General features: G+C 37.3%; 3 protein-coding genes across 3 annotated transcripts in view; all 3 read right to left on the reverse strand.

Annotated features, from left to right (window-relative positions):
* The window catches only part of LOC110874243 (auxin-responsive protein IAA28), a 4,817-nt gene extending 2,833 nt beyond the window's left edge, over positions 1-1,984 (reverse strand). Inside the window, exons 1-2 of the mRNA XM_022123049.2 lie at positions 1,639-1,984; positions 1,034-1,245 (exon numbers count right to left, since the gene is read on the reverse strand). Coding sequence (XP_021978741.1) covers positions 1,034-1,245; positions 1,639-1,940 — 514 coding nt within the window. The 5' untranslated portion in view covers positions 1,941-1,984. The remainder of the gene's footprint in view (positions 1-1,033; positions 1,246-1,638) is intronic.
* A 24,476-nt stretch (positions 1,985-26,460) lies between these two features.
* Positions 26,461-26,868, reverse strand: LOC110875542. Its single transcript, XM_022123739.1, has one exon. It carries the CDS (start codon positions 26,866-26,868, stop codon positions 26,461-26,463), a length of 408 nt encoding a protein of 135 aa, XP_021979431.1.
* A 5,099-nt stretch (positions 26,869-31,967) lies between these two features.
* On the reverse strand, positions 31,968-46,697 carry LOC110877446 (TBC1 domain family member 15). The gene is made up of 15 exons (XM_022125590.2): positions 46,508-46,697; positions 43,724-43,897; positions 43,574-43,625; positions 43,351-43,455; positions 43,050-43,134; positions 41,427-41,481; positions 40,910-41,299; positions 38,609-38,668; positions 37,841-37,939; positions 37,637-37,747; positions 36,449-36,520; positions 36,248-36,364; positions 34,652-34,801; positions 33,336-33,436; positions 31,968-32,584 (listed from the first exon to the last, which is right to left on the reverse strand). The coding sequence occupies exons 1-15, from the start codon at positions 46,568-46,570 to the stop codon at positions 32,257-32,259; spliced, it is 1,962 nt and encodes a 653-aa protein (XP_021981282.1). The 5' UTR covers positions 46,571-46,697; the 3' UTR covers positions 31,968-32,256.
* Positions 46,698-72,089: the final 25,392 nt, after the last annotated feature.

Here is a 72,089-nt window from a genome sequence, read left to right on the forward strand (position 1 = left end):
CTTTTTCTTTTAAATAAAGTCAATATGATAAAATAAACTAGATACAATAAAACAAAGCAAATATATGAAAGAAAAGGATACTTTTCAAATCTTTCACATATATTGGAGGTCATGTGTTCAAATACAATCAAGGAATTTTCATACTAACTTCATGATACTAACAAATTAGCTACTAATCTGGTTAACGACATTCTAATCATACACCGTTCAAAAAAAAAAAAAAGTGTCCAGTGGGTAACATTTTCACCTTCGGCTTATCTCATTGTACACTAAAATACTAACTTATAAAGTAAAAATGATTGATATTAATACTAGGTTAGATGCTAAATAGATACACTAAATAATTTTACATATTAGATCATTCACATCCCGTTCATCAAATTTTGTGAAAGGGCCCTTCATGTTATAAATAGTGGTTATGAGGGGGCTGTGGGTAAATAAGAGAACAAATGTTACTATTCATCTGTAAATATGAAAAAAAACACCGTTCACCCATATAAATTTTTTAACATTTTTAGAAAGTGGTTATGAGTAGAGGAGAGAAAATGGATAATGATAAAAGTATAAAAAAATATTATTTAATTGAAAATAAGAGAGAAAAGTAGTGATTTTTAATGTTATTATAGAGATAAAGATGATGGATAAAATGTTACACAGTTGAAAATACTTGCACCAAATAATTTTCATATTTATAAAGTAAGATTTTACTGATGTAACTAAAGGGCTGTTTGGTAGCCTCTTAATGACCATTCAGATGTTACCTCTGAATGGTTTAAAACATCTGAATGAATAAGAGGTAACCTCAAGTCTGAATGGTTAAGAGGTAACCTCTGGATGGTAAATTATCACATGTTACATTCTTCTACCTTCTCATTGGTAAAATTCTTAATGGTTTCATTAAGAGATAGCCTCTTAATGACCATTCAGAGGCTACCAAACAGCCCCTAAATACAAACTTATAAATATCATAGTTATCATAAAATTTTTCATATTGCATGTAATATTAACTCACATAACATTTCCAAATACTTACACTTCCCGAACATTTGGGCTAAGGTGTGGACGAGTGTGTTGTAAGAATGGTGTAGATTAAGGTTAATCTTTCTTGCAATCCCATCTCCTTCCATTTGCACCTTAACATACGTTGACTTTGACCCTCCACCCCAACCGCCACGGTGGCAAAGCGTCTTCCTACTTGATTTCACCGGCGGCCACCCAACCACACCGTTTTCCTCTCCCTTAGTTCTAATTGATAACCATTGTAACATACATGTACATGTAACACGTTATGCATTGGCACTACAAGTATTCCAATTTACTACTAGAAAACTGAGCATTTGCAACTGGAAAAAAAGTGATGACCGAAATCATAACGTTTGCAAAATTAGTGACTGACCAAGATCCTGTTATAGAACGGTTGCATATTTTATAACCGCTTAAATTCGGTCGCGAATCAATCCAAAAATCATAAAAAAATAAATAGTCAAATTAAATTATAAATACCGGTTGCAAATTGTGAAAAAAAAAATTGAGATCAAAGGGTTGCTAAAAGTGGTAGCAAAATAGAAAAATTACTGTCGTAAATACTCAGTTTTCTAGTAGTGAAAAATTAAAAAGAGTGAAAAGTATGTAAAGTACTTGTGATTTATGAATATAAATGTGGATTCAACGTCATTAATGGCATCATCATTGACATCATGTTCTTGGTTACTTTTGTTGCAGAAAAGAAGAGGCAATGTTTGAGGTACATGGAAGCCATTATAAGCATCACTATTGATACAAGGCTTCTTCATCTTCTTCAAAGGGTGCATTTTCAAGCACTCAAACACTTCTTTTGCTTCTACATTACCATAGCTGTAATTGTTGAGATCAAAGTGTGAAAAACATGAAGATGAAGAAGAAGCTGATGAAGAGAGAGAAAGGGCCAGTTCAAGTTCCATTTTTGTAGACTTCAAATGAAGGTTGAAACTTGAAAGAATGATGTGGTGTGTTACTTTAAAGCCATGGGCATATGCCTATATATAGAGAGACAAACAGCTGTATCTTTGTGTTGGATTGTGTCTCACATTTATTTAACGTTAAATTGTGTGAGAGAGAAAGTGGTGGGAGGGGAAAGACATTTGATTCACAGGAGTCATGACATGCACCAACATTATTTAAGATGTTTGTTTTACAAAGCATTAAAATATCATGAATATGAATTCAGTTGGTTTAAGTCAGATATTGTTGTCTTTTTGCCGTTAAAAAAAGATATTGTTGTCTTTTGATTTTGGTTTCAATTTAATTAATATGTTATTTATTAAATACAATTAAGATTATAATTAGCTTTATATCTTATATTTTTTTTACAATATATAGCTTAATGATATTTGTAGAAATCCAGTATTCCTATTTCCATGTTAATATTTTTTTTTAGTAATAGTCATTTAAATTTACATTAAGATAGATGGTAAACGGATAATAAGTTGCGCCGCTACCGCTTTTTGAATAATAATAATAATAAGTGACATCTCAATTTTATTTAGATATTGAATTAAAATTTATAAATAATATAAAAAGTTCCAGTCATCCTCACATCAACTGTCAACTCAGCATTTTTATTTGCTAACGCTTTCTTAGGTTACCCAATAATTCGAAGAGGACACTAACCAAGGATGATAGGAAAACTCAAACTTCACGACTAAACTCCAAACATGTGATACAAATAAACATGAACAGCACCACGACAAAATTTTCATGCATTTAGATACATGTATGATTCTTTTATACCCTTTTATTAATTTAAAACTAGTACAATACTCTAAAAACTAATTAATATTTTAATATTTAACAACATACAGAAACAATTTTTTTAACGAGTTAGAAGTCGTTAGAGAATGAAAGCTGTTAAAACTTTTTAAAGATTAGAAATATGCTTGTGTAGTTGATATCTCAAGTCGGTTGGGACTGATTTTGAGATTGGGTTTAAAGAGATTAAAATCCAAATGGGTAATTTTTAAACAATTAATATTTTAATTGCGGATCCCGAGCTCATGAGACAAACTCGTGAACCCGATAGGTAATGAGTAATCTGGGTACTAGATGAATATGAGACCGCGCATGATAAACATCTTTACAATGGGTATATGACTGGAATTATCAAACTCGTCACAAATTTGACCCGTTATCAACCCTAACACAAAGTCATTTTTGGAACGTTTTATTTTGATTTACATGAAAATTGTCAATATTATTTACTTTTTTTTTCTTGTTAAAAAAAATTGCCACTGACGAACAAAGCCATTGCGCTAGTAATATACGTCAATGAATGATATTATTAACATAGATTATGTTACCAGTGATCCGAAAATAATATTCACCACTGAATAAGCCGTTGGGGAAATGTATATTGGTGATATAGGTTGGTAACCGTCAATGAAAACTTACCTAGACGCGATTTTCTATTAGAACTTGACTGGCGGTTCCTACTTTCACCAAACTGTCGATTGATAAAAATCCTTTTATTTTTTGTGATAAGAGATAACAAGATCTCTAATCCTCTTCAAAGTTGTTTTGAAAATGGAGTTTGTATGATGCTTTTGGATGCAATTTTTTTTTATTACACTAATTAACTTTTTTATAGGTGTCTAATGCTTTTAGATTTGAAACCAGTCCAAAGACTCTTTTTGTGACATAACCTTTCTGTAAGATTTTATTTAAAAATGTTTTGTTTCACTTGTTTTTAGTACACAGGCTCATCTTGTATTCTTCCTGTCTGCATCTATTTTTGGTAGGAGTGGTCACACCATCACATGGAACCCCCTCAGTCCATGCTTTAGACTAAACATATGCTATATTCCTTTGAATCTTTCCTGTAGCAGCGATTATGCATTCATGCATGCATGTGTAATTGAACTAACGCCTTGAGGTCTAATCTCCTTGTTGAGTTGCTTATTCATCTAACCTTAACAAGAGTGTGCTTCTCGTACACCCTCAATTTCCACATGCGGGGTTTTACCGCGAGACACTTGACAAACCAGGATCATTACAATTAGTTACTTTGAACGACCTCTAAATGATATTTAAAAAACATTATTGTTCAATTTAATGTGAAAACACCTTTTTTGAATGATTAAATAAAGTGCAGAAGCGTAAACAAAAGTAAAAGCTTAACACTTATGCACAAAACAAACGCGCCCAAGTAACCATGCAATAATGTATGAAAATAAGTTTAAATGTTTTGAAATGATGCGACTCCATGGAAATGCCCTAATCACGTGCTTTACCTAGCGACATGTGAAAGTATGTTAACAAGTGTCAACACAGGGTTGGTGAGTTCACATAATATATTTGTGAAGACACGTGTACCGGATGAGTAAGTTTTGGTCAGGCAATCTCCATCCTGATGGTCAGAACCATGACATACAAAACAAAACACCGTTAGAACTCATTACCGGAATAAGGTTATTCATGTAACCACCCTTCGGCGTGATAATAAGTTCTCGGTTTATGGGAGTAAACTAGAGAGAGAGAGAGAGAGAGAGGGAGAGAGAGAGAGAGGCAGAGAAAGTTTGGAGAGTAGATGATCGTACCTTAGGTTTAAACTCCACTATTTATAGTGTTCAGTGGTTTAGGGTTTCCCTTTTTTTGGGACTTGTAGTTACATTGGGATCACACCCGAAAATAGAAGATCATGTAGATATCCCTAACTTTTTGATGATTCAACTGACAATAATTATCCGTACAAATGGAGTATTCTGGAATAATAATACAATATATTATTATTGTATTGGGTTCGACCGGTCTACGTTGACTAAACCGGGTCATACCTCATCATGTCCTCCCAGTCCGTTGTCATAGATATCGTTTATCATATCGGACTAAAAAGGAAAAGTAAACAATATCAAATGATGAGAAAAAGGACTTACTCGAGAATCTAGGAAATGACGGTGTGTGTCAGTTGGGGAGTGATGATGGTAACAGTTGAATTGACCCCGTTTAAACATGCGTTATTTCCTTATTGGCTCCAAGATTCAAATTTGAAAAACGTGCAAATACCATATAAATAGGGGAAGGAAAGACGTGCGAGTGTCATTTCCCCAAATCTTTTCCAAAGCGACCTTTCACAAACCCTTGAATACATGCTATGGCTCCAAAAGCTACTGCATCATCCAAATCAGATATTGGAACATACATTTTGTAATGCAAATGGGGCAAGGCCTTGTTCGAAAATCTGTTAAAAGAGTATGGGATTAAGTCGAAATGGCATCTAGTTTTACCGTCAGACAAGGATGTTTCATTCCCATTAAAGGAGGGGAAAATCACACTGTTAAGTGATTTCTTCAAGTTCTGCAATTTCCGGCTTCCCATTACAAAGTTCTGTAAAGAGATTTTGGAGGATTACGCAATTCACATATCCTAAGTGCATACTCTTGGTCTTGCCCAGGTTTGACACTTTGAATATGCATCTTAGAATCTTGGTCATACACCAAAACTTCTTGTATTTAGGGCATTTTACTCATTGGGGTGGAAAGCTCCATTCTTTACTTTCGATCATTGAGATACAAATGTGTCCTATCTGTGTTCTGTGCCATCAGTTCTAAGGATAAGGACTGGAAAAAGAAATTCTTTTATATTGATGCTATTGATGTGTGCTGAATAAACTATAAAAATTAACTATATTTGACTCTCTAAACTAGACACTACAAAGCTTTAATTCTAGACTTGACCTAAAACCACACAATCGGCAAGTGTACCGATCAATGTAGTATAATCCTAGGAAGTCCGGATATCGAACCACGAGACTCTATGTATTACGTAGACTAGACTCTAACAGACACTGACAGACGCGACTTAAAATGTTTGATTGTTTGGGGGGGGGGGGGTTACGGAAAATTCAAGGACATTTATTTAAACTAATTAATTAACTAAAACTAGACTAAATACGAATGAAGACAAAGATGATTCTTATATGATAACGAGGACCACCTAGACTAGAATCCTGGATTGATTTTAAGAATTACCGATTAAGTTAACTGCAGGAATTATGGAACCGGGATCTTAAAGTACTAAACCTATTAAATACCAACTAAGCCCCTCAACCCTTCTCAAGGTGAAACTTATGGCGTTACCTAGGCCGTTAATCCTACCGGTCATTAGACGCCTTTCCAGTTGTCTAATTATTGTGTAAGTACCCTAATGTTGACCTACTCTTTTCCAATCATAGATCTAGGGTAGTTTGAATTATTAACCTTGACTCGATAGACTAATAAACCAACGGGTAAACCAATTCACGACCTTTTCCAAGGACTGTCTAAAGCAATTCGTTGGGTAAGACCTATCAATAGTCCCTCACTTTCCAGGTATTAGGACTAGCAGAACACTAAAACCTAGCAAATTACTACCAATCACTTCTAGGGGTTATTGCGCAATTTCACCCTAAAGAGTTCAGATTTCTTACGTGATATAGACACTCACCAAAATCCTAAACCCTAATATAATCCTATGTTGTGATATAGACCATCACTAAGTATCATACGAAGCAAATGACAATAATAAACCAAGTTAAAGTATGCATCTGCATCAAATCAACAAAATAAACTTCTTACTAAACACAATTAATCCATAATATTCATGCAAATAATAAAAACGGTAAAAACTTTATTCAATCCATTCAACTAAGTCTAGGTGGCTTAAAAGTTTAGCCAAGCATGTTCATAAGCGTAAACGAATCAAAGATAATCAAACAACAATTCATTGTAACAAGTTTCAAGAAAGAATTCGACAAAACAAGGGAATGGAAAACCCGAGAAGATCTTCGATTCTTCGTCGTGGACTCGTACCACTGATTCGTATGCTTCAAGATCTCCGAAAGTGCTTCAAGAATGCTCCAAAATCGCCCAAAGAAGTCTCCAATTCCTAATAAAAATCGATCACAGCCGACATATTGATATTATATTACTCAAACCCTAAAAACCTAGCTGGTCACATAAACAAACTGCCGCCACAAGGCTGTGGCGGCCAGCGATACATATAAGCCAAGGCGTCGCGGGTGGCGGCGCCCTAAAAGTTCTTGTTTTCTATTTCACTTTATGGCGGCCCGTGATACATTCTTTGAAACCCGTCGCGGGTAGCCAAAACTATCCATAACTGCAACTTCTTCACTGTTTCAGCTTCCCAACTTGCGTTTCTTGTCTCGACACTTTATCTTGTCATATTTTACTCGTTTCCTGCACTTTCAGCCACTCAGACCTGGAAAACGCGAAAATATCAAAAGTATGCACAATCTACACTAAAACGAAACTAAAACTATCTAAAGACGACTAAAAACGAACGCGAATAAAGATGTATTTTACAATACATCAAATATCCCCACACTTACTCTTTTTTCGTCCTCGAAAGAGAATTATGCAACGGAATCAGAGATGAAAAGTCACTCGGGTCAAAACATATTTATATTTTATTAAAACCAAAACTTGCGTTAGCCGCGATTGCGAATATACTTGTCCCTTTAAACCCGAATCCAATCTAAAGCCCTTATCATGTGATTTTAATTTAAGTGCGGTCAGCCTACCTAGGGTCTCACACTAGAATCTACGGTCCACCTACTCCCACCTCAAGCTTATAGGACTAAAGGAACGATCACTGGACCAATTCCCAACCGCCTTATATCAAAACCAGGAGAGTTTACAATCAAAATTTTTTTCTTTTTCCATTTTTTTTCGCTTTTCTTTCTTTTTTTCTTTCCATGAGCGTAGACGGTGTAGAGTCGCTATCCCTAACTCGGATTACTTAAGCTTCGGTACTTTTTACTTTTCTTTGCACGGTCGATTTCACACACCCTAGCGGTAATCCGATAAAGGGCTAGATTCGATGTGTTGCAAACAAGACCGGAAGAATACCCGAGACAAGCATGTATGGAGCTTTTAGCCATGGTGAACCAACTTAACCGGTTTAACAACCTCATTACCGGCCCACTTAGAGTTGCACTAACTGCTTGCCAACGCTCGGTTCACGAGTATAATTTGGAGTTCTATAGCACCTTCGTGTTCAATTCAAGGTGCGACCCGTTTGATAACGATGGGGTACAATTCCGATGTGGAGGGACCACGTACTCGATTTCAATGGCGCAGTTCGGGTCTATAGTGGGGCTGTATCCGGAGGAGGATGCGGGAAATGAAGAGAACACCGGAGGGGTGCGAGAGTTGGGTGAGAACGAACGCCAAGCCGCGTGGGCTCAGATTGGTGAAGGGCACTACAACCCAAGCAGCACTAAGAGTACCAAGTTGAGGGACCCACTCTACCGATACATCCATAGAGTCCTCGGTTACTCTCTTAACCAAAGGCATGATAGCGGTGGCGTTGTTAGGTTGAGAGATTTGATAGTCCTTCACTGCATTCATACCCGCAAACACCTCGATGTTCCTTTTCTCCTACTCCGAAACATGCACTGGAACAAGCTTGCCACTCAACCCACCCCTATCCTCTTCGGTGGATGGATATACCGTCTGTTCAAGAACTTTGTGAACATGCCCCGGTCGTTTGAAAGAAGCCCATGGTCCGGAAAGGTAGACATTCACATTTGCCGGTCCATGAACTTGATCTATGAGGCTGAAGACGGGTCGATAAGTTTTCAAAGGGTCCAAGGGCATGCATGGAACCCGCAAGAGGCGCTAGTCCTTCACGCTCCACAGTTTCAACAACCTCCCCATTACCAGTACCAGCCTCACGGTGATCCTGGCCAATCCTCCTCACAAGGAGGTGGTTTTCCTAACTTCCAAAGTTTACATGATTTATTGCAGGAAAACCTCATGTGCACTAGAAACACCTACAACCTCGCCAACAACACGTACAACCGGGTCGGGGCTATTGAAAGAAACATATCCGACATCCAAGATGACATTGGGAGCATCCGGGAGTACATGGCGGGGCATGGAGGAGGAGGTGATGACAAGGACGAAGATGAAGACATGGACTAGGCGGGTGGAGTAGGAGAAGGAGCAGGAGCAGGTGGTTGATGATCCCACAGGTTAACCCTCTTTTCTATCAAACAATTTCCGGCCTGCGTGCCGAAGTGTTGAACAATTTACTTTCCCTAACTCTTTTTATTTTTCTACATTTGTTTTTATTTTTAACTTTGTGACGTGGATGATAAACTTTGGTAAGTTAGGATGTTTGCAATGGTTTGGTATGGTGTTTATTGATAAGACAGGTACATACGAGGCTTAGAGTACTAAATATTAGTACTACTAAAGCCGGGACAGGAAAACCGAAGACAGAAACCTGTTTTTTTCAACCTTGCAGTTTGTCAACACGGGGTCGTGTCCAGCCGACACACCCCCGTGCCCACTCCCCCAGACCTGCTGTTTGTTTATTTCTGCACATTTTTTGCCAGACACGGGGCCGTGTCCAGCCAACACGCCCACGTGTCCACCTTCTGTAAGTTTTCGTTACTGGCACCTGAACACGGGGTCGTGTCTACCCGACACGGGGCCGTGTCCAGGCGCCCAGTAACACAAAATTTTGCTTTTTAACACCCTTTTACACATTCAATCAACCTAAAAACTTATTTTTGGGACACATTGAGGACAATGTGTAATTTAAGTGTGGGGGGGATGCTAAAACCTTGAATCTTACAAGTCCTAATTAACAAGCCTTACACAAAACTCTATTGGAACCGCTAATCACCCCAAATTTTTTCAAAAATTTTCATTTTCTTTTTACTTGTCTAGGTTTAATTTGGGAATTTCAAGTTCTAACAAGGTTATATTTTTACAAATTTACAACCGACAACGTCGTGATAAAAAGAACCAACATAAGAAAATTATGAAACGGCATGATAAGCTTAGTTAAAATTTGATTATATATACTTGATCACATAAAAACCCATTCCCACCAAAAGTGAGTTTTAAGCCTTTATTGAGCATACAAATACATATCTCTAAACTAAATGCTCATTTTTCGTTTCTTGTGTGTATAGCCGCTTGGTTCTTACAACTCTAGAACTTGCCACGACAATGCATTCCCGGTCCTTACCAACTTAAACCCGAGTAAGTAAATGATGGAGGCATTAGGACTAACCCTTTTTTTTCTACACCATTATTTTTTTTACCACCTACCCAAAATCCCCCTAGTTAACCCCTTTATGCCTAAACCTTTTCATTTCTTAACCCAAAACAAACACCCTTTTTACCCACCTAAACCCTTTTTCATTTTAACCATTTCTTTTAGTAACAAAGCTCAGTTTTTCTTATGACTTATAACAAAATATATATATATATATATGATGATGATGATGATGAAACCAAATAAACAAACAAGTTTATCAAAAAATAACTTTGTTTGAAAGAAATGGTTCATCAAAATAAAATAAATTGTCAAAAATAAAAAGTCTTTCAAAAACCGATGCTTTTTACGCTTTTCGCCCTTTTACTAACCACTAACCCAACCACTCACCTTTAGCCCAAGCCTAACCCTTCACCTAAAAAGTCCTCTTGATATTTACAAAGGTATATAGTTAAAAAGGAGGAGGATTGATTGCTTGGCAAGCTTATGGTAGGAGTAAGTTCCATGCCGCTCTCGAGTGATTCACTAAAATACATCTTCGGCCGAGTGTTGAGTGATTCCCCGTGAGGTATGTGAACTTGTATATAAATGAAATTTTAAAAAGGCATGTTATGCCCTAAAAAGTATTTTATCTTATGTAATGTTTTTAATAAATCATGACGAATAGGATTGTAAAGAAATAAAAATAAAACTTAATAAAGAATCTTGGAAATCCCGACACTCTATGACAAGCCCAAAAACCTTCTCTTCTACCCATTCCATTTGGGAGTGAAAAAGCCACATTATAAGGAGTTTTGCTTGAGGACAAGCAAAGATTCAAGTGTGGGGGTATTTGATGTGCACAAAATGCAACATATAAATTACATCAATTATGGCATAAAACTAACCCTTTTTTAGTACTAATGTTGGGAAAAGTGTGCTTTTGTCTTCCTTTTGTATTTTCAGGATTAAATGAGCTCAGATAAACAAAAGAAGAAAAAAGGCAGCTAAATCTAACATAAATACAAGAAAAGGAACAAACGTGGCATACCCGGCCTCTCGACAGCATCTTCCCAAGCAAAACAAGGAAACAGAGGGCTGAACACGCCCCGTGCTCAATGAGCACAGGGGCGTGCCCAAGTGTCAGCAGAAAAGACAACGTTGTAGAAGCTTCTATTGCCCACCACGGGGCCGTGCTCAGCGGACACGGGGCTGTGGTCAACAATAAGATTCGCAGAATCCAGGAAAATCTTGATAGTACAAAAACGCTTCTGCACACGGGCTCGTGCTCAGCGGACACGGGGGCGTGGTCAACTAATGCAGACAAACTGCATTTAATAAAGAAAGAGAGGAGGATGGACACGGGGTCGTGCCCAATGGACACGGGGCCGTGCCCGAGCTTCTGTTCAGCCTATAAATAGGAGTGCTTGGAGCTCTTGCAACTCATCCCTTGGCACACCACCTCTCTCACACTTCATCCACCACCCACCACCATCACAACACCATCATCCACCACCATCATCCATTGTCCATCATAGAGTGTGTGAGTCGTCTCGGGATCCAAGATTGATCGTAAGAGTTCTTGACAATCAAAGGCCATGTTTGCCTAAGTCTCTTACGTCACTTGGTGAAGACAAGTGTTTAGTGTAATACTTTTTATTTTTAATCTTTTGCACTTTTTAATTGGTTATGTATTTATGACTTTAATAACTAGTTTCTTATGTTGAAGGTGATTCTTCCTTATCGTTTGTCCGTGGTATCTTGGCATTATTTTACTGTCTATATAAAATAAAAGATTTTCACCATTCATATCTCCACAGTCTATATGGAGGTATGTTGGCTACCTGGTCGGGGGTTAAGGGAACGGTTTGGGAAGAGTCTTGCCATTGTTCAGTGTATAGATCCTGCAAAGGACCTGGGTCAAATTTAGTAGGACCTCCTTCAATACCCACCGGTATTGGATGTCGGGGGTCCGAACTCTTTGATCCCCTCATAAGTTAAACTACTACTAAAACTTTAACCCGGCTACTTAGGATTGTATCCCTGCTGACTCAGACTACTTAGCCGAGGGTAACGTCACCTTCAAAAGAGGGGCCTACCACATTATGCAATAATAACTTAATTAATTATCTTTCAATAATCCGACCCTTTAGGATTGTATCCTTGCTGACTCAAACTACTGGGTTGAGGGTAACGTCACCTTCAAAAGAGGGGCCTACTACAATAACTAAGATAATCTCTTAAACAAGTGCAAAAGTGTGAAAATAATCAAAGGTTACACTACACACGAGTCGGATCCAAGTGATTCATCTTGTCTATCTGTTTTTACTTTTATTTTTATTTTCAACATTTTAGTTAGTTTTATTTTTTCTAGTTTAAAAACCTTTTTCTAACATTTTGATTTGATTAGACGTTGAGGATAAACCGGTACTAAAAGCTCTTGTGTCCTTGGACGACCTCGGTATCTTACCAACACTATACTACGCTCACGATGGGTGCACTTGCCCATATGTGTGTTTAGTGTTAGTAAATATCGTGTTTTATAAATTTAAAACTTGGCTAAAAAAGTGTAAAAGGGCTTAAAATATATACCTAAATTTTATTACACCTAACGCACATCAACTGAAGTGCCTCAATAAAAGGTAAATTAATCTTCAATTGCTTGAAGATATCTAAAAATTGCCCGTACTCCCTTGAGTATTTCTGGCTCCTAAGACGTGAGGGAAACGGGACTCTCGAATGGTCTACTAGGGGTGAAGGTCTCACATCTACGAACGTTTTCTCAACTTTCTTCTCACTTTGAGACTCCTCGGGCTGTGCGGTACGTGCTGGGGCTAGCCTCTTTTGCACTTTGCCGGGAGCCTCCATCTCGATCACTTCATCAATGATATCCCCATCCTCATCAACTACTCTCTCCTCAACGACCCTAGGGTTTCCTATGGTTTTGCCACTACGAGTGGTAATGGCTTTTGCATGAGCATTAGGGTTTTGTAGGGTGTTACCCGCAAATTGACCGGGTAATCTCTCTTCTAGCTTCCTAGACATATCACCTATGACCCTTTGGAGGTCTTGAAAAGAAGCTTGATGGTTCTTAAGCATAAGCTCATGTTCACTAAGGGTCTTATGGGTAATTTGGTCTCTAACAACTAGTTGGCTCATCATAGCCTCCATTCTTTCTAAACTACCCCTAGATCATAGCTTGGACCCTGACCTGGCTGAACCTGACTACCTGACCCCCCCTTCTTTGACCTGCCCATTGAACCCCTTGTTGAACTGTCCACCTGAACCCCCACCAAAAAGTGAACTTTGACCCCTATTTGGGTTTTGAGCTATTTGAAAACCAGGGGGTCCATTTGAGCGAAAATTGTTATTATTATTAAAGTTATTATTATTATTATTATTATTATTATTATTACGCCAACCCGACCCAAAATTATTATTATTACCAAACCTGCTAGGTTGACCTCTACCGAACCCTCCTCCTACATAATCAACTTGCTCCTCACCTACTAGCAATGGACACGCACTTGTATCGTGATCCCCTCGGCAAAACTCACATTTGTCTACCTTAGCCTTGATCTCCTTAAGTTCCCTAGTCAGGTTTTACAAAACAACATCCAAACTAGGATCCATGGTGACATGGTTCACCCCTCGGGCGGATGCACTAGTAGTGGTATTAGAATTACCACTTTGATACCGCTGATCGGCTCGTGATTGAGATTGAGACTGGGCAAATGCCTCAAAATGCTCTAAACACTCAGCAACAGTAAGAATACCCATCATATGCCCCCCACCCCCGCATTAGTATCAAATCTATCACGAGTCTCTTGAGTGAGACCGTTATAGAATTTCTCACATAGAGCCCAATCGGAAAGACCGTGCTGGGAGCAACGAGCAGTTAGGTTTTGGAAACGCTCCCAAGCAAGGTAGTAAGGCTCGTCGGGCACCATGCGGAAAGAATGAATTTGATCATGATGGCGTGAGGCCTTTGCGGGTGTAAAGTGCTTGTTTAGAAAAACTTGACGGAGGCCCGCCAATGTGGTAAAGGTGCCGGTTGGTTGAGAGTCCAACCAAGTAGCCGCACGGCCGGCTAATGTAAATGGGAAGAGTTGCAAGTAAGTAGCATCATTAGGGGCACCGTGAAGGCTAAAGGTAGCTAGGATACGGGAGAAACGGTTAATGTGGGCCAGGGCGTCCTCATCCTCACGGCCATGGAATTGGATACTATTGGTTATAGCCTGCATGGCATAAGATGGAATCTGCCATGAGTTCTCACTAACTGTGGGTGGAACGGTAATGGGTGAAGCAAGCCCGGTGAAATTCTGAGTGGCTTGCTGATGGACGATTTGCCTAGCGTTTGCCATGTGTTCTAAGTTTTCTGGGATGCTAGAAGTGCTAGAAATGCTAGAGGTAGGGCTATTGGGTGGGGAAACCTTAGGTGAGGTTTTAGGTGAATGGTTTGGTGAAGGTGGTGGGGTTGGATGTGGGGTGGGTAATGGAGTAGAATCGAAATTAGGAAATTGAGAAGAAGATGAAGAACTGACTTGTGGGCCTTGGCCCAATCGAGACGATGACTCGGTGACTGGCGGCTTCGGCAGTCCGTGCGAGCGCAGATGTGGCATCCACTACAAGCAAAAACCTGAACGTGAGAAAAGCAAACACTAGTCACTAAGAATCAAACTAAAAATAAAAACAAAAATAAATGACAAAGACTCGAAAACAAAACAAATAAATAGCACGTATATGTCAAACAAGTCTATCAAAGCTAATGAACGCGATTGCCAAGAGTCCCCGGCAATGGCGCCAAAAACTTGATGTGTGCTGAACAGACTATAAAAATTAACTATATTAGACTCTCTAAACTAGACACTACAAAGCTTTAATTCTAGACTCGACCTAAAACCACACAATCGGCAAGTGTGCCAATCAATGTAGTATAACCCTAGGAAGTCCGGATATCGAACCACGAGACTCTATGTATTACGTAGACTAGACTCTAACAGACACTGACAAACGCGACTTAAAATGTTTGATTGTTTTTTTTTTGGGGCGGGGGGGGGGGGGTTACGGAAGATTCAAGGAAATCTATTTTAACTAATTAATTAACTAAAACTAGACTAAATATGACTGAAGACGAAGACGATTCTTATATGATAACGAGGACCACCTAGACTAGAATCCTGGATTGATTTTAAGAATTACCGATTAAGTTAACTGCACGAATTATGGAACCGGGATCTTAAAGTACTAAACCTATTAAATACCAACTAAGCCACTCAACCCTTCTCGAGGTGAAACTTATGGCGTTACCTAGGCCGTTAATCCTACCGGTTATTAGACGCCTTTCTAGTTGTCTAATTATTGTGTATGTACCCTAATGTTGACCTACTCTTTTCCAATCATAGATCTAGGGTAGTTTGAATTATTAAACTTGACTCGATAGACGAATAAACCAACGGGTAAACCAATTAACGACCTTTTCCAAGGACTGTCTAAAGCATTTCGTTGGGTAAGACCTATCAATAGCCCCTCACTTTCCAGGTATTAGGACTAGCAGAACACTAAAACCTAGCAAATTACTACCAATTACTTCTAGGGGTTATTGCGCAATTTCACCCTAAAGAGTTGAGATTTCTTACGTGATATAGACACTCACCGAAATCCTAAACCCTAATATAATCCTATGTTGTGATATAGACTGTCACTAAGGATCATACGAAGCAAATGACAATAATAAACCAAGTTAAAGTACGCATGTGCATCAAATCAATAAAACAAACTTCTTACTAAACACAATTAATCCATAATATTCATGCAAATAACAAAAACGGTAAAAACTTTATTCAATCCATTCAACTAAGTCTAGGTGGCTTAAAAGTTTAGCCAAGCATGTTCATAAGCGTAAACAAATCAAAGATAATCAAACACGAATTCATTGTAACAAGTTTCAAGAAAGAATTCGACAAAACAAGGGAATGGAAAACCCGAGAAGATCTTCGATTCTTCGTCTTGGACTCGTACCACTGATTCGTGTGCTTCAAGATCTCCGAAAGTGCTTCAAGAATGCTCCAAAATCGCCCAAAGAAGTCTCCAATTCCTAATAAAAATCGATCACAGCCGATATATTGATATTATATTACTCAAACCCTAAAAACCTAGCTGGTCACGTAAATAAACTGCCGCCACAAGGCTGTGGCAGCCAGCGATACATATAAGCCAAGGCGTCGCGGGTGGCGGCGCCCTAAAAGTTCTTGTTTTCTATTTCACTTTATGGCGGCCCGTGATACATTCTTTGAAACCCGTCGCGGTAGCCAAAACCATCCAGAACTGCAACTTCTTCACTGTTTCAGCTTGCCAACTTGCGCTTCTTGTCTCGACACTTTATCCTGTCATATTTTACTCGTTTCCAGCACTTTAAGCCACTCAGACCTGGAAAACGCGAAAATATCAAAAGTATGCACAATCTACACTAAAACGAAACTAAAACTATCTAAAGACGACTAAAAACGAACGCGAATAAAGATGTATTTTACAATACATCAGCTATCATCATTACTAAGAGCATGGTGTGGCGTGAAATGGCGCCAAAAGGAAAGTGAAAGATGTTCCACCGCTAGCGAATGCCGTTTAGGAAAATACCATGTTCAAAAAGTTGTGTGCACATCCTTTCCAGTGTATTCAAATACCTGAGGGTGCTTTGGTGCTGATTGGGATGATTCAGGTGTGGAAGGACAATAAGTTGTATCCTGGATTGAAGGGCGTCGATGGTGGTAAGTGTTTTTAGTTATATTAGGGTACCGTTATCGTTCTTGTAATAGGTGATTGGTCTTTCTTTTACTTTGTGATTCCCAAAGGGAGGAATTTTTGAAGCCTGAGGATCGAGTTTTAACTGATGGGGAGGTCGGAGTTCTCAACATTCACGCTGAGAATGTCAGCGGGATCAACAGGATCAACAGGGATGGTGTCAGCGGGATCAACAGGTGTCCCCCCTCCAATAATCTCATTATTCTTGAATCCACTGCTAGCGGGAATGTCACTAGGAAACTTATTCGTATTCGGAAGGCTGGGAAGAAATCTTCCTAAGAGCTTCAATTTAAGGCGTCGTCCTCAGATATTGAGGTGTGCACATCCGATCCTCCTGCAGTTTCCCTTGCTGCTGTGACAACGACCACATCTACGTCGCCGCCTTCTAGTGGTGATCCAGCCACCGGGTTGCCACTGTCCAAAAGGAGAAGACAATGCATACGTTGAGGGGTTTCGAAGCACAACGGTTAGCTGTGTTGTTTCAGTTTGGTAAGGTCTCCCAAGACTTAATAATGTAAATCAACATTTGACATGTGTTCCATGCCATTGAAATTGTGTAGGTACTGGCATGAGTTGTGCCTTCGGGTCATTAGTTGGTGTCTTATTCGAAATGACTATTTTTGTTTCTTTTAGTCCCCGTGTTAAAGTTAGCGAGGACACAACAAGGGCCTCATAGATGGATCTCATATCTAGTGCTAGCTCTCCCGCCATTATCGACTTTGTTAACTTCTACCAGTGGTCCCGTGTTATCTCTATCTGTTTTTACTGAGGTTGTTGCTGTAACGCCTCGCTTTTTGTAACTTTCCTTGTTTAGTAGCTTTTGAGTTTAGTTTAGCTTTTAGGGTTAGGTTTTTTGGAGGTTTGGGATTAGGATTAGGTTTTTGGGTGTGGGGGGAGGGGGGTTTAGGTTTTTGGGGGGTGGGGGGTTTAGGGTTTTTTCGAGTTTATGTTTAGGGTTTAGTTTTAGGTTTTCGGGAGGGGGTGGGGGGTTTAGGTTTTTGGGGGGTGTCGGTGGGGGGGGGGGGGTTAAGTGGTTTAGGCTTTCCGTATTAGTGCACATGTGTAGTACAAATTTTTTTTTACATTTTTATATAAAAACCAGCGAAAATAATAATAAAATTGTAAAAAAAAAATCGGGTATGGTTTTTAGGCTTTTTTAGTTAGTTTTTTTGTTTTCTCATTTAAACTAGTTTTCTCATGATCCATCCCCTATATATATGTATATATATGTGTGTGTGTGTGTATACACACATATTTCGAATTATATATACATATACATTTTATTATAATTAACACAACTTAATTATAATGTGTCTTATTAAATCCGGCTCTCCGTAATTATTCCATAATTATTCATTTCTTAGACTACGTTTATTATTTCGTGATCTGGTGATTAATGATTAAAACACCGTTACATGTTGGTTGCCCAAAGTGTAACTCTTTGGGTCGTACCTTGACGGCAATGTCGGATTTTAATTGACAATTGAACATTACATCCAACTGTAGGATGCATAGTTAAACTGTATTACTAATAAAATGTCCTTTTCTGGCAAGTAATGTAATACATGGAATCCTAATTCCCATGAATTCTACGCATTCAACACTTCTAAACATGTTACCATAATCTAATTAATATATCTAGAACACTTTACATTGTCATCCATGTCCAATTCATCTATCCTACACGCCTAGTGTATTACAGTTTCCATTTTTAGCAATCTATGAGTTAACACACAAGTTTACCACTTTTCATACGTTAAATCATATTTATATAACATATAACACTTTAATAACATCCTATGGGTTCATGCATGTCTAATACACAAGTTCCATCATGCAATTTCAATAAAGTTTTCCTTTTAGGAAACCCTAGGTAATTTATCATCAATCACATAGTTTGATCACGCTAATTAGTTCCATACATCCTAACTAACGCATATGAACCATGTTTGATCATCAAAGATATCTAACATGCAATCCTACATAGTCTTGTTCCATAAAAGTTTCTATTATAGGCAGGTTATGAACACATTGATCAATCATCAAATTTGTTGTTTTTATTGTGTCAATTTGCTTAAATATACTTATAAACATCATAGCAATCAATGCAAATCATCAAACAAGCCAAGAATTGCCTAAACAAAATCCATCATCAATAAAGCTTCCATTCTAGGCAGGGTATGAACAAGAGATCAAATCAAGTTTTCTATTGTCACAATTGCATCTATATACATATAAACGCAATACAAAACCCTAGACACTAGTTTTCATTCACCATGGTCAAGTTTGAATCAATTAGGGTATCATTAAAAAAATCATCAAGAATGTATAAAACGATGAGACTGATGAACAAAACTTACTAATTGCGCATAGATTGCTTAGGATTTATCAAGATTCCAAAGAATTGCATGATCCAAGCTTCACAAATGGTGGATTAGGGTTTGGTTATGGAGGTCGTAGGTACAAGATCGCAAGAGGGGGGAGAAGAGATGCATGAATTGCATGAGTGTAGGGCTATTCATGAGTCGAGTCAAGCCGAGCTAGGGTAAGCTCAGGCTCGGCTCGATTATAAACCGAGCTGAAAATCTAAGCTCGGGCTCGGCTTGGTTTTAAACCGAGCTTGCTCGGCTCGGGTTGGTTTGGCTCGATTTTAAAAGAAAATATATAATATATAGCTCTCAAAATTCAGTAGCCTAAAATATTATTCAATACTTTAAAAAAACATATTCAAAATAAGTTTATCTTTATACATTACATGCCAAAATCATGTTTAACAACGAAAAATAAGTTTTAAATTTCAACGAAATTAGCAAGGTAATTAAGATTCAAATACGCCATAAATATCAAATTACAAGCCTAAATACATATAAATAATAACAAGTTTTTTTGTAATATATTATAATGTATATAAAAATAAATGTATTATAAAGAAAATAATCCAAACTAAGCCAAACTGAGCTACAAACCGAGCCAATTCGGCTCGTTACGAACCGAGCTGAGCTGACTCACTTTCTAATCGAGCCGAGCTGGCTCGGCTCACTTTCAAACCAAGCCATATCGAGCGAACTTTTTACGAGCTAAATCGGGGCGAGCTTCGAGCGATCTGCGAGCTTTTTGGACAGCCCTACATGAGTGGGAGTGTACGATCGTAGGGTTTGGGGGTGGTGGGTTGGGCTATGTTTATTTAAAAAAAACTTCTAAGGAGTATTCATGGGCTTCAATTTTGGGCTTTTTTAATTAAACCTAGGTCCTAATTCTAATAAAATGCTATTATTACAAGGATTACCCACAATTCTGTTTTTTCTAAAAATTGCCACAAAATAGTAAAACATGAAACCAAACAATTTACACTCAAAAGCACGTAATTCACGTAATTTATGCACAATGCACATAAATGCCGAAAAATATATAAATTCATATAATATATTCATTTAATTTTTCCAAACTTATTATTTCACTTAACTACCAATGTTCGGGGACAAACTCGTTTGGTGGTTCAGTAATTCACCGAATTACTGTTATGTGAGTGTTCGTGTAATAACTGACACACTTAATTAACCCTAATTAAGTGTAATGCAATAATGAATGTTCGTGATAACGTTAAAGATAACGAAGTAGTATTAACAGAGTTAACATGAACTCTAAATATAAAAGTTTGCTTTTGTTTTAAGAGTGAATTGAAGTAGTGTTTTAAATTATCCTCTAAAATGTAAAAGATGCTCTAATACATTATTCTCTAAAATGTAAAAGATGCTCTAATACATTTCTATACACTCGTTCTGAGGTTGATGTTAAAGTTGTGAGGTGTAGTTGTGTCCTTCCTAAGTACATAATCCGCCACATCACCTTCACCTCACGCCACCTTCCTTTCCATCCCTTCAAGAGGGGCAGGGGTGGTGTTCCCCCTCCGCCTCCAATCAAAACCTTCCATATCATCATCAACAACACATTAGGGATATCGGGAGAAATCCACCGAAGGCACAGAATTTCAGTCGGGAGGGGGGGTGTTCCCATTCGAAGCCGATGCCACATGAGACTCCCCCTTCCCCGACCCCTACACCCGCCTAAGAAAATGAAACGTTATATATTGTATAAATAAAAGGTGTGAAAATTGTCAGAGTGTTAAAGACGGTTGAAGTAGGTTCGACATGATTGTAGTTAAGATAAAACTACTCATAAAACTCACTTCAAAACTCTTCTATCATTTTAATCGGACCACTTCTCTACTATCCTTTTGTCTCCTCATTTATGTTTGGTGTGTGTGAGTGGGGTGGGGTGCTTTATTAAATGCAATAATATCATTGTAGTTTTCTTTTTTATACATAACCTTTATTTTGAAAAGATTATTTTACAAATTTATTAATTTATTACTTAGGCTAGAGGATGTGTTTTAAAGCCCTATGGGCTTTATTATGCCACGTAAGCGTCACGTATGTAACACATAAGCAGGGAGCTTTATCGCTAACTTACACGATGTGGAATAACGTCCCTTATAAAGCTCTTTTTTAACTATTATAAAAAAAAAGATAAATAAAAAAACTCTAATTGGTTTACATTAGCTGGGGCCCCGTGATTTCATCTCGCGCGCGCGCTACTACTTTGGCAGAAGCCAAGGATGGCGCCCCCTTTAACGGAGGCGGGGTGGTTTAACTAGATGGGGGACGCTTAAGTTGGTGATGTGGCGGGGGGCGCCAAGCCACACCCCCTGACCTTATTGGCAAATTTACTCATTACATCACAAAATGCAACAGTAATTAATAAACACGATGAATCAAAATACGTTACTTTTGTTCGTTAATTTTAAGTAACGATCACAAACTAGCGTTTATAAACACAAATAAACACAAACACGCGTTTATAAACAGAAAAAATATAAATTATATTTCTAACAATATGTAATACAATAATATTTGTCAAACAATCTACTAGTGGGAATTTTGAATTATTTAAATAAAATATGAAAATTAAAAACACTAATAATTTAACTGAACATAAATGGACATAAACAAGTGAACACTAACGAACACATTATTGAACGTTCATGAACATAAATAAAAGAAGGCGATAACTGTTCATGTTCGTTTATTTAACTAAACGAACACAAATGAACTTTGCACCAAACCGTTCACAAAATGTAGACCGAACTTTTGGTTCTTTTGCAGCTCTACTAATTTGTTCATAGCAAACCATCTCAGGTCCATCACATGTAAAATCAACAACTAATGTGAGTTTATTTTTAATAGGGGTTGTAGGTTAAAAGAAATAAATACCCCCATATCGGGTGCACATGGGAAACTAATCGGATAAATTTGATGGTTTTATGCAAATGGAGTGAAATGGTAACACATTGGAAAGCATAATGTCGAAATGGGAAGATTTAAGAATTTAGAGAAAAATGGTAAACCTAATTGTTATGATTGAAACCTTGCCTCCTTCATTCACAATCAATCGAATATATACAAGCATACATAATCTCCTATTCTAATTTAGAGATTTACACAATCTCATAGGATATTTACATTCCAAATATATATCTATATTCTGTTACACCCCCGCAGTCGAAGCTAGAGGTGGCCGAATGTTGAGACTGGAGCGAAAATCGTCGAATAGAATTCGAGGCAAGCCTTTAGTGAAGATGTCAGCTATCTGAAATCTGGAGGGAACATGTAAGACACAAACCTGACCACGCTGAACAAGTTCACGAACAAAGTGTATGCCTAATTCAATATGCTTAGTACGCTGATGTTGAACGGGATTCCCCGAAAGATACACCGCACTGATATTGTCACAAAAAACAATACTGGCCTTACGCATGGGTTTTTGAATATCCAACAGCAGGTTGCGAAGCCAAGATAATTCAGCAACCACATTTGCAACACCCCTATACTCAGCTTCAGCACTAGATCGAGAAACAACAGCTTGACGTTTGGACGACCATGACAATAAATTAGAACCAAGATAAACACAGTACCCGGATGTAGATCTACGTGTGTTAGGACACCCGGCCCAGTCAGCATTCGTGTATGCACGAAGAGAAAAATCACCAACGGAGCCTAAAGTAAGTCCAAACGAGGTCGTGCCCTTTAAGTAGCGGACGATACGTTTGAGAGCATTCCAGTGATCAATACGAGGTGAGTGCATGTACATACACACTTGCTGGACCGCGTAACTAATGTCAGGTCTAGTGAATGTCAAATATTGTAGTGCACCTGCCAAACTACGGTATTGAGTGGGATTATCAAATGCTGGACTGGACGTGGCGCTCAGCTTCGGATTGCAATCAACAGGTGTGGCAACCGGGTTACAAGAAGACATACCAGCACGTTCAATAATATCATTAGTATACTGTGCTGCGAGAGAAACATAGAATCGGCCTTTCGAGTGACTTGAATACCAAAAAAATGACTAAGAGGACCGGAGATCTTTCATGGCAAATTCATCACCTAAGCAACGCATAAGATGATCCCGTAGTTGATCTGTAGAGGTTGTAAGAATGATGTCGTCGACATATATAAGTAGGTAAGCCACATCAGTGCCATGATGATAAACAAATAGAGAGTGATCACAAAGACTTTGGCGGAACCCAATAGAGAGAACAAAGTCAGTAAACCATTGGTACCATACACGTGGTGCCTGTTTCAACCCATAAAGAGACTTCTTGAGAAGACATACATAATCAGGAAACTGTTGATGTCGAAACCCCATTGGCTGATACATATAAACCGTCTCATTTAAATTACCGTGTAGAAACGCATTTGTAACATCTAACTGATGAATCTTCCACGATTGAGATAGTGCGAGAGATAAAACAGTACGAATGGTAGCCGGCTTAACAACCGGACTAAACGTATCCCCACAATCCACCCTGATTTGTTGATTACTCCCATCACAAACTAAACGTGCTTTGTACCGTTCTAATGTACCATCTGACCTGTATTTGTGACGAAACAACCACAAACTACGAAGTACATTCATATTAGGTTGTCGGGGGACAAGTTCCCACGTCTTATTTTTAATAAGGGCATTAAACTCAAGGGTCATAGCATTAAACCATTTCGGAACGGAAAAGGCATCTTTGGGAGTTTTGGGTAAGGCAGCGACGGAAGTGGTGAGAAGATTAAGGAACCGTCGTGGTTTGGAGATACCATCCACGGCGCGAGTATGCATGGTGCGAGTAGACGTAGGAGGAGGGGGTTGAGATGGACTGTGAGGGATAGGAGAAGGTGAGGGTGAGTGAGCGGGTTCAGCCGATGAGTTTGTAGGACCGAGTTGGGCCGGCTGGTATGTGGGATCGGTTTGGGCCGATTGGTATGTGGGAGCGGTTTGGGCCGGTGAGTGCTGGGTGGTAGCAGGGGTGGGAATGGGCTGTGGCGAGGTAACATGAGGAATAAGGGGGCTGTTATTTGGGCCGGTTTGGGTAGTTGAAGTGGAGGGGCTGTGAGGTGGGCTAGTATTAGTGGGTGGAGTAAAAGAAGGATTATTAGGTGGGCCAGGAGAGATGTAAGATGGGCCTAAAAAAGAAGAAGGTGGGCTGTTGGGAGAAACGTGGTTGGGGTCGTGGGGTGTGAAGTGAGGTGGGCTAGGAGGTATATTAGAGGAAGGTAAAGAAGAAACAGTGGACCATGGAAATTGATTAGGACACGAGTCAAGAAAAGTATAGGAACGAGGGTCAGACGACGAGCGATCAGCAAACGGAAACGTTGTTTCATCGAAAATGACGTGACGACTAATAATTATTTTGTGTGTGGCCAAGTCAAGACACTTGTAGCCACGATGATTGGATGGATAGCCAAGAAAAACGCATGGCATGGAACGATAATCCAGTTTATGGATAGTCGTGGAAGGTATGAGAGGGAAGCACAAACACCCAAAAATTCGAAGATGATCATAAGATGGACGAGTGAGATATAGACGTTGAGTGGGAGAGTTATAATGTAAAAGTTTGCTAGGAAGAATGTTGAGAAGGTATGTGGCGACTTCCAAGGCATGATGCCAATATGTATTGGGAAGAGACGCCTGAGCTAAAATGGTACGAATAAGGTTATTAATGGTGCGGATTTTGCGTTCCGCTTTACCATTTTGAGAGGACGTATACGGGCATGATAAATGAAGTTGCATGCCATGTTGATTACAAAATTGTTGAAACGAGGAATTTGCATATTCTCGTCCGTTATCGCATTGAAATTGTTTAATTTTAAGATGAAATTGGGTGTTAATAAGATTTGCAAAAGTGGTAAATGTAGTAAAAACTTGGGATTTATTAGCAAGAGGGTAGGTCCATAAGAAATTACTATAATCATCAATGAACACGATATAATATCGATGACCCCCACTACTTAGAATAGGGGATGTCCAAAGGTCACTATGAACAATATCAAATGGCATAAAAGTAGTATGATATGAATCAAGAAAAGGCAATCGAACTTGTTTCCCAAAAACACATGACTGACAAAATTTTGGTTTCACAGTACTACAATGAATAAACTGAGATTGTTTTAAAGACTGAAGTAAATTTGATCCTGGGTGATCGAGACGTTGATGCCAAATGTCTTGAGAAATAGTTGCAAAAGTAGATGGTGTGGTGAACTTGGTAATTTGTGTAGGATCAAGGGTGTAGAGATCCCCCGGACTATTGCATCGTAGGATAGGGGTCCGGGTCTTGAGGTCTTTCACAATAAAACCAAACGGATCAAATTCAATAGAAACATGATTATCAGAGGTAAAAGACGAACAAAAATCAAGTTTTTAATAAGTGAGGGAGCATATAAGACTTGATTTAATTTGAATGGAGGAAAAAGTGGTTTAAGGGTTTGGTTGCCATGTCCAAGAACCGGAATAGTGTTACCATTACCCACAAGTATATTTTTAAAAATGCCATTATTAAAAAAAAGAGGAGAAATTGTCAGGGAGAGAGGTCATATTCAAAGTCGCACCTGTATCCATAGTGTAAATGGGTTGATCAACATCAGTAGGTGCATAACTTGCTGCATATGATTGATCCGGGCGCGAACCAAGTATGCCTGCATGGTTGTTATTTGAACGCGATGGAACCGTAGGATATGGGCATGGCGGCACAGGTGACCAGGGAGCCCAAGGAGTGAAATTGGGAGATGAGCCGGTCCATGGAGCAAACCCGTACGGCCAAGTGGGGTACCCGGGTGGAGCCGAAGTCTGTTGAGAGGTATTGCCACGACCTCGACCGGCAGAGCCACCCCGTCCGCGGCCACGGCCACGACCGCGACCTCGTCCTCGAGTGGAGTTGTTGTCACGAGCAGTTTCATTGCGATTATCATACCGTCCCGAAGAAGTCCGATTGTCATATGTATCAGCCGAGGATGAAGAACGGTTTTCTGAAGTTGCCACAAGGGCTGTACCGGCGGCCTGTGCCACACCACGAACCTGGTTAGCTTTGCGTGTTTCCGCCATGCAGAGTCGGGAGCGTGTCTCATAGAAATCCGGTAACGGAGTAGTTTGCTGGATGATCGTGGCCGTGCTCTCGTATTGTTCCGTAAGCCCCATAAGAAGTTGCAAGACCAACTGTTCTTCGGTGATGGGAGAACCAACATTAGTAAGTTGGTCGTATATGACCTTGAGTGCTTGACAGTAGGCAGTCATGGAGGGGTATTACTCGAGTCAAGTGTTGGCAAACTTGTTATTGAGGTCGATAGTACGTGTGGCCTTGTTGTCTTGAAAGATATTTGCCAGAGCCGTCCAAGCCGCGTGTGCATTAGTATTAGGCATCAGGATAGTGTGAAGAAGATCGGTGGAAATCGTCCCATAAATCCATTGTAAAACAATGGAGTCAAGGCGTTCCCACGACAGAGATGCGACGACTTTGTCTTTGGGCTGTTCTTTATCGGCGGAAGAGGAGGCATCGGAGACTTTCTTTGGCTGAAGGTGATCGTATACATCATAGGAGATGCAGTGAATCTTGAATAATTCGGACCACGCAGTATAGTGTCCGTTCTCGATATCAAGGGTTATAGGGATGAGAGCTTTGATGTTGGATACTGTAACAGCAGGGTGAATAGGAGTTGACATGCTGAAGACGATGAAGGAGGGCGAAGAAAGAAAAACGACAGAGTTTGCGAAGAAGAAGATGAGGGCGGCCGATAGAGGATCGGTTAGGGTTAGGTTAAAACTGGTTTGATACCATGTTATGATTGAAACCTTGCCTCCTTCATTCACAATCAATCGAATATATACAAGCATACAAATATATATCTATATTCTGTTACTAATCTAATGATAGGGATGAAAATAACACCTTGCTATAATTTTTAACACCATAGAATGATGGGAGAATTGCAAAAAAGCTTTGTTATTTCTTTGTAAATTTTGATGTATCTTGCTACTAAGGTAATTCTTAAAATTTATAGTGAAAGGATAGTGAAAACAACTCCATCGAGAACTAAACAAAAAAAGTTGTTTGTAATGTCTTCAATGCATTTTATTATGTTTAAAATATGTTTTACGTTTCAACTCAGCCGCAGTAGCTTATGATTGGGATGGGCAACAACATCGCACAGTTGCAATTGCGTTGTGGAATTGCGGACCATCCGAGAATGACGTCATCAGTGGCAACCAACTACCCAGTAGCTACTGTTTGATGATGTCATTAGTGGCAAATGACCTCATAAGGGGTTACTCGCACCCGCAGACGCTACTACTGAGGTGATGATATTAAGGGCAAAGATGGCTCTCAAGCGGTTCACGGTGATATGAGCGTGCAAAGGCCAAGTGTACCATCAAAGCGTCACATTGTGCCCAACCCCCTCGCCACACGTGCGTGTACGTGCGAGTATAAGGTGCGAAGTGAAAGTCGTTAATGAGAGGCTAGCTTAAAACTTTAATTTAGGGTCTCCATTGGTGTCTCCTTCTAGGGAAACAATCTCTATGGAAATGAACATGTTCATGAAGACTTATCGAACGTAAACGAACGTGAACGAACACAAATGAATGATATATATTCATTTTAAAACAAAGTATGCAGTTTTCATCAGAAAAATTACACGAAGAATCCCCCAAATATAAGTACTTAACATAACTATCTGAACATAGTTGACTTAATTATTTTAAACACAATAAACACAAAAGTTAAGAAGTTTGTCAAGCTTTAATACAAACTGAAATTGAAATGGTCAAATGGAGTATGTTGATGGAAGCATATAGTATAACTATGGTTTCAAATTTTTAAAAACTAAAACCAATAAAATAAAAAAATGTAACATAAAACCCTTTAAATGAACGAACATAATAAACATTAACAAGCGAACATAAGTGAACATATTACCGAATATTCATGAACATAAACGAACAAAAGCAGCATCTGTTCATATTCGTTTGTTGAACTTATCGAACAAAATTATTGTTTGTGTTTGTTCATTTATTAAACGAACAACCATAAACAAACGTTCCGGCAAACAGTTCACAAAATGTTTATTGAATGTTTGGTTCGCTTACAACCCTAGAAATAAGGGTAGAGAAAAGGATGTGAATTCTCTTAGTTTCACCTAAGAAAAGATATTTGATATGAGGTGTTGATCCTCCATATACACAAAATGAATTGAAAATAATATTTTATATTATTGTTATATGTGACAAAAGTAGCTAGTGCGAGAATGAAAGCTGGAACTGACAGACGGAATTTATAACTTCTTTGGCTTTCCTTAGAGTTTAGTTCTTTTACGGATATTCGGTGTGGTTGTGAAAGGTGAAGAGAGCGTTTTACATCATGTGGGTAGAGGGGGCATGAAGGGCAAAACCCTCAAAACCATGGGGTGGTGGGCAAGGTAGAGGGGCGTTTTATTGTAATTTTAAAAAAATAACCAACCAATCGCTACCTTCCAATCACCACCTTCCACCTCCAAATCCAATCCCCCCCCCCCTCCCCCCGGGCCAGTGGGCTTTGGGTGGTGTGTGTGGGTGTGGGGTTGGAGGGGCTCCCCCTCACACCGGATGCTTTAATAATCGCAACCTTTAGCTTAAAGTTTGTTTAGCTTTTCCATTTAGAAAACACATGTGTCACTCACGTGTGGGAAAACAAATGGCAATGTACCAAATAAACGTTAAGCTAAATGTTGCGATTGTTACAAGAATGAAACTTCAAGGACGCCCAATGTAGTTATTATAGTTAAAGGTCATGAAAGTGACCCGAACATAAATGTCATAATTTGTAATTTACTGTAAAAACAGATAAAAAACCTCAAATTAGGTATATTGTCATGCTTTCTAACTATCTTTACGGCTATAAATATGTATCAGTGTTATTCAATATTATAGATGTATAATGTATAATAATATGTATTTAAAGTTTAAATGGCTAGATTTATGATCTTAATATTTTAAAAGAAACTAGAAATTATCAAAGTGAACTAAATATATATATATATATATATATATATATATATATATATATATATATATATATACCACAAAAGGGTGTTTTAAATAAGTAACAATTCAACACCAAATTATTTTTACTAATTGAGATTTATTATCTAGTATTAAAATTTGGGTAACTGACAATTGTGTCCCTAGTCCCAGACAACTGAGGGAGACTCACTAAACACCCATAAAAGGAAACAAAAAACTGAAACCCTTTCCAAATCAATCACTTGTTGTTACCATTGTAGGAACATTTTGATTTACTTGCTACTCTCTTTTGGAATTTTGGTCTGGTTATAGCTTTTTTTTAACCGCAAGGAATGACGTGGAACCACCGTGACACTGGACGTTGTGGTCAAGGTCGACTACTCGACCGCCGACAGCCTCTTGGCTCTCCCAGATGCCCGGAAACCCGACCCTCACCCGCCCAAAGGCACGACAGTGGAATAATCGGTAAAACCTCGCTTCCCATCCAAGACGAACCGGCGCCACCCGTATTCGCCCTTCACCTGGATGCCGCAGAAAATAATGGGGAGAGTGTGAGTCGAACATGGGTCACAGGGAATACCAAATTTTTCCCCAACCATTCCACCACTACCTCATTGGCGGTCTGGTTAGAGCTTAACGTACCAAGAAATAACTGGGTAAAATTACAAAGGATGCTAACAAATTCACATCTTAAAATCTTATTTTCACACTCTTTATAGGGGTCGTGTAGGGTTATACCGCTCGTATAGGATAATCTGACATGACAAATATTGGCTCGTATAATGCTATACGGCTCGTATAGACGGAGAAAATATTAGGTCGTATAACATCCCATACGGGCCGTATAACATCCTATACGAGTCGTATAACATTATACGGCTCGTATAACATTACATGAAGTTTGGGTCGTATAACATTGTATACGGATTTTATAATATTATACGACTCATATACATGAAGACAACAAAACATTCTCTGGCATTTTTTTTGCGCAATATTCCCCTATACGGCTTGGCCCATTACAAAATTAAACAATCATTTTACAAACAATTCCTGGGTGTTTTGGAGCCAAGGGTCTCTCTGGAAGTAGTCTCTCTATCCCTAGGGGTAGAGGTAAGGTGTGCCTACATCCCATTCTCCCCAGACCCTACAAATAGCTTTGCTATTTGTGGGATTGAATTACTATGTATGATTAATTGATTTTACAAACAGCTAGATTTTTTTTTTATTATTAAACCATATGATTGGATAGAGGATCCAATGACCAAATCCAATACAAGCAAAAAAAAAAACAATTCACTGCTTAGATGTTTAAATCTTTTCGGTTGAACAACATGCATATGTCATTGTCGCTTTGCATTTCAAAACATCTTCGGTTTAGAGCTGACGTGTCATTACTCGATTGGTTGTTCAGTCGCGTCCTTTTTATTTATAGGCAAAAACTGCTCAAATGTCTATTTTAAGACTAACATGAATCAATTTGTGGTTTATCAGTAATCATTACATCTTTTGATTGAGTTATACTTTGGTATGTAAATAGTTGTGACGGTCAAACAGTTTTTCTTAAAAAAATGGTTAAATGACTATTTAAGTATTAAAAGGGCTTGTAGTCTAGCGTTATCAAGTAGTGTTGGAAATGTATCCCTCGTGAGGTTGAGATACAAATCCTATTATGGATAAAAGGGCTTGTACTCTAGCGTTATCAAGTAGTGCTAAAGACGGTGAAGGACGGTGGGATGGTGAGGCGGGTGGTGGAGTGAGTCGCAGGTGTAGGCGGAAAAGTGAAATTTTTAAATGAGGGGGGGGGGGGGGGGATCAGGAGTTGCAGGTGGCAGGTGGAGGTGGTGGTGGAAGATGGCGCTGGAGGGTTGAGGTGGTGGAGTGGAGGTGAAGGGCGGCGGTGGCTAAGGGCGGTAAAGGCCAAGTAAATTTATAACAAAATATATGAGAAGTTAACAATGTATGTCAAAATTGTTGGCAATCTCATTTCTATGGTTCCGTACTTTTACTTTGGACCTTTTGATTATAAAGCAACAACGATAAGAAAGAAACTAATTTGTGAATCATATATAGAATTAAATTAGTGGATAGAAATTGATTGGTGAATCACAGTCTAGAGTTTAGGTGTCAAAATCTCATTACTTAAACAAAACGTTTGCGTGAACCACATCCAAATTGTTGGTTTATACTTTATAGCCCAAAACCGTTCCGTTTTCAGTTTGGGGCAGATGTACTATCACTTGATTGGTTGCTCGGCCACCAAATCTTCTATTTTAGACCAAAATAGACTAAAACCACATATGATTTTAGACAATTGATGTGATTTTAGTCTATTTTGGCCTAAAATAGAAGATTTGGTAGCCGAGCAACGGGTAAGTTGTCATAATTGGTTACATGGTTATCGTTTTAAAAATCGGTTAAATGACTATTTTATATTCAAGGTTTGACTAAATGAATTCACCAATGTTCAAAATTTGATACCGTTACCATCTAAAAAGCAGAATCATCAGAATTTATTCTTCATTTACAGGTTTTATACATTAATAATACAATATAGTTACCACATGTTTCCTTTAAAACATTTTTGTGCCCACGGGAGATTATAAAAACGGTGTTAATATTCACACCCCCTTCTCTCTCTATACATACATAGATATATATAGAGAGAGAGTGTGTGGAAATAAGATTTTAGGGTATGGGAATAAAATAACCCTTAAATAGAGTGAAAAGGGTGTAAAATAAAATTTTGGAGTGTGGGAATAGAATGACCGGTAAAATACCCTGTTCAATACATAAATAAGTCAAAATTACTCTCTACTTACAAATACAAAGTACTATAATTTCCCGCAAATAAGAAATAGAACTTTCATACATTTATCTTAACACGGTATAAACGGTAGATGATCTAAGATTTAACGGACATACTACAATTCGCGAAATAGATGTCTTTTAAATACAAGAATTAACATGCGGAATACAGATCTTATGCATCATTATAACACTTTACTTACCGACAGGGTTTTACCTTTTATTTTTCTTCACTGGAATCATGTTTTACAACACCTCATCGTCTTGGTTATGATATATGGAGGAATCTTCGATGGGTAACGAAGGTGGGGTTCCTGGCGGGATTGAGGCGGCACCGTTCTCACCAGCACACACACATAGAGCCTCAGCGTCACGAAGAATGGGATCAAGGTCGATTTGACCGCTTAACTCGTTGATGAACTTTAGAAGGGTATCGAAGTCCATTTGCTCCCCCATTATTTTGGCTCGGTGTCTTTTAAGGATGGCGATACATACGTAAAGATGAAGATGCTCACTAGGGTAGTGAGTCCATAAAACCTCCCACAACCTTAGTGTTTTTTCGTATTCGAACTCCCTGAGATAACATGACCAATAATAATTAGAAGGGATTTTGGACCAAAATCAAAGATGTAAATTCCTTTCAAAAATTCAAATTCAACCCGTTAACTTTTAAACCTTGAAAAGGGTCGGATAAGAAACGGCCCGGCTCATGGTATATTTTATGAAGGGAATCGTTGAGAAAAAGAACCCGTTCTTATTGCCAACTTAACAATTTATTGTCTGTTTATAAGCGATACTTAACCATATGAAAAAGAAGAGTAAATTAAATGGATGGTCCCTGTGGTTAACCAAAATTTTGGATTTGGCCCCTAGCTTTTTAAAGGTACACGGATGGTCCTTGTGGTTTGCACTTTGTAACGCATTTAGTCCTCAACTTTATGGATGAACCCTGTGGTTTGCACTTTGTAACACATTTAGTCCCTAACTTGGACTTACTAAAACCATTAGATTTGTTAGCTGGGGACTAAATACGTTACAAATCACAAACCACAGGGACCATCCGTGTACTTTTGAAAAGCCAGGGACCAAATCCAAAATTTTGGTAAACCACACGGACCATTCGTGTACTTTACCAGTTAAAAAAATGTGCCCTTATAAGCTCCTCAATTCTTAATTTTCTGGGCCTTAACCGATTCTTATTGTTTAAAGTAAGAGGACACACAATTACAGTTTCATGCTCACACGTTGACCGCAGTTAAAATTTCATTCTATTCAAATGTTTGATGCAGAAAATGTTAATCAAGACGGATAATGAAGAGACTTGCCTTTTGAACTGAATAAGAAGCCAGCGGAAACAGAAGAAATAGTTCAAGCAGTCGTTCTGCTTAAAGTAATTATGTAACGGACTGTCCAGCAGTTCCACTAACTGCCGACACCAAAAGAGAAAAAACATGTTAGAAACATTATATATCAATATAAATGTCCCAACCGGTAATTTCATAATCATCCACATAAAAGATAAGGACGCTCATTAAGTCAGCATCACAAAGAAAAGTTTAACAATTAACTTTTTATGACTTGTTAAGAATGTCATTTTGACCTGTTGAACAAGTTTATATATAGGTTAATGTTGAATATTACCAACCAAATAACCAACTTTCAACATTCTTAGTTTAGTGGTCTAGAACCTTAACATGTTTGTAGTGGTTGGTTATGTCCCTTAACTTTCTATTTTCAATTATTTTTATATTTATTTAGTATGTGCGGAGCCGACAAAAGCATTTAACACATTCAACAGGTCAACATGACATTTTCAGTAACTAAAAACAGTTGAGCTATAATCACCGCAGCAAAAAAGAAATAAATAAACTAAAACTGCTAAAGTGTTGAAAGTTGCTTTTGGTTTTATCCAACACCATCCCTTAAGTTCGTAGTGTGGGTCGGAACGGATCGGGTCGGGTCGGGCCGGCCCACAAGCAATCTCTTTCTTTTTTAAATTCCGTATAGATAACTAATGTGAAAAACAGAATAACTACAGTATTACAGAAATAAACCTCAGAGTAAAGTACACAGATGGTCCCTGTGGTTTATCAAAAATTTAGATTTGGTTCCTACATTTCCAAAAGTACATGGATGGTCCCTGTGGTTTGCACTTTGTAACGCATTTAGTCCCCAGCCAAGTAGCCAACAAATCTAAAGGTTTTACTTTCCGAAAAAAAAAAAACAAATCTGAAGGTTTAGCAGGTCCAAGTTAGGGACTAAATGCGTTACAAAGTGCAAACCACATGGACCATCTATGATCTATGTACTTTTACAAAAAGGTGGGGACTAAATGCGTTACAAAGTACAAACCACAAGGACCATACGTGTACTTTTGAAAATCTAGGGACCAAATCCAAAATTTTAATAAATCATACGGACCATTCGTGTACTTTTTATGCACTTTGAATGACTTCAGGTGATTTTCAACTCATTTGATCCATTTTTGTTATAGCTAAAAATAATATTTTTTACCCAAATCGAGGTCAAAACAGTCACCTCTAGCTTCATGTTTTGACAAACAATGCATGTGACATACGATGTACATGTGCTTACAAAAAAAACAAACACACACAGTGGGAGGGAGAGATAGAGAAAGGACCTTGGACAGTGCAAACAGTTGAGAGTGCATGCCACTCTGATCACGGTTGAAATTTGGCCCAAGTCGTTCCAATAGAGAAACAAAACACCAGAATGCTTCTGATTCATCCTTCATTATGAATAATATTGGAGACAGGAGATCACTCATGCCCTAACAAAATTATGATATTTATTAGCAAAAAGATTGTGTATGCTTTTACATAGGAACCAACATATCTAAAACATAAGCCGAGTGAATCAGTTGAACAAAAAACTTCAAAAAGTAAATCAAAATAGTAAAGACTGACATAAGCTATTTACTTATCAACGGGTCGGTCAAATTGAGTTACCTTTTTACAATCTTTATATATCAAACAACGCAAACAGGTCAAACAAAAATATTCAGAAAGGAAACAGGTTGAATGTCGCCCAAAGAATAATTTTAATTCATAAAACTTTGAAAATCATTTTATTAAAAAAGTTCATCCTTTTGAAATGATATATTTTTTTAAGTAAAGTACACCTATGGTCCCTGCGGTTTACCAAAATTTTGGGTTTGGTCCCTAGCTTTCCGAAAGTCATATGGATGGTCCCTGTGGTTTGCACTTTGTAACACATTTAGTCCCCAACTAACAAATCTAAAGGTTTCGACAGGTCCAACTTAGGGACTAAATGCGTTATATAGTGCAATCCACTAGGACCATCCATGTAACTTTTGGCAAAGTTGGGGACTAAATGTGCTACAAAGTGTAAACCACCGGGACCATCTGTGTACTTTTGAAAAGCTAGGGACCAAATCCAAAATTTTGGTAAACCACAAGGACCATTCATGTACTTTACTCTTTACAATCTTTATATCTCACACAAGGCAAATAGATAAAATAAAAAAAAATCTAAAAAGAAAACAGGTTAAATGTCACCCAAGGAACAATTTTTCATAAAACGTTCAAAATCGTTCATTTAAAAAGTACATCTTTTTGAAATGATTTGTTATTATTAATCATTTTTACTTTTAAACTTTTGGATAAATTACAAGTTTTGTCCTTTATCTTTATGCCACTTTTCAGGCGGTGTCCTTTTTAACGAATGTTGACAGGCGTTGTCCTTTACTAGGTATTTTGTTGCAAGTTTAGTCCTTTACACCCAACCCAGTTAAAAAACCCTGTTAATTGTTGGGTGTAAAGGACTAAACTTGCAACAAAATACCTAGATAAAGGACATGCAACAAAATACCTAGTAAAGGACACCGCCTATCAACAATTAACAGGGTTTTTTAACTGGGTTGGGTGTAAAGGACTAAACTTGCAACAAAATACCTAGTAAAGGACACCGCCTGTCAACATTCGTTAAAAAGGACACCGCCTGAAAAGTGGTATAAAGATAAAGGACAAAACTTGTAATTTTTCCTAAACTTTTTAAAAAAAGTTCACACTTTAGAACAAAAAAGTGTTTCCCATCAACCCAACTAAACCTGTCCCATATAGACGCATACCAAAGATTCCCGCTGACTTGAACTCGTTTTGATTAGTTACCCAAACCATCCGACAAGCCCATGATGCTATGTCTAATATTAGCCTTTCAAGTGATAATACTCTTAGCAAAAATGTTGGTGGAATACCTGACAGTAACCAAGATCAAAGTTGTAGAATGAGTAAGTCAACAAGATGTCATGCATGAGGCGTACATTGGGATTGTCATCACCATCATAGAACGACAGTGATCTGTCAGTCCTTACCTTGAAAAAATTAGTAATCATTTAACTATTAATAAAATGGCTCACATTGTAAATAACTATTTTAATCTATGGTCCTACTCATACCACATCTTTCTCGATAAGGCCTTTCCTTTCTCTGAATTTTGTAAATCTTTTCGCCTGTTCTGGAGAAATGCTCTGCAGAAGAAAATTGGGACAAACAAATATGATATTCCTTCATAAAACAAAGGGGGCAATCCCCGACAAGACATGAAATATACAGGTTAGAGATGGAGCTTAATGAATTTTATATGTAAACAGTTGACACGGGTAACCTGACAATAAAGAGGTCAGGTTTGGTTTGCCCTTACCAATTCACTAACATGTTAAAGCCTGTAAACGAGCCGAAGTGCCGAACGTTCAGCGAACAATTGAACCGTTCGGCGGAAAGTTCGTTTGTGTTCGTTCGTTTAATAAATGAAAGAATACAAACAAGAAATTTCGTTTGTTTGGTTAAATGAACAAACATGAACAGACGCCATGTTTTTCATTTATGTTCGTGAACGTTTGGTAACGTTTTCGTTTGTGTTCGATAGTTCATTAGTGTTTTTAGTTTTTATATTTTATTTAAATACTTCAAAATTCCGACAAATAATATGTTTAATAAGTATCAATGTATTATATATTTTGTTCATGAACTCTTGTTTATGTTCGTTTGTTTCTATTTGTTTTCATGAACATTAGTCTGTATTAATGAACGCTCATTTGTGCTTGTTGCCTAAAATTAACAAATGAACACCAACGAATTATTTTCTTTAACGAACGGACACGAACATAAAATCTCGTTCGGTAAGCATTCATGAACAGTTCGTGAACACATATTTCCTTAAGAAACGAACACAAACAGGGTCTTGTTCGTGTTCGTCTGGTTCGTTTGCAGCCCACTAACAGCTACAGCCTACAACTAAACACTGTTAAGCATGGAAGCATCGCTTCAACTTATATTCGTTTCCTATTCTTTTTTGATATTGTATTAGATTTACGTCTTTTTATAGTTGGGTACTTGGGTTATGGATCTCAATGACACTAGTCATCGAAACGGGTGGTAAACCAGTCAGCACGGATAATCTGTTTACAAATATTTCTGAGTTGGAGTTCAACATTTCGATACAATTAACTAATCGAGTCAGGTTTTGGTTAGGCTATACAATAAAAGCCGAAGGGAAAGATAATACTTTCTGCAAGGAAGGGAAGAAAAGAACCCATAACATAGTTGTAAGGCGCTATTCATTTGGATAAAACTTAATTACATACCTGCCATTGGTTTTTTATTGTCTCATACTCTGACTTCTTAACAGACCAAGCATACTCCCTCTCCGCATCTGTAGAATCATATGAATAATATCCCAATAAAAATGGCCAAACCTGAAAATCAAGCATCATCAAAAGGTTTAATTCCACTATGCAAATAGAGAAAAGTGTCAAAACCCAATAATACCAGAATAAAATAAAACAAACCTCTTTCCGCAAGTTATGCTCCACTCCCCCGTAGAATATTCTCTTTTTCAAAGCATTTGGATCTACAATACGGCCTTCATAATCCAAAAAGGTTGACCACTGTATAAAAAAGTCTTATCAGTCAAAAGACCTACATGTACCACTACTTCCCTTTTTGAAGAAGGTGTGTACGTGTAAGAAGGGATTTGAAATTTATGTTTGTTCAGGTGAAAGAACAAAAGCAACAGATACGACAAATACCATTCAGGCAAAAACATAATAAAGTACACGGATGGTCCCTGTGGTTTACCAAACTTTTGGATTTGGTTCATATCTTTCCAAAAGTTCACAGATGGTCCCTATGGTTTGCACTTTGTAACGCATTTAGTCCCCAACTTTTTCCAAAAGTACAAGGATGGTCCCTGTGGTTTGCACTTTGTAACACATTTAGTCCCTAACTTGGACATGCTAAAACCTTTAGATTTGTTGGCTGGGGACGAAATACGTTACAAAGTGTAAACAACAGGAAGCATCCGTGTACTTTTGAAATATTAGGGACTAAATCTGATTTTTTTATTAACCACAGGGACTATCGATGTACTTTAATACTTTTCTTCACTGTAAACAATAATTTGAACCGAAAAACTTGCTTCTTACACCAAACAAAGTGGCAAAACAAGAAGATATTTGAAACCATTTAAAGGTATTTTGAAAGCTCGTTGTGAATATTAAACCATGATGCAGTATATGATGATTTGTCATGAGCTTGTACAAAAAAGTATGCCTTACCTCTTGAAGCCCTAGAGGATGTTGTCGTGGTTGTCCCCAAACCAGTGTTATTTTATCGAACTGCCAAAAATACAAAGAAAAATGAACAAGGTAAGAACTAAGAAATCGATCTGTGAACAGTGAACATTCATCAAAAGGACAGTATTTGGATTCTCATACAAAGTTCATATATGCTAAATGTTGGCAAACTAAGGAGTCATTCATGTATCTATGATAACTAAAAGCACAGCTTTGCAACCTAACAAGTAACACATTAATGTTTCTATTTTGGTTAATAATCATAATGCAGTCATCATTTTATTGGTTAAGCTCACTTTTTACTCCTTTCAGTTAATTAGAAAAGATTGTGCTTGAATTGTGTCTTCCAAACATCTAACTTTCGTAAGTAAAGACCAACCTTTTCAATTGTTATGTACATGAACTTAGATCTTAGAGCCATTAAGTTTCAGTAGTTCAGCTTCCCTAAGGCCTAGATACATATTATGATTTTTTTTCTTAGTAGGAAAAATATCATAAAAACACATACTTTCTGTTTTTTCTTATAAAAGTCACTCCACAATTTCTTGCACGTAAAAAACACTATATTTTGTTTTTTTTCTTGCAAAAGTCACTCAACAATTTTTTGCACATAAAAAACATTGTACTTTCTGTTGTTTCTCACATAAGTCACTTAACAATGTAATTAAATGAATCATCATCATCATCATACTCAGTAAATCCCACAAATAGCAAAGCTAAGGTAGGGTCTGAGGAGGGTAGATGTAGACAGCCTTACCTCTACCCCGTAGGAATAGAGAGGCTGCTTCCAGTGAGACCCCCGGCTCGATTGTAGTTTTGTATCAAACCTTGGACCTAAGACACATAACACTCAAAACAATCGGGATAGAGACTGATTGGTGCATGTACCCCCGTGTCTTTCAGCTATCAACGTCACCACATGATGCATAATTAACCATCCGCCACTTTTAACGTTATTTTCACAAAATTAGTAAAATAACATTAAAGTTAGTACCATTTCACTTTTGCCCCCCGAGCGCTCACACATATATACATTATATGTGCACACCGCAAGCGGGGCAATAATGTAATTAAATGAACCTTTTTATCAAATAAAAAATATATAATCAACTATGACACAAAAGAACATGTGTGGAGACATGCCTTAGATTCCCAATTCCATGTTAACATTCTTTATTTTCTTGCACCAGTTGTAAATTACTTTGTTAGAACATCTCAAGAATTCATCTAAAATTTGAAGATGAAATTGATTTGTTTCAAACAGATCAATATAACTAACTATGGTTTTTACAAAATCAAAAATTTTATGAATTTGAATTTTTTTAAGTTTAACTATTATATGTAAGTGTTTTCTCTTTTAGATCATTTACACCTTATTCGGCTATGAGTTAAAAAGTCGAATATTGTAATTTGTAAATAAAAGTTGACGTCACTGATGTGAAAAGGTTTTGTAATATTTGGTGCAAATATGAAATTTATCAAAGAAAAACTTTATTACGTGTTGTTAAAACAAAAAATAAAAATCACAATTTTGTTCCAAATTGCCATGTTGAGTGACTTTTGCACGAAAAAAGAGAAAAAGTGTAGTTTTTTTATATGCAAAATATTGTGAAGTGACTTTTGTGAGAAAAATACAAAAAGCATAGTGTTTTTTTATGATATTTCCCCTTCTTAGTACATACTCTATATATAGAAAAGCTCTCTAAATCATCATCATCATCATCATACTCAGTAAATCCCACCAATAGCAAAGCAAAGGTAGGGTCTGAGGAGGGTAAGATGTAGACAGCCTTACCTCTACCCCGAAGGAATAGAGAGGCTGCTTCCGATGAGACCCCCGGCTCGATAGTTGTTTTGCATCAAGCCTTGGACATAAGGCACATAACACTCAGCAATCAGGACAAAGACCGATTAGTGCATGTACCCTTTTGTCTTTCAGCTATCAACGCCACCACATGATGCATGATTAACCGTCCTCAGCTTTTAACGTTATTTTCACAAAATTAGTAAATAACGTTAAAATTAGTGCACTTTCACTTTTGCCCCCCGATGGCCCACACATATATACATTATATGCGCATACCGCAAGCGGGGCGTAATAGAAAAGCTCTCTAAATAATAAATAATATATTTATTAGAAATGAATAATTAATCCCTGTCCGAAGGCCATTACTTTATCTTGGTTTAACTGTACCTTAAAACTAAGTTTTCAACATGCTCATCTTGAATTACGACAAAAAGTAACATCCATCTTCCAACTTAATATTTATATAAAAATTTTACCTCTATAGGATCAGAGGGAACAGGAACTCTCTTGGGAACAACTTCTACATCATTGGAGGCCATATCCTGTGACTGGTGGTCTTTAGAAGCCCAATTAGTCCTCCTTTTCTCATTGGGACCATGACCATCAACAAGGTTATCACGAAAAAGCTGGGAAGTTGTCTCTCGAGCAAACTTTGTGACTAGTGAAAATTTCTCCAAAACATTGATTGAAATATCTCGAGCTGGATCGTGACTTTTTTGTCTCTGTTTGTTGTTTCGTTGCGTACTACTCAAATGACCATCTTCTGGCGTATGCTTATTGTTCAAGTTGTTATCGGAGGTAGAACCTGAAGATGAAGGGATTCTGCTTGCAAGAGATCCTGGAAGCTCCAATGAAGACAACGTTCTCTGATAACACATATTTAAATAACATACGTAAATGAAACTGCAAACAAAGTTTAATAACCATTGAATGAATACGAACCCAGAAAAAAATAACAGTTCTTCATATGAGCTAAATCAAAAAGGCTAATACCTGAAGAGGATCTTGGAAGTTATTTACAAGGAACAGATTTGCATCTTCTGAAGACCTGTGGCAAAACAGATCTAATTAGAGACAATTGAAATCCCATTGCCGGATCATGTTTTACATGATTAAACATTTAACACGCAAAATTCTACAATTTGGCTAACAAGACATGCGGAATCCATCATGAAAGCTTGATAATGATTATGTGTACACGAACAGGTAAATAAACGTTTTGTATTGTCCAGAATGATTTTGACAAAGTTTCACCTAGAAAGTGACAAAATAGTAACTCAGACGCATGGCAGAATTCTGACCCAGATGCATGAGTCAACCTACTTATAGGCGTATGACTCATACGGTTAAACATATAAATCGTATGACTCATGTGTCTGCCCTACTACAAACGTATGGCTCATGCGTTTACATACTCATGCGGTTGACCTTCTCAAACATATGACTCGATCGTTTGAGTTACATATGTAATACAATCTGATAGGCATAGGCTTAAGATGAAATCATCTGCAACAACATATTTTTGATGAAGATAGCTTATAATACTTTAAGCATTATCTTAACAGGAAGAGCAAGCAATACAAGTTTTAAAAACATGAAATCTTAAAAGAGAGTGTAGCTATAACAAGTCCAGAATAGGAGGCTTCTTGTTCTTGTTTGCTAGGTGATTGCTGATAGCTGGTAATTACAATATGTAACTTGTATTGCCCGTTTTTTTTATTATTGTTGTTATTTTAGAGAATGTAACACCAACTTCCATACAAACATCACATGCCAAAAGATCAGTTTTGTATCAAAGTCTACAGAAGAGATTAACATAGGGTTAATATGTACCACGCTGGTGGTGTCACCCCTCACCATGCGTGCATTGCTGATTTAATAATCGGATAAATAAGTTTCCCTCTACAATACTGTAAAACATATATATGTTTAGCCCACGGGCCTGGGTTAGATTTCTCTAGTCTCTAGGCCTTGTTTCCTACATATTGAGGGTTCTTCCATTGTAATTAAACAACTCATTTAAAATATAGTCCATTAATGCCCCGCTTACGGTGTGCACATATAATCTATATATGTGTGGGCGCTCGGGGTGGGGGGGCAAAAGTGAAATGGTACTAACTTTAACGTTATTTTACTAATTTCGTGAAAATAACGTTAAAAGCGGCAGATGGTTAATCATGCATCATGTGGTGATGTTGATAGCTGAAAGACACGGGGGTACATGCACCAATCAGTCTCTGTCCCGATTGTTTGAGTGTTATGTGTCTTAGGTCCAAGGCTTGATACGAAACTACAATCGAACCGGGGGTCTCACTAGAAGCAGCCTCTCTATTCCTACGGGTAGAGGTAAGGTTGTCTACATCTACCCTCCTCAGACCCTACCTTAGCTTTGCTATTGGTGGGATTTACTGAGTATGAGTATGATGATGATGATGATTTAAAATGTAGTCCATTGGGTTCCTCCATTGTAATTAAACAATTCATTTAAAATGTCGTCCATTACTTTTACTAATTACCAAGGGTCCTTGTGATAATAGTCGTGAAAAGTTATCTACCTGTGCAACAGCAAGACCATATTGGAATACACAAGGATCCTACATAAGAAAAAGCACAAACCTGACAATAAGAACATGCTGCTTAATTGTAGCTAGAAATTCTCGTACCCCACCACTATAGAAGTAGAGCGGAGGGAATGCCAGGCCTGTATAAACTTTCGGTCAGGCTGAAATCAAGTAAACAAAAATGCAATTGTCTATTCTAAAATACTTATAAAAACTAGCAAACAGAACATATTTGAAACAATAATAGCAACAAGGATTTGAAAAGAAGAGGTTGTCATGGCTCTTTAGTAATGTCTAGGAAGAATTACGTGAACATTTCACATATAAACTTAAACATTTCACACGTAATAGCCTACCTGATGATACAACAATAACGTACTGCCACCCAATTGTTGGTGTATGCCGACGAATCGACTGAATATCAGAAAACGGTAATGCTTTTATGGTGTACAGATTTTTGTCTGCATAAAAACAACACTAATCATCAGATCCACATATCCCAAACATATACAAACAAAAAACAGGATATATAGTATATACAGTCTGATACACCACAAACAATTAAAAGATGAGGCTAACCTCCTGCAGACGGTCTGGCATTTGAGCTTTGGACTTTATAAGGTATCCACGTCTATTATGACAATAAAGTATATCTTACTATCACAATAAAATAATTAACAGATCATGCATCACAAAAATGAATAGTGCTTCACAACAAGAGAACATTACCATAAACAGTGAAGAACCTTGCTTAATCAACTTCAAACGCCCACTGATCCTTTCTGCAGCATATTGAGTTGGATGAATCGTAACATTATCCTTCAGGTACACTACTTCAGCATCTTCTGGATCAGTAGAAGAGCTTCGCTTGCTACTATCATTACGAGTCATGCTTGAAGAGCCCTAAATATTCATAGAACAAGTAGAATGTAAGTATATATGATGTATGTTTTTACATATAAGCCATTTTTCAGCAAAAATATGTATCAGTTACACAACAAATATACTAGTATAAGCTATCACCAAGGTTTAAAAAGGCGGAAACGGGTATCGAGGCGTTTTCTCTTAGCCTCACAAGGCGTAAGCCTCGAGGCAGGTCGAGGCGTAAGCCTCAAAACATTATTAAAAAAATTAAAGAAAAATATATATCTCTCATAAAATCACAAATTACCATAAAACAAACATCATAAATAGAAAATAGAAAAACAAACAAGGTTTAACATAAAACAAACATCATAAAATAGTTCGAACAACTTAAATTAGTAATGTTATGACATCTAAATATCATAGAACTCGTTTTCCTCCGCATCATCATCCTCAAAGTTTTCATCTGGCGTATTTAGATCGTCATCATCATCATCAACCAAATTAATAACTCTTTTCCTTTTCCTCCTAGATGATGAACTCTCACCTTTTTCCTCATTTGACATGGCAACTCCACCAATACCATCTTCATCTCCACTTGGGTTAGCTATCCACTCATCATCCGACAAAACATCATCGGCAAAAATCGGGACTTCATCATCTTTTAGATTCGTCTTCTTTATAAACATTTGCTACAATCTCCTATTGTACATAACGTACACCAACTTGTTCATCCTATTCGTGCACAACCGATATCTTCTTTTCGATTAGGTTTTTTTAACCTAATAGATGTTTTTTAACTGAACTATTGGGTTGGCCCACCAATTAAGCCTAATAAACACTAAATGGTTCTAAAATAAAGTCCAAAAAACCTAAAATTTTCCATTTTCACAAGGTCTGGTGAGGCTTAAGCCTCACCGCCTCGCCTCACCGCCTCAGCGCCTCGGACAGCCTCAGAAAGCCTCGGATGACTGAGGCCTAGGTTTCAGTTGACCCATATGAGGCTAAGCCTTTAAGGCGTTTTTTCATAGCCTCAGCCGAGGCGTAAGCCTCGAGGCGGGCCTCGGAAAGCCTTTTTAAACCATGGCTATCACTAGAAACTCGTTTATGTATTTTATTTAAAATGGTAAGAAAAAAGTTGCTTGCATCAAAGTTGTCTGTTTACTTAATACACACACCATCAGCACAAATATGTTTTCAAATCTATTTTCTAGACGTATTACACATCAAGTGCATACGTAACCTATCTAAACACGCTTGCATATGCATACATATATATATATATATATATATATATATAGAGTGGAGGGTTCAAATGAACCTTCCCCTATATATATATAGGAGAAGGAACTGTTAGGAACCACCCTTTATTGCAAGAACCAATGTGAACACAACCAAAAATACCTAAAAAATCTAAAAAACACACAATTTTTTTTTAATATTTTTTATAAAAAAAGGGGGGTGTTCTTTTAGGTTTTGGGTGGTGGTGTAGTGGGTTTATTTTGTTGTGTTCACATTGGTTCTCGCAATTAGGTTCAAGAGTGAACACTAATGTATCTGAGTGAACAAATCCTGGCCATACACGTGTGTAACTCAATGGCCAGGATTTGATGATGAAATACACTAGTGTATTTTACAATTTGATGATGAAATCCTAGCCATACACGTGTGTAAATCAATGGCCAGAACCCCACCCTAGGATTAGGTTCAAGTTCCTAGCTCAAGCCACTTTTAGGGTGGGGTTCTAGAGTGAACACTAGTGTATTTGTGAACTGAGTGAACAAATCCTGACCATTGATTCACATCATCAAATCGTAAAATATACAAGTGGATTTTCATCATCAAATCCTGACCATTAATTTACACTTGTGTTTTGTGTATTGATAATCAAGGGCTAAGATTAGTTTACACAGTTCACTATCAAAGGGGTTGTTCACAAATGAACCTAACCTTAGTCACATATAGATCAGGTCATCATGCTACTTTTATGCAATCAACTAAGAAAAAATTGCATCCAATCGCCAAACTTGAAAGCTTATAAATTTGATTCGAATTCTAAAATCTAACAAAAACGATCGTGGAAGCCCTAATTTACATAAAATCCAGAACAGCCTCATTTGTTTACTTATTCAACTACTATAATCAACAGCTACAAAATTTTATAACCAAATCAAAACTAGTTCACAATCTGCCTAACAGCTCACATAAATAATAAATATAGATACACTCATACATATACAGATCATACTGATAGCATACGAACTCGATTCAAATCCTAAAAGCTAACAAACTTACAAAAACTATCACGGAAGCCCTAATTTACACGAAATCAACAACAAACTCACTGTCTAACCGCTCAAAATTAACTCAACTCGAATCATCAACTTCCAAATCGATCTAGAAGTCGATTCCAATTCTAAAAACTAGCATAAATTATCTTTGAAGCCCTAATTTACACGAAATCAACAACAACCTCACTGTCTAACCGCTCAAAATTAACTCAATCAGCATCATCAACTTCCTAATCGATCTACAAGTAAGTTTAACTAAACTTAATCACAGATAACCGTCGATCGCGATAATGTATACATAATATGATAATTTAGTTAAAGTTTGTTTTACATAATGGAATTTGAAAGTTTTGCTTACTTGTTTAGACGCAGCGGCGTAATCGGCGTCGTCAGACAGATCGTGAATATCGGTTCCGTTCATCGCCGCCGGCGACGGTTGCGATACGACGGTGGATTCCGGTGGTGATGAGCTGGATTATTGGAACAAGGTAAGGTGGATATTGGGTTTTTATTATTATGTGGAACTTTGGAATTTGATGTAATGATGTGGGATAACTGAATATATAGGCATCCTATTTAAAGAAGTAATATTTTAATATGTTCTTAATGTTAATGTTTTTCTTTTTAACCGCCATAATAATCAATCCCGAGACTCTTAGACATTTACTGGACCAAATGGAGTACTCTGAGAATAATCTGAGTTCATTATCAATTCCGGAGAAAACCCGGTAACCAATCCGCCCGTAGGCACGACGGTGAAGTTACCGGTAAAACTCGTTTAGCTCAAGGATCGAACCCTGATTTCTCCGGGTCTCCTGTCATCGCCCACCAGTGTCTCACTCTGCGCCAAATGGGAGTTGAACTTGCATCTCTTAAGATAAATGTAAGCCTTCCACCACTTGATCTAGAGTTGGCAATATGTTGTTAATGTTAATCATGAAATATATACTAGTATTTTCACCCGTGGTGTGTTGCGAACTTGCAGCGACGTCAAAATTTAAAGTAACTCAAATTTGTATAAAGAAATCGAAACATTTTGTGTTAACTGATACGTGACGGATATTTGATATGTGAGTATGAATTTATTGATACGTGACGGATATTCATGTATTTTGTGTTTGTGAATTATCATCGGATAAAACGAGAATATACAGGTAAAAACCGGTACACAAAGTTATTGTCACAACTACAGGTGTGAAATTATTGTAAAATGGCAATATAAATATATTATACACAGAAAATAACTACTTTTGTAATTTTTTTATCAACAAAATACTTAATTAAAAGTATGTTTCGTACAAAGGGTAAGAAGTCTATGTAGGCATAGTGTTTTAAATTTTTGGTATGATATTTTATATTCTTTTGGCATAGTATTATATAGAAAAACACTAAACGTAACAATTTAAAACACAATTAAATGTATTCCATGCATGAAATCTAAAATACCATATAAAGAAATTAATCAGTGTGTTTTAAATTAAATACCTAAAATACATATGATTGTGTTATAAATAGTTATGTTTGATATTTCTCTATGTTATACTATATCCAAAAAAATATAAAACATCATATCTAAAATTTAAAACAACATGCCTACATAGACTTCTTACACTTTGTAGAAAAAATGTTATTTTTACACTAACTTTACCCACTATTACAATGACTTAAATTTATGTAAATTTAATTTAATTAATTAGATAATAAAAAAAATATTATGATAAAAAAAAATCCCACCCAATTACTTACACACTAAGAGTTGCAGTTATATCCCATGTTAAGGAAATTGGCTTTTGGCGCGTTTCCGTTGGTCCAATCCGGTGATCAACATTTGTATTCAATAACAACTCGGTTTCAAAATATTTAAACTAAGAGTTTGAGAAATTATAAAAATAATAATAATAATAATAATAATAATAATAATAATATCAAACTTTTCTAACGGTGTGAACATGATTTTTGTTTCTTTTGAAACCAAGACTTCGATACTTTAATAAGACAAAACGTAACATGAGGAATTGATGGAGTAGCTACGAATTGACTAAAAACCAAAGCCAAAAGTGTCGTGTCGAGGTCAGGGGCGGATCCAGCTCACGTTTGTGGGTTCTCAGGAACCCAATGTGTTTGGAAAAATGAAAAAATTAGTGAGAACTTTATAGAATTTAGAAAAAATTAATGAGAATTAAAGATAATTTAACAAAAGGAACCCATTAAAATAAAATTATACATCCGCCACTGGTCGAGATAAATTACTAAAGGAAGTTATTATGAACAAGAAGTTACAAGTAAGATTCGATGAGTAGATAACTAAGGATAGTTGTGATGAAGTATGGATGGATTTCAATAATCTTTGACTTATACCCGACTATTTAATACATTGGGTTCATGCCTTTTCATGTTGGTGTTCGGAACCACGACTATGATCTTAGTTTATTAAAAAGTATCCGTTTGTTATTACCTAAAACTTGATCTCAAACTCACCTTAAAAACTCAGTAGAAATATTAAACACTCAAGTAAAACTCTAACAAAATCAGTGTTTTTAGTAATTTAAGTTTCTATAAACTTTAAAATATTTTATTAATTTTATTTTTAAGATTATTTAATGTACTATTATACTTATTTTTGGCATGGGTAAACACGTATAAAACCAGTTTCGTCTAATTATGAATGCGATCACCCAATATTGACACTTGCTTAAAAAAGGATTATGATCACAAATGAGCTTGTGTATAGACTAAAAAGAGTTAAATATTACAAAACATTAGTTCGTTTATGATCATTTAAAGGTTTAGTTATTAAAAAAGGATTATGATCACAAGACTAAAAAGAGTTAAATATTACAAAGCATTAGTTCGTTTATGATCATTTAACGGTTTAGTTAGGATGTTGGATTCTTGTATTTGGATGCATTACTTTGCTTAGTGTAACTGTTTACCGAAATTGTGATTTCACAAATGTTGGTTTTAAATATTTTATAGAGTTAATTGCCAAAATCGTCCCTGAGGTTTGGACACGTTTGTCATTTTCATCTAAAATGAACTTTTTGTACAATTTTGCCCCCCACGTTTGTAACTTGTTGCCATTTTCATCCAAATGCCTAACCAAGTTACTTTATACCGTCTGATGGGGTATTTTTGAAATTTCACAATTATAAGGGGGTAACTTGTAATTATCTCTTCTAGATATTATATTAGTCTTTTATAACATTCCTTCCTCATAAAACCCATTTACAGACATGAAAAAAAGCATAAATCTTCCCCCTTTCTTCTTCATCTCGTTCTTCATGAATCCATACATGGTTGTATGTATTCATAGATTTAGTGGTTGATTTAGAGGAAGAGAAAGTGATAGATAAATTGTTGTAACTTAATTTTTTGTTGTAAATTAAATCTATACAGTTTTGTGTATTATCATGAAGTGTATGTGAGATCGCCACTCGTCAGGTTGTTTGGTGATTGCTTAAGTTCTGTTATTTGTTGTGTTTGTATAGATTAAGTGATTCGATTTAGAGGAAGAGAAAGCTATAGATAAACTGTTGTTGTGTTAAATTTTTGGGAGGAAAACATGTTTATGTGAATTTGTAACGGATCTGGTGGAACAACTTATGATTGGTTTCGTTTGCGGCGATTGAAGATCTGTATTCGCATCAACATGGTTTTATAGTGGAATCGATCGTTGTTGGCCCATGTGATCAATCCTTGAAGAACAGATGATACAGAAAGCCAAAACTAGTTCTCAACAGTTGATCCACAATAAGCAATGTTGAATTAAATTCCCTCCAATGGCAGTGTTTCTAACAGCTGATGATTCTAAAGACTGATATCCTCAAAAATTGTTCCTCTAAAGACTGTTGGTTACAAAATCTAATGAAGACCTATCAACTGCTGATTATCAAAGCCCTGTTGAAACCCAAGTACTGCTGAATCAAAGGCCTGATCAACCTAAGAGGAAAGCACTGCTCAGCAACATCAGTGTTTAAGCATCAACAGCGGATAGGTGCATCAGTGTTTAGTGTATCAGTATTTCAATGTAACAGTGTCTGTTTAGTATCAGTGTTTAGAGGTTGTTAGTTTGTTAGATGTCACTGTCTAGGTGACGTCAGCAAAGATGCTCAGTGGTTAGATTTGTACTATAAATAGAACAGTACCTGTACTCTATTAGCTCTTTGCACAGACTCATCTTGTACGAACAACTAGTGAGCTCAGGCTGAGGGGGAGTTTAGTATTCATGCATGCATAGTTAAACTTTTGTAATTCGATTCAATCTTTTGACTAATGAAATCATGTGTGATGAAAACTATCTCTCTTTGATTGTGTTATAAAGTTTTACTTTCATTTTCGCTGCAATTGTTCTTTGATCTATCTTCTTCCATTTAATCATTTTTGTTAAAACAACACAATCAGGACAAACTTAGATCCTAACAATTGGTATCAAAGCTTTGGACAGTCAAATTTGACCTAACAATCAATTTGACATAAACGTTCAGCTCAAATCCATTGATACTAAAGTTGTTCGTATCAGTTGAAAAACAAAGTAAAGTGTAATCACGTATAAAGTTGATTATTCAAAAAATTCTGTAAAACAACCAAGATGACTTCACATTCATAGGACCCTCACAACACCGGAACACTATTCAAGCCACCTATGCTTGTCAGATCCGAATACAATATCTGGCAACGTAGGATGGGCCATGTGTTAGCTCAGCAAAACACCGGCTGCTGGAAGTCAGTCATCTTTGGACCTCATGTTCCAATGGTGCCTAGCATAGAAGATCCCAAGGCCTAAGTGCCTAAAAGCCTTGAAAATTACCCAAATTAGGATTTTAAAAAAAAATTGAATTAGATGCAAAGGCTTTCAGTATTGTGGCTTCAGCTCTTCCAAATGACATATATGCTGGACTGTTGCATTGCAACAGTGCCAAAGAGTTTTGGGATGCACTGAAAGAGCAGTTCGGTGGAACAGAAGAGGTTATAGAAAACAACAGGGAGGTTTTGAATCAGCAATATGAAACATTTTGTCATGTCAAAGGAGAGCCACTAACCCAACAGTTTGAAAGATTTAGTTGTCTCATTAGTGAACTTAAACTGGTTAATGTTGAATTTGCAAAGTCCACTTTAAATAGTAGGTTTCTTAGATCATTACCAGATAAGTGGGAAACTATAGCTTTTGTGACCATAAATTCTGTGGGTTTCAAAGAATTAAGTCTGACCCAACTTCATGGTAGGCTTCTCACTTATGAGAGGGAGCTAAACCTGAAAAAGAAGTTGCAGGAATCTGTGAAAGTTGCTGATGATTACACCTTTGGTAACACAACACTTTTGGGTTAAAAAGAATCTGGTGGTAGTAAGGACAAGAGTTATGATCATTACATTGATATAACTGCAGGTGGAGCCTTCAACTTTGAGCCTTACTCACCCAACTATGTTTTTACAGCAAGTGGGGTAAACCAGAATTCTGACAACTTATCCTTTGAACTCAATGACCTTCAACATTTTGATCCCACTGATCTGGAAGAAATGGACATTTTGCACCAATTGGCTTTGCTGAGTGTAAGAACCAGCAAGTTTTACAAGAGAACAGGTAGAAAGTTTCCAGGACTGCATGGGAATTTAAAAGTGGGGTTGGATAAGTCCAAAATTAAGTGCTACAAGTATAACAGGCTAGGAAACTTTGCTAGAGAATGTAGAAGTCAAAACAATGGTCCAATCATTACTCATCCTAGCCCTAGACCTCAAAACACACAAAACACTATGCACTATTCCCAATATACCCCTGCTCCACATATGCGAAACACTACCCCTTTTGCACATCCTGTAAACACTGTTCCAATTTAATATGTTCAAACCACTGTTCCACACATCCAGTATGTCCAAGCCCCTGTTTCTCAGGTCCAAATGCAACAACCTGCACCACAACATGCTGCACAAACATCTGCTCCAGGAGAGGCCAGTCAGCAAAGCTTCTTTACTCAAGGTTTTGTTGATTAGAGTAGCATGCCTGAAGATTTGAATGGTGATAATTTTGCTCTATTTGCTAATTCTGATTTTTCCAATGATGAATTCTGTTTTATGGCATTAGAGTCAATACAAAAAGGGCAGGAGGCTGATGAAGTGGAACCCAGTGCTGAAATAGTGGATGAAGTTGCTGAAGCAGTGGAAACTGCTGTTGTTGGTGAACAGCTGTTAGAGAAGAAAGAATCTGAACCACTGTTGGAACCTCTTGCTGACCCATGGGATGGTAGAGTGTGTGAGGATGAATGTGACTGTGCCATGATGGCTGCAGCTAAGGTATCACCTCAGGTCTTGAAAAATCTGTGCTCAGACAAATGCATTATTGCATTTGCAAATATAAAAGAGGTGAATAAAACCTTAGGGATAAAATTTTAAAAGATGAAGTACAATTTGAAAAAAAAAACTGTTAAAGAGTTGAAAAACAAATTGTATGAAAAAGAAAATGAAATCTACAGTCTGAAACATGAACACAACATAACCAAGGATCAACTCCAAGCTATGGTAGAAAAATACCAAGTTTGTAAAAAGGAGCTTGAATCCACCCAAATCACTTGTGAAAAATGGGTGGAATCCAGTAAAGGTTATGAGCTGATGTTAGAGAAACAGATCAAAAGTAATGTAAAGTTTGGCATAGGCTTCAGGAAAAATGACCAAACTGAAAACACTGCTGAAATTAATTCTGGTCTAGTTGAGATAATACCAACAAACAAGGATGGTCAAGAAATTAAAATCACTGATAAAAATGGTAATAAAATCATTTTAGAAAAGACAGAGGGGTCATCAAGAAGAGATAGAAAAATATCAATTCAAACCCACTTGGTCAGATGAATGTGACATCCTTGAGAATTTCAAACCAATGGATTTTTCCACAGTTGAGGGTGTCAAAGCACCTAAGGCTAAGATCATTCCTCTTAAAGACATCCCAACAGAGGTTAAAAACTCTGTTGAAAAGGAAGTTAAAAAGAGGAAGAAAAGAGAAAAGGTTAAAAATCTGTTTTGTGACTTTTGTGAAAAGAGAAACCATTCCACAAAGGACTGTTTTCATCTAAAAGCTTTTGACATAAACAAAACAAGTGTAATTGAGCCTGCACCTATGTGCACCATATGTGGAAAAACCAATCATCTCACTCAACAGTGTGTGTACCTTAAAACTTTTGAGGTTAAAAGAAAAGAGTACACTTCAAAAACACTTGAGAGTTCATCAAAATCATCCATTAAGAACAAACAACCATTTGTGTCTGTCCAAACAGCCGTTACAAAACAGTTGAGCAAAACCTCTGTTCCCAGAGAGGTGCAAGTGACAGATGCACCACCTTCAAACCAATTCCAAAGAGGAAAAGGTCAACCTCCATACTAAAGGGTCCCACTTGTTTATGAGGATTACAAAAAGTCTTCTAAACCCAAATTGAATATGCATCCTTTTGGTTTTCAACATCTGACAGGAAATGGTCCACAACAGTGGTTAGAGAAAAATGTTCCAAAATATGTTCAAAACCCTGACCTAACTACTGTCCATGTTCATGGACTTGAGACTGATTTAGCTGTGACCCCATCCAAAGCCTTATTGGCTTTGGAGACCCTCCTGAACTAATTGTTTACTTGATGTGCAAAGAGCTTCTGCATGCTTAGATAGTTAATGGTATGTAGATAGTGGAGGCTCCAGGCACATGACTGGATGTAGAGCCCTTCTCAAAGATTTCAAAAACCATGGAGGGGGTGATATATCCTTGGGGTCAGGGACAGTTCAGAATGGGAATCTCAAGTTTGAGAATGTCAATCTTATCGATAACCTGAAGTTTAACATCCTTAGTGTCTCAGAAATGAGTGACAAAGGCTATGGGTCATTCTTCACTAATGATAACTGCAAGATTGTTGGACCAGAAATGGTGAAAAAGATTGAAGCAGTCATAGCCGGGGGTAAAACACAGCTTGTTGCTCAAAGGAGTGGCAATGTGTATGTAGTTGATATGTCAAAAGATAACCCAATGATTGATGCTTGTCTGTTCTCAGCTGCCTCTGACAAAGAGACAGAATTATGGCATAGAAGACTTGGGCACACAAATCTCAAGACTATCACTACACTCTCAAAGCAATGCCTTGTAAGAGGTCTCCCACAAAAACTTTTTACTTGTTCTGAGCATTGTGTTTCCTGTCTAAAAGGTAAACAACATAAAAGCTCATACAAGTCCATTGAAAAGTCCAAAACAACCAAGTGTTTGCAAATGCTGCACATGGATTTGTTTGGCCTAGTAAAAATCATGAGTTTGAAAAAGAAAATATACTGTTTGGTCATTGTAGATGATTTTTCTAGGTTTACACGGACTTACTTTTTACATTCTAAAGATGAGACTGCCGGTATCTTGCAAGACTTTGTCAAACACGTTAGGGCAAGTGCGCCCATCGCGGACGTAGTATAGTGATGGAAAGATACCGAGGTCGTCCAAGGACACAAGAGCTTTTAATACCGGATTATCATCAACGTCTAATCGAACCAAACTTTGAGAAAAATATTTTTAAATCTATAAAAAGATAAACTAAAAAGTAAAAATAAAATATAAGGAAAAACATATAGACAAGAAGGAATCACTTGATTCCGACTCCTCTTTCATGTATCCTTTGATGATTTCCGCACTTTGTGCATTTTAAGGGATTATCTTAGTTATAGTGGTAGGCCCCTCTTGTGAAGGCGACGTTACCCTCAACCTATTGGTCCGAGTCAACAAGGATACAGTCCCGCAAGGTCGGATTATTGAAAGATAATTCAGTAAGTTATTGAAAGTGGTGGGCCCCCTTCCAAGCAGCGATCACCCTCAACCCTTTGGTCTGAGTCAGCAGGGATACAGTCCTTGCAGGGTTGGTTTAAAGTTTTAATAGTAATTTGTAGATAAGGGATTCAAGCGTTTTGCACTTATCCCGTCGGTGGGTAGAGCCTGCCCGACTCGTGAAGTGTTACTAAGCTTGAACTAGGTTCTCGCAGGATCTATACACTGAACGAGACATAAAATTTACCCAACCACCCTTCTAACCCCCTTCCAGGCAATTAACGCGCTTTATATAGACCGTAAAGACACGAATATGTGAATCAACAACATATGAAGAATGATTAGATAAATTTGCTTTCAATATAAAAAACTAGTTATTAAAGTTATTAATACATACCCAATTAAAAAGTTGCCAAAGGTTGGAAATCAAAAAAGAAATACATAAAAGATTTATCTTCACCAAGTGATGTAAGAGTTTAGCTAAGCATGGCCTTTGTTTGACAAAGACTCTTACTATCGATCTTGGATCCCGAGACTACTATACACACTCTAAATGATGGAAGATGGATGATGGTGGTGGATGGTAGTGTTGTAGTGGTGGTGGAGTGGTGGCAAGTGAAAGAGGAGTGGTTTGCCAAGGGATGGTTTGGAATGGAACCAAGCACATCTATTTATAGCTGAAATTAGGAGCTTCACCATGGCCCGTTCCCGCCTATCACGGCCCCGTGATCATCTCTCTCTCTTCCTCATTAACCGTTGTGTCAAGTCTTGTACTAACACGACCCCGTGTGTCAACGGCACGACCCGTGGCCAATGTACCTGTTGTACTATTGCAGATTCTGAAAAACTTTGAGTTGACCACGCCCTGTGTTTGCTTAGCGCGGCCCCGTGTTGGCTGTCTGTTTTGTCCTTTGTTGTTGTCTTTTCTTCTACACAGCATCCAGTCTCGGACATGGCCCATGTCTGATGGATATGGCCACGTGTCAAGTCTTCTGATCTTGCTATTCTTGTAGTTTCGATATGGATTGGGGCTTCGCGAGTTGCGTCAATTCTTCCTTCTTTGTATTTATGTTGATTTTTGCTGTCATTTTGCTCCTTTTACTCATTTAAGTTCTTTTGACCTTGTAAATTAAAAAAGGAACAGAAAGACAAGCGTTTTCCAACATTAGTATTGAAAAATGGTTGATTTTACGCCGTATTTGATATAATTTATATGTTATATTTTATGCACATCAAATACCCCCACACTTGAATCTTTGCTTGTCCTCAAGCAAAACTCTATTACGTGGCTTACACACCCAAACGGAATAGGTAGAAGAGAAGGTTTTGGTCTCATCTTTAGAGTGTCGGGAAACCAAGTTCTAAATTTATTTTGTTTTTATTTTATTTACAATCTTATTCGTCATGATTTATTTACAACACAATTTAAGCAAAATTATTTACTTTGGGCATAAAATGCCTTTGTAAAATTCTATTTAGTTATATACAATTTTACATACCTCACAAGTGGTCACTCAACACTCGGCCGAAGTTGTGTAAGTGATAACGCCCGCACCTGGTTTTGGAATTTACTCCTACCATAGGCTTGACAATCAATCAAACCTCCTCCTTTTTGACATTAAATCCTTGTAAATATCAAGAGGGCTTTAAAGGGTAGGTGGTGGTTCGGGTTTGGTATGTTTTATTGAAATGACGAAAAAGCGTAAAATATCGGTTTTTCTATTGCTTTGTGGCTTATCAAAAAATACTTTGGGCAAATTTTTTTAGTTTTTTTGGTTGCCAAAGTTGAAACTGAGCCATAATCGTAATTTCATAACCGATAAGTTTACAAAAATGAAAGATAAAAAATGAAAAGGTTTGTTTTAGTGGTGTTGGAAATGAAAAGGTTTTAAGGTTCAAAGGGTTTATCTAGGAGGATATTTTTGGTTAAAGCAAAGAAAAATAAAGGTTTTGATTTGAAAACTGGGTTGATCCTAATGCCTCCATCATTTACTTACTTGGATTTTTGTCGGTAAGGACTTGGAACGTATCGTATTGTCAAGGTCTAGATTCGTGAGAACCAAATGGGCTATTCACACAAGAAACGAAAGTTGAGCATTTAGTATAGATATGTATTTATATGCTCGTTAAAGACTCAAAACTCACATTTGTGGGAAAAGGGGTTGTAGTGTAAAAATGCATATATAATCAAATTTTACAAAGATTTATCATGCCCGTTTTCATAATTTTCTCAATTGGTTCTTTTTATCACGACGCTATCAGTTGTAAATTCGTAAAAACATATTTTTCAGAACTTGTTTTTCCCATATAAACCAAGATAAGTAAAAGAAAAAAAAATAAAAATTTTTTTGAAAAAGTTTGGGATGATTAGCGGTTCCAAGGCGAGTTTTGTGTAAGGCTTAATTTAGGACAAACGATTTAAGGTTTTATCATCCCCCACACTTAAGTTACACATTGCCCCTCAATGTGTCCCAAATAGGATTTATTTTGGTTAAATGTGTAAAAAGTGTGAAAAAATAGCAAAATTTTTTGTTACTAGCACTTGCAGCACGGGGGCGTGCTATGGGGACACGACCCCGTGTCCAAAGTGCCTGTAATAAATTTTAAACAGAAGACTTACAGTGGGGTGGCCACGGGGGCGTGCTGGGTGAGCACGACCCGTGCCACCTTCTGGACAAAAGATTTTTGACATCAGTAAGTTGGGCACAGGGGGCGTGCTGGGTGAGCACGGCCCCGTGCTGCAGACACTGTTTTGCAGCTTTTGAGCCGGAAGGCCTCTGATTTACGTGCATGGGTTCTATTTTTTGTCACCTTTCTGGCATTTCCCAGTTCTTTAACACATTTATTAAAACCATCAACATCCAATCTTCTATTTCATTTAAAATAAAGACAATTACAAGAAATTAAAAATTACAAACCTACATTATCCTAAGATAGATAGATAGATAGAATCTTGAGGAATGCCTCCCCGAGATCATCTTTTAACAACCCTAAAGCTACGTTCCTAGATCTAAAAATGTTAGATGTTGGAGGACTTGAGCTTTTCCCGGGAGTACTCAATTAGAGGTCACTGAGCATCTCTTCGATCTCCCTTGAAAGGAAGATGTAGGGTTTCTCTTCGACCTCTTCTTGAGGGGGAGCGGGATTTACCGAAACCTCGAAGGCAACGTTGAGAGGGGGAGGTTCCGGGATCTCATCTTCCCACCCGGTTAAATATCAACAACACCATATAACTATTAAAGCGGGAGTTAAAAATCACGCCAGTTAATAATCACGCCTTTCTAAAATAAAGGGGTGTGTTTTTAATTGTATCCATATAATATGGCCTAAGCAATGTCTTACAAAATAAAGAGGTGTTTTTTTATTTAATCCACAATCTGTTTTTTGGTTGATTTGGATATCATTTTGGGCTGTTATTCCTAAGATTAATAACCCCCAAAAATTTGGCAGTTATTTTTTGAGAGGAGCAGTTTTGCAAGATCCCATTTTATTGGTGAGTTTTCAAACAATTTATGCCCAATTGACCTGGTCATCCATAAATAGAAAATAACCAATCCATGATCTAACACAATAATTAGGAACTTAACTAAAAAAAGGGTGCATTAAATGCACCCCCATTTTTACTTTTCACATCCTCTTTCTAAAATAAATAAATTTAAAGTTGTCAAACTCTACCTCTATAAAAATTCTTATTTTTAACTCTATACATAAATAATTAAATAATTGATAAGCATTTAATCTGAACCATACTTTGGATAAAATTGGTTATATAATTTAATAACTGTATTTGAAATGTTAAAATTTTTTGATACAACCTGATTACATAAGCTTATTATTATTTTTTAAATGGTAGAACTCGCATACCATATTTTTAAAATTATAGTTATATAGCCTTTATCGTTGGATGCGTGAAAGTTATTTGGTTTCCAGGGTTAAACCCAGGCTTTCTTTTTAACATAATATAGATAAAATGCATCACTCAAGTTTAGATTAAGGCATCCATGTTCATGAACTCACGGCCTTGGAATGTGAAGGACTTCATAATTCAAGGTCTACTATGTGGTGCACAAAGAATTACTAGCATTATGGGCCTAACCCAATATTTGTATTGTGTAGTTTGGATATATTATGTTGTTAGGATTGTTCGATTAGAGGGAATTATTAGCATTATGGGCCTAACCCAATAGGCTTGAGAGATCGGTAAATTTGGGCCGAGATTAAAACCCATATGTATAAGGCCCAAATCATAGATAAAGCATTTAGGTCATAACTTTAGTTCTTCAAGTTTTAATCTTGGCACCTAGGATGTAAATGAACCGAACGAACGGTTCACGAACAGTTCGTTAAATGTTCGGTTCGTTTACGTTATGGGTATATAGATATGTTTTAACATGAGAAAAGGGTTCCTAAAATGGCTGATGAAAAGTTGTCAAACAAGAGAAACATGGTCTGCTCTCCCTCTGCAGACTTGAAAGAGTTCCTAAAATGGTTAATGGGTCACCAGATGTTCTTACTTCTTCTTCTTCTTCTTTTTTTTTTTTTACCAAATGGGACAACAACTTGGCTAATTTTATTCTCTAATGGGTTGGTTTTTAAACGTTAAGCTAAATCGGAAATAAGGTCTTTCATGTATGAGTCAAATGTAGCCCAAAAGCTATTTCGGAATGCATAAAACCTCCTAAACCATTTGATTAAAGAAATTATAATATTATTGTAATTATATAAATTTTTATTCAAACATCAACAAAGTACATATATGTTTATAACACCGAGTGGGAAAAGGTAAAACAAGCACAAAAAGGCAAAACTCTTTAAATCCCCATGACCGGTTTTGAAGTACCTTAACCGAAAATATAGATTTTAGTTATGACCCAACTGAACTGAACCTTCTCATGCACACACTTAGAATTACTAACAAGTGTTGTGTTTTCCTTTGCATCGCGAATTTGGTTTTGGTTATGACTCAAAACCGAACCGCCCTGTACATAGCCCTAAACTCACCAACCTAAGTGATATGTTTTCCGCCGCATCACGCGAGTAAAAAACTAGTTATAATTTATAATTTCATAATATCTTTCCTGTAGGCATCACTGTCACTCCCATCTAGCACAAATCACAACCTCTATTGCCACCATCCAAATTTTATATAACAAATTTTGTAAACTCCGGTCCGTTAAATTTCTATAAAAATCCAATGTATCAAAAGTTCAAAAAAAATTCCCACTACGTATGGGTAAGTTATGAGCTGAAATCAAAATCTAAAATCAACTTTTTTGGTTTTTAGATTAAGAACGGATTACAAATTAGAGGTGAACAAACCGGGTTTTTTCCTAATCTGGTTTAGGTTGGAACTGGTTCCGATTTGCAATAGTCAAAACTAGTTTTGCTAGGCTGGTCGGTTTGGAACCGGGTTTTGACCGGTTCAGGTCAAACTGGTTTCAGAAAATAGGGTTACAACCCAATTTCAACCTTACGGTATTGGTTGGGTCGGCGTCTAACCGGTTCTTTCCAAACCGGATTTAATTGCGGTTTCCGAACCGCTTTTTTACACATATAGATAAAAAATGCCCTTGATTCTCTTAACCATTATTTTGGGTCTTGGCCTATTTGCTCAACAAATAATTCGGTTTTTGACTTGCTGTTTTGGCCCAATTGTTGACCTAATTTTTGTTCAGCCCAACGGTAGTAGATGCGCTTGGGCATGGTCTTTTAAGCCAGATGAAGTTGCCTTGTTTATTTGTAACTAGGCCCATGTTAAATGTTCTAGCTCACACATGACGTGAGCTTCAAAGTTCAAAATAAGTTTCCATAATAACTAAAAGAGTAAAGTGCCAAAATAGTTTCTGAGTTTTAATCACTTTTGTCACTTTAATGCAAAACTCAAACCTTTTGAATCTGGGTCTTTGTGGTTTCAATTCTGTTGTCATTTTCATCGAAAACCAAAATCTGGTCAGATTTTTCAGTTAACATCCAGCTTTTTTGTCCTTCTCCTCCCTTTTAATGATGGGCAAAATGGTCAGATTTTTTTTAATTTGTTATAATCACTTTTGTCACTTTAATGCAAAACTCAAACCTTTTGAATCTGGGTCTCTGTGGTTTCAATTCTGTTGTCATTTTCATCGAAAACCAAAATCTGGTCAGATTTTTCAGTTAACATCCAGCTTTTTTGTCCTTCTCCTCCCTTTTAATGATGGGCAAAATGGTCAGATTTTTTTTAATTTGTTATAATAAAACATTAAAAGACTATTTTGCCCTTCATTAAAAGGTAGGAAAAGACAAAAAAGTTGGATGTTAACTGAAAAATCTGAACAGATTTTGATTTTAGATGAAAATGACAACAAAATTGAAACCACATTGACCCAGATTAAATAAGGTTTGAGTTTTGAATTAAAATGACAAAAATAACTAAATATCAGGGACCATTTTAGCAGTTTACTATAACTAAAAGAATGATATCCATTCTTAACTCTATTTGAAAATATAGATAAAGTAGTCTGATACAATGTGTTATAAAAGATGCATAAACTTAATCAAAGTTGGAGGACTTTATGCATGATGTATTTGTATGTAGGGTTTTCCACAGGTTTGATTGTTTGAACTTTGAATGGTGTCTAGGTGAAAATAAATATATATCTATTTTTATTTTAGTTGTATCAAATATCATTCACTTCTCAAATTATTTATCGAGGTTTTTTATTTTATTTTTTTATTTGAACTTTGAAGTGAATTGTTAATTAATTCACTGGTTAATATACTTATGTCGTTACTGTGATTTTATAAATTTCAAGTAAATTAAGGTCAGAAGGTTACATACATGTTAGGCTAGTTTAATAGCTAAGAAATAATACATCAGCTTAAGGATTTTATCAATATTCTAAGCACATGAAAACATTATGCCAGACTAAGACTGAGGGTCTGATTAGTATAGGATAATGAATAGACGTGGGAATTGAATGTACGAGGTAATGGACTAATGGAATGGATAAAAGAGTAAAATAGATTACTACCATCCTATCGTCTTGTTTGGTTACCATATAGAAATAGAATGAATCATTATTTTTTGTTTGGTAGGTAGGAAAAAACGTAGGAATAAAATCAGCGGTAGGTGAAGGTAGCAGGTTGTGGGGGTGGCGCCGGTGGATTGCGACGGTGTTCGGTGGAGGTGGTCGGTAGTGGAGGGTCGCGGGGGTGACTGGTGGTGGTAGGTGGTCGGCAGTGGCGGTGGCAATGGTCGGTAGCGAAGGGTGGAAACGACGATGGCAGGTGGCGGTGGCTGGTGTTGATACCAGTGGTCGGCAGCGGCGGGTTGTGGCGGTAGCGTGGGTGGCGGGTGGTGGTGGTTGATGTGTAGTGTCGTAGCCTGTTGGTCTAGTTAATTTAATAACTCTTAGCACATATTAGATACTTTTCACCTCATTTTACATTTATAAAAATGATTATTACTTAGACTAGACACACACAATAAGCAAGCCTATCTATTTTTTGTAGTAAAGTTTATGTAAGAACCAAGTATCGAACCTAAATGATACGACTTTTGATAGTTAACTTTAAAATACCAACTAGTTGATTAACTATCATTTGTTATTTTTATATTAAAACCAGAAAATAAAAGCAAGTAATTGATGATTAGTAGAAAATATTAAGAGTACGAAGAGTGTTGCTTTGGATCTTCGAATCCACTGGATGAATTTTAGTTATGATATTGGAAAGAGGTGAGGTTGATTAACTCAAAGACCCGGCTACTAGCTAAGGTTGCCCAATCTTAAAGAAAGGTTCTTTTAAGGAACAATCCCCTAATCTTGGGTTAGTTACATCCAACCACTTTTCTTTCTTTTACATTGTTCCCATGGCTTGCGATCCTCTATTTGACATATCTTTGTCTCACTTCAAAGGTAGCAAGGATGTATCTAAAGTGCTCCCTACGGGTGAAAATGAAACTTGTGATTAATCAGGGTGATTGATCTTTATTTAAAGGGTGGCGTTACAATAATAAAATACATATAAAGACGTATAGTATTTTAACATGGGTTCACTAACTCTTGGACCATGCCAAGTCTAAAATATACAAGGGTTGATCACAAGATGTGTTTCTACAAATGAGTCACCCACTTCTCTAAGATATATCGTGCAGGCCAACGACGACATTCTTGATAAACGAGGGTAGGGATGAGCATGATACTCGTTCGGTACCGAAAATACCGGTACCGAAAAACGGGAAAAGTGGGTACCGGTACCGAATATATCGGTACCGGTAATTATCGGTGTTTTACCCATAAATACAGGTACAGTACTAGTACCGGTATCGAAAATCGGGGAAAGTGGGTACCAGTACCGGTACGGTACCGGCTCACTACCGGTACCCGGTACCAAATACTCATCGCTAAACGAGGGTTGATCACAAGCTATGTTTCCACAAATGGGCCAACCACTTCTTTAAGATCGGATTTCTTTTATTAACATATTGATTGTTACACACCATGATGTTGGTACACTAATGTCTGTTAACTTTGTCTTTATCGAGTCTTGTATTAGAATGGATAGATCAGGGCACAATATACGAGAAAACAGGTTTTGTAGGTTTTGAAGTGATTTCGCTCGAAATGATCTTCAAGGTATTTCGTACGAAATAGACATTTGTCTATTTCGCACGAAATGACATTTAGGGTATTTCGTACGAAATAGCATTTGTCTATTTCGCACGAAATGACACCTGGTCATTTTGCACGAAACACCCACACTAGGGTTGTAAACGAACCGAACGAACACGAACAAGGCCTTCTTCGTGTTCGTTCGTTAAGGAAATTAACATGTTCGCGAACTGTTCACGAACGCTTACCGAACATAAGTTTATGTTCGTGTTCGTTCGTTAAGGAAATTAAGTTGTTCACGAACAGTTCGTGAACACTGGTCTCGGACACAAACAAACACAAGCAAATAAAGTCAAACACAAACGCACATTTAACTTGAAAATAAAAAGTAAAAATATTGTTATCCTTAAACATTGTATATAAGCAGTTAAATAAAACCATCAAATGATAAATCAAAACACAAGAAGTTTACTACACCACCAAACGATTAATCAAATTTAACTAACTTAGATATAATCATCCCTAAAAATGTCTTAGAATGTCAAAATTTTAACTATTTAGAAAAATAGGGTTTCAAGTTTTTAATATATTTAGATAAAAGGTTTATTATTTATTATTTTTTAATATAATCAAACGAACGTAAACTAACGAACATGAACGAACGTAACCAAACATATTACCGAACGTTCACGAACGCAATCGAATGAACGAGACCTGTGTTCGTGTTCGTTCGCTAAGCTAACCGAACAAAAAATTTTGTTCGTGTTCGTTCGCTAAGCTAATCAAACGAACACAAACGAACTTCCCGCCGAACGGTTCACGAACTGTTCGTTGAACGTTCGGTTCGTTTACAGCCCTAACCCACACCTATAAATACCTGATGTGCCAAGTCATTTGTAACGTTCCGATTTCAGAGCCGAGGTGCTGCCGATTTGTCAAACGATCTGTAAAAGCTTTGAAATTAATAAAAAGAAGATATTTAGGGAGAATCAAGCTGTAATCACGTCGATATCACTTATTCCGCCTTTGATATTGATGTATAACTCTTCTGATTGACTCGTCAGGGTCACACGACGATCCAACAAGTGGTATCAGAGCTCAGGACGAAGAGTTCATACCAATTCAGCTTGTTTTCATCATAAAATCTGACTTCTACTCATTCTTTTCAAAATTAAACGAGATTTAACGGTCAAAATGGATTGAATTGCACATATATCACGTAAAACACTGTTTTAATGAATCCTTGAAAAAATTGGACCTAAAATCGACCAAAAACCGGATCAATTTGACAAAATGGTGGTCGATATGCTGATGTCATCATCATTTCGCACGAAATAGTCAGCGTCTATTTTGCACGAAATCAATTCTGTGAACCCTATTTCGTACGAAATCAAGTTATTTCGTACGAAATCAAGTGATTTCGCACGAAATCATCATATCATTTCTCATTTCGCACGAAATCAAGTTATTTCGCACGAAATCATCTTGGAACCTCATTTCGTACGAAAACAACCTCCATTTCATACGAAATAGATCTATTTCGCACCAAACTTGTTATTTCGCACCAAAAGGGTATTTCGTGTGAAGACTCATTTCATGTAAAAGTATTTCGTTTGAAATTGTTTTTGTTAAAACCCAAAAATTTTTCTAAGTGTTTGTTGAGTGTTTCAGGTACTTGAAAATGGATGATTTTATGAATCCGTTTAGTGATGTTTTTGCTTTCACGGGAAGCACAGGAGATGATACGTCAAGTAACACAAATGAAAATTGTTAGGCCCTAAAGTGTGAGACTGACGCATCAAATTAACACAACGGGTTATGGTTACGAACTGGGCTTTACCGGGTTAGTTTGTATTAGGTTTTGGACCTTTACAGGTCACTTGGGCCAAGCTATAGGCCATGTGGGCCAAGCAGGCCCAAGGGGAGCCCATGTAGGGATTTGGGCTTGAGTTAGTATATAAACAAGTTTCTAACTTGTTTTAGGGTTTGAACTTCATTGTTACAGAATTCGTAGAGAGAGCTAGAGGAAGGCGATTTGGTTGTGATCACTTGTACTAGACGGTTTTGCTTATTCAAGTAATAGAATCGTGTGCAAGTGGTTAAAGGTGATTCGGTATTGTTCTTTGTTTTCATATTTTTCGGTTTATCTTGAATCGTCTTGTGATTGGATTCCGCACTCTCACAAGATTAGGTTTGATATCATTGAAAGATCCGGTTATACGGGACTTACAAGTGGTATCAGAGCCATTAGAACCTGTTTCTAGGCTCGGTTTGATATCAAATATTCAAGATTTTGAATTTTTGTTCATCGTGTTCTTCGTGTTCTTAATTGTGTTCATCGAACTTTTATCAGAAATCAATATAGTTTGGTTTTTCAATCTATTTTGAAACTGTTAGAGATATTGAACGTTTTTTTAATTTTAAAAGAAATATTCCCTTTGTTTTAAAAGGATTGCAATTTCCAAAAATATTGGAAATTTTGTTTGTGGTGTAAGTCAACTGTTTCAAGTTACTATAACATTTCAGAGGTCTCGGGTCAGTCACAAGGTCTCGAGTTCACAACCTTCTCATCACAAGTCCAATCATCGCACACCATTCCGACTCGAGTTGTCAATATTTCAAAGGTCTCGACTCTTCAACCACTTCATCTTGGTCTCGAGTCATTCATAATTTAGTCGAAATCTCGGTTCCGAGTCGCAACCACTTTCTGTCGAGTCGCAACCTGCAACAACCAGCGATTTCAACCTGCAGCTCATACGTCAAAACCTGCAACTCATCTTCTTCCGGTCTCGACTCACCATTTCAAGTCCGACGATTCCGAGTCGAAGCCACCTTCGTCCTTCATCATTTTCTTTCACAGTCTCGAGTAGAAACCATTGTCTCGACTCACATCTCTTACGGTTTCGACTCCATTGTTTCGACCAGTCGCAATCACGGTTTCAAGTCACAGTCTCGAGTCATCTTCTTCCTGAGTGGTCTCGACTCATCACAAGCAACCATTGATTTCGAGTCGTCTCCATCGATCATCAACTCCGGCCACCAGTTCAACCGTCTTCTCCGTTCAACCGTTGTTCGCCTTCATCACACCTGCAACCCTCACAGTCCTCCGACTTCATCGTACAACCACCGTCGCTCACCGTCGCATTGAACTTTTCAAATTCATCGGAGTCTGGTGGCTGAACTCTTCAAAAGAAATTTAGGGTTTCGGTTCGGTGTGTTTAACAAAGAAGAAGACATAATTCAACTTGATTTTTTTGATTTTAATAATATTAAAATTATTTGATAATCATTAGATAATCATTGTTTTTAATAATAATAATAATTATAATTATAATATTACTTAGTTTATTCTATATATTAAAAAAAAAAGGTTGTTTGTTTGGTTGTGATAACGGTTTTGACAGATTGTTGAGGTACGGTTCAGAAATCGGGTTCATTCGCGTGCAAAGGGTTTCAGTTAGCGAGTGCACGGGTTCTCGCTTTGAGATTGTGTTGAGGGAATAGTTAAAAGATCATATTTTTTTGGGATCATATCTTAAAAATGTCTTCTAAAAGAGAGATGCTTGAGCAGAAATTCGAAGGATTCAGTTACTCATACGGTGAATCTATAGATGCAGTGATTGGCCGGTTTGTTGAACTGCTTTCTGAAATGGAGAAGGCAGAAATGGTGGTGTCTACTCGCATAAGCAACAGAAAGCTTCTGGAGGCTATAAAAGGGATTCCAGATCAGGCGAACTGTAGTTGGTTTATGAATGTTAATCAGATAATAGTGACAACCGACGGCAACTATTACAAAATGAAGTCAGATGAGCTGATCTCCCTCATCAAATCCTATGGCAATGCTGACTCATCACAAAATTCAGCATTTATGTTTAACAAACCCATGGCTCAAGAAGTTACTCGTGATCGTGAAGAGATACTTTCTGTATTTTGCACTCCTGAGTGTAGAAAAAGAAATGAGGCATATCGATTACACAACGCTGAGTTGATTCAAGATTACAAAGATATTAAAAATAAAAACTTTACTTTGGCCAAAAATGAAAAACTTTACAAAGAAAAAATTGAGGCCCAAAGAAAAGATATCGTTCAGTTAAAAGAAGATCTCAGCGCCAAGAATTGTAATTTTTTAGATGCTCTAGCAACAATTAGTGACTTGACCAAAGAACTAGAAGACTTAAAGGTCAAATATCAGGTAAATGAAATTAATATTAAAAAAATTGACACTTCTAGTAATTTGGTCAAGAACATTTGTGACATACAACTAGAGTACAAAGAAAAGAAAGGGGCTGGTTTGGGATACACTAAAACTCCTCCTCCATACAATCATAATTATACTTATATGCCTTTCACGGAAGAGGAGTTAATTAATGAGGGCAAGATGACTTACGGTCCAAAAACCGATAAGTCATCAATCAACAGCAAATTTGTTGATAATAAACGACCAGCTCCTTCAATGAATTTTGTCTCAAAAGGCACCGTTGATCCTAACAGTTCGGCTGCATGTGCAGATGAAATAGAAGACTCAAAGTGTGAAGATAGTCTTGGGGATGAACAAGCATCAGAGTCTGATTCATTTGAAAATTCAATAAATGAACCTAATCCAGACTCTATTTTGGCGTGTAGTATTTTTAACTCAGTTTTTAGCTCTGTGTTTAATTTTAGACCTAATGGTTTGGGCGAAAATGTTGATGCTTGTGTAACAGCGACTGAATCGGAAGATGAAACGAATGAGCCAGCTGAACCATCTGATTCCAAATGTGATTCATCTGAAGCAACTGATTCTAAGAAATTGGAATCAGTTGATTCTAGTGAATTCAGCTCAAGGATGTCATGTGTAGAACCGACTCGTGCTGAAAATTCGTCAAAGGTTTCAGCTGAAGTTTCTGCTACAGTTTCTGGTATTTCATCCAACAAACCAGAACTCTCCGATTCTGTCAAAGTTGAGGACATAAAGGATGAAGAGAAGACTAATGTGAACAAGGATCCAAGTGCACAAGCTGAACAATCTGAACCTTCGGTTAGTGATGAAAAGGTTCAGATCAAGCAACAAGAGCCGAAGCGAGCAGGTAAAGGACGCGGAAAGAAGAAGCCTAAACATCAAAGACAAGCAGGCTCTCCACAGTCCTCAACGGGCAGCAATAGTCCTCAAAAGGCCCGTGATATGAGAAATGCTTTTGTTAAGCCAGTCAGTAATGGCAAATGTGAAAAATATGCATTTGACTGTGCTAACAAAGCTTTTGGAAAGACTGGTGAGATTTCTGAACAAGACTTGCAGTCTCATCAAAACAAGAAGAATAAAAAGAAATCTCCACCACAGAAGGCCCCGGCAAACGACAAGTATAGGCATCCAAATTCATCTTCGTCTGCTGGAAATGTGCAACAAAAACAAGCACAGAAAGGACCGGTTCATCCTTCAGGGCCTGCAAGAGCTACACGAGCTGATCAGAATGCCTTCTACGTAAAGAGACAAACATGCTTCAATTGCGGCATTGCTGGTCACATTGCAAGAAATTGCACACATCGTCCCTACGTACCATATTATATGCAAAATCGGAGGGTTACACCAAAGGATAACTACCATTCTAAGCCGATGAAGGTATCTTCACCTAAGGCAATGAAGAATGTGAATCCCAAGGTTAAACCTTCTGATGGGGATTGGAACGCTGCCAAAAACAAACGCAAAGCTTTTCAAGAACAAAAACATCTTTCTAAAACTGAAACAGCTAAAGTTGCACAACCGAAGGCAACAAATACGTTTGTTAAACCGAAACAGATTTGGAAACCCAAATCCAAAGCAGCAATGTCTCCAATCCTTGAAATTAAAGGGGACTTGTGTTTGAAAGAAGTGTCTTATTTTGATGCTTTAGGTAAACCCAGGACCACGATGGCCTGGGTACCAATGTCTTACTAATCTCCTTAATTTTCAGGAACAACCAAGGAGGAGCTGTTGACAATCTCTGGAATGTTGATAGCGGTTGTTCCAGAGATAAAAACGGGTAACATTTCACTGTTGCAGAAAGTTCAATTTTTTTTTACAGGTGATATGTTTCCTTTGGAGGAGATTAGAGAAGTATGAAACGATCAGCAAAAGGTACCGTTTAAATTCAGTACTTTGATTTGAATTTGATTAGTCTTCAATCTGATGACAGAACGGTTAAACAAAAATATTTTTTCTTTTTCTTAGTTTATAACCTTGTATATAAAGTGTCCTTTCTCTTGTAAATGGTAAATTTGCGCAAAAATACAAGATTTATGCACAAATTTAGGGGGAGAGAGAGACATATATAGTGTTTAGGGGGAGAAAATGAGAAAAATACAAAAACATTAGAAAAATGAAAAAGCCAAAAAGAAAGATTGCATGATATGGGAAGTGAAATAAATGTTCGTGTTAAAGGGTTTGACTAACACATGTAAGGTGCCATAGCTGAAAAGACTAGGATCTAGTGCGATATGTCGATAGGCTTGACGCTCAACATGATAAAAGATACTAAGTGATATAAACATAACGAAATATGTACCATGTGGGTAACATACCAATGGCGTATGATTTTATGGTCTTAAATCTTGCGTTGATAGATAGCCAACATCTGAGGTTTCGGGTCTTTATATTGTTGAATCATCCGGGGATATCTTGGCTGTCTTTCTGTTCAGAACTAAAATTGTACATGACCCCAGGAAAGAAAGTCACTTGGAATTAGCTCATTTCTATTTGAATGTCTGTATGTTGTCCCGATACACACAATTTTGATCTGATTCTGAAATCTTCTCTGAAAAAAGTCGTGTACCTCCTCTGCTGCATCCAGATATATGCTGACCTGGAGGTGCTAGGCAACAACAGCTTCTGCTGCATCCAGATACATGCTGACCTAGCTGTACGTTGTCGCGCTATAGATCTAATACACCCGAAAGAGGCCCTCTAGTGCCCAAAAAAAACCCCAAGAAACCTATATCAAATTGAGAAAAACTCATTTGATCTGTATATTATATCATCTCTGCAAAAGATCTATTCTGTTCTCTTCTCAACCTATTCCCAGTTAAGATTTCAGAATTCTGGATTGGACTTGTGAAATATGTGGTAGGGAAGATACTGGCATGATAGAGTGTGTTGTTTATATTTTCGGGATTTGATTAGTATTTATTTGGGTGTTCATTGTTAAGAAATCAAAACATGATAAAACAGATTATATGCAGACCTAGACACAGTCAGGATATCTTAAAGGATGACATCAGTATACTCACCTGTTACGATGAATCGTTGTGCTTACCTTGATCGCGAGGGTATGCCTTGGAATGGGACACACGGGTATAATAGTATAATATTACCTTAAGCATATCATGAAGTTGAAAAATTAAAAGTTGAGCGTTAAAGTTTAAGTGGACAAACATATTGGCAATCGCATAGACCAGTTTGATTAGGCTCGTACTGAAAAGTGTTCCTTAGTCTGCCTGAGAACGAATTTTGATCCCATTGCAATTGTAATTGTATATTATGGTAGTTGTTTATATTTTGAGTTTTTATTTGTTTCTAGTTCTTAAAAATATAAAAAAAATTAATTAAAAAAATCAAAAAAATACAAAAATAGTGTCTTGTTTTCCTATAAAACCAAAAATCCAAAAATATAGTGTTTTTTTGTTTTTCTTAAAATTAAAATGTAACCGTTCTTGAAGATTTGACTGATCATCAAATGTTGAAAGAATTTAAATCGTGAAATCCGAGTACGGATACTTAGATGTACCTAGTGTTCATATGGTACTCTCCCTGTTGCATAAGAAATGTTTGCTTATGAGTTTGTGAGCATGTGCAGAACATGATTTCAATCAAGAACAGGGGTTGATGAAGATTGAGATGTTGTTAGTTGCTGAAGAAGCTTGAAGCAGCACAACAACAAGGTGTACCTGAGTCAGAAGAATCGGATACGAAACGCCGTCTGACAGTGAAAGTGCATTTGAAGAAGTACCGTGAACCTGCTTGAAAGATGAAGATTGAAGAAGAAAAGAGCTGCTGAGAATCCTCCTCTCACATTCTTTTTGACAAGATTTTCAAGCAAATGCTGATCGTGATCCTGATATGAAACTAACCACAAGAGCTGAAGAAAGAGACCCAGTGCTGAGAGTTCAGAAGTCAAGAACTTCCACAACATCTGCAGCATAGTGACAACCATAGATTTCATTGAAGACGTTGCTGAATTCAAGTCATGAAGACAATTTGATGGCATCAGTCTAGGGGGAGATTGTTAGGCCCTAAAGTGTGAGACTGACGCATCAAATTAACACAACGGGTTATGGTTACGAACTGGGCTTTACCGGGTTAGTTTGTATTAGGTTTTGGACCTTTACAGGTCACTTGGGCCAAGCTATAGGCCATGTGGGCCAAGCAGGCCCAAGGGGAGCCCATGTAGGGATTTGGGCTTGAGTTAGTATATAAACAAGTTTCTAACTTGTTTTAGGGTTTGAACTTCATTGTTACAGAATTCGTAGAGAGAGCTAGAGGAAGGCGATTTGGTTGTGATCACTTGTACTAGACGGTTTTGCTTATTCAAGTAATAGAATCGTGTGCAAGTGGTTAAAGGTGATTCGGTAT

Source organism: Helianthus annuus, chromosome 9, assembly GCF_002127325.2.
Source record: "Helianthus annuus cultivar XRQ/B chromosome 9, HanXRQr2.0-SUNRISE, whole genome shotgun sequence".
Lineage (NCBI taxonomy): Eukaryota > Viridiplantae > Streptophyta > Magnoliopsida > Asterales > Asteraceae > Helianthus > Helianthus annuus.

Bases quoted from the DNA above. Each gene is read 5' to 3' on its own strand.
- LOC110875542 (XM_022123739.1), bottom strand. From the start codon at position 26,868: ATGTCAACTCCTATTCACCCTGCTGTTACAGTATCCAACATCAAAGCT.
- LOC110877446 (XM_022125590.2), bottom strand. From the start codon at position 46,570: ATGAACGGAACCGATATTCACGATCTGTCTGACGACGCCGATTACGCC. The intron at 43,626-43,723 runs GTAATGTTCTCT...TTGTCATAATAG, and splicing joins AAGGTTCTTCACTGTTTATG to ACGTGGATACCTTATAAAGT. The intron at 36,365-36,448 runs GTATGAGTAGGA...AATTTTTTCAAG, and splicing joins GCCTTATCGAGAAAGATGTG to GTAAGGACTGACAGATCACT.